This window comes from Brachyhypopomus gauderio, unplaced genomic scaffold, assembly GCF_052324685.1.
Source record: "Brachyhypopomus gauderio isolate BG-103 unplaced genomic scaffold, BGAUD_0.2 sc49, whole genome shotgun sequence".
Lineage (NCBI taxonomy): Eukaryota > Metazoa > Chordata > Actinopteri > Gymnotiformes > Hypopomidae > Brachyhypopomus > Brachyhypopomus gauderio.
This window is the reverse complement of record NW_027506874.1, coordinates 341,858-412,702: the sequence shown is the minus strand read 5'-3', so window position 1 is coordinate 412,702 and position 70,845 is coordinate 341,858. Positions and strand designations below refer to the sequence as shown.

Sequence of the window (70,845 nt, the reverse complement as noted above, 5' to 3'; positions counted from 1 at the left end):
GGAGTTCCCCGTGGGAGCCGTGATGGGGTGAGACGTACTGAGGTACTCACACACTCCCATGATTCCAGTGTACAGTGACAGACAAAACACGTACTACATTAGAAACGTGTTAACCACTAAAAACATGGTCATTGTTTTCAACCTTCCAAATTAGGGACACACATGTGCAAAAGTATGTGAGTTCAGTTAGTAGCTCGTAGCACCTCCTTTTGCAGCCATTACTTCAACCAAACATCTTCTGAAGCCACAAAAGAGTGTCTCACATCTGCTTTTTGGGATTCGCCTCCTTGCAGAACTCCACCAGATGAGAGATGTTTGAGGAACGTCTGGCATGTACCGCCCACTTCAGATCTTGCCACAGCATTTCTACTGAGGTCTGGACTTTGACTGGGCCAGTCCAGAGTGCAAATCTTCTCTCTCTTAAGTCATTCCTTGGTAGTTGTGCTGGAATGCTTTGGGTCGTTGCCTTGTTGCATCTATTTCTGTCCCAGCTTCAACTCCCTGACTGATGACAGGAGACTCTGGTCAAGAGTTGGTTCATAGGTCTGTGAATTAATGGTGTTCTGGATAATAAGGAATCGTCCAGGTCCAGAGTCAGAAAAGCAGAACCAGACCTTCACATCTCCACCACCATGCTTCTCTGTTGGGAGGAGGTTCTCCTCTTTAAATACACTGTTGACTTTTCTCCAAACATGGCCAAATAATTGAATTTTGGATCTGTCCAGAGAATGGACTTCCAGAAAGTCTCTGGTTTGTCAAAGTGGTCTCTGGAAAAGTTTAAATTGGGAACTTTGATCTTTCTTGAGAGCTGAAGCTTCCTTCTAGCAACTCTACTGAGTTTTCACCTGATTGTAGACATGAGCATTTATACCTTTAGAGCACTGTGCAGTCTTTTCAAACACGACAAATATTGTCAATGGGGTTCATGTTGAAGATTCATTCATTCATGTCTGGACTCTGTGGGGGCCGATCCGTGTGTGAAAGTGTCTCCTGCTCCCTGAACCTGCTTCACTATTTGAGCTCGATGAATCCTGGCATTGTCATCTTGGAATATGCCCGTGTTCTCAGTGGGGGGAAAACACCCACTGATGCAATAAGTCATGCAGTATATTCAGGTGGTCAGCTGACCTCTACCTTTGAGCACATACTGTTGCTGAACCAGACCAACTACATGTTCCCTTAACATTGGGTGTGTGGCGGTGCTCTTACTTACACTGTTAAACAGCCCCAAGTTCTACTGTTGCTTCTTTACTATTTGATTTCACCAAATGTTTAATTGATCACCAGTTACAATCATTCCTGATTTTTTCTGACTACATTATTTCCTGCTAGGTGATTCCCCACTCTTCTTCCAATAACGCGCTGGACAGATATTTACCCGATTTGATCAGTTTCAGCAATCTCCTCAGATATTTTCTCTGCTTGATGCATACCAATGTGTCCCTTCTGAAACAGACCAACATCTCTTCCACAACCATACCACTTATCTTTCCACATGGCTGTATAAGAAATAGGAAGCTAGCCTATTCGGTGCATCAGTTAGGGTTGCCAGCTGAAACATAATCACCCATGCAGTGATTAACCAATGGGAGGCTGTTAATATTTACTTATTTAAATCCAGGTGGTGACTTTATTTGCCAGTATATATTATCTATATATTATGTGTATGAAAATGTAATAATTAGTGACATTTACAGTATTGAAAACATGCCCATAACTGACACAATACTCTCTCGTTTGCTGAAAATTGCATGCTATATTAAAATCAAATGTGCTTAATTATGTAGGCTTCTGAGATCTAATCTTTTCACATGCCTCACATCACACTGATGTGTGCTGAATGAGAACCACAATTGCTCAGAACCTGCCAGATTTAAAGACATCTTTTGTGATTCCCGAATGTGGGCGAAGAGCCCAGTTTGTTCTACACACACCGCCCAGACTTCAGAGACATTACAGACGGACTAATGACTACACTGTCCAGCAGTGGACGTGGATAAGAGGCTCTCATAGGAAGTCACATGTACAAAGGGCTCTCATGAGATTTCCTGCCTCTATATCTATATACACACACACACCATATATTATATTGACTTATAGTTTAGTACTTCATACATCAGATAATCTCCCCAGTCTGCAATGGTTTCCTCTCAGGTAATTATGCATGTTACCATTTGAGTTTTTAGGTATATACTATATTAACGCTTATTTAGCGTCTCAATGTTTAAAACTCGATTAAAGACTCATCTGTTTAGTTTGGCCTTTGATTAATCTGTTACATATTTACTACATCTCGTATCTTTTCTCCGAGGTTCACCTGGAGAGTAACATTGCAGTCGGAGCCTACAATACCAGCATCGCTGCTCCGACACGGAATGAAAGCCTGGCGTTCATCAACAGACATTTACAGTGACAATATCATAACCCAGAACTTTCATTTTTACCTTTACTTAGTCTGATTGTGTGATTTGTGTGTGACTTGTGTATTTGTCTGTATTTTGTGTAATCTGTGTGTTAACGGGCCGCCCAATGGAGGATGGGTTCCCTTTTGAGTCTTGGTTCTCCCGAGGTTTCTTCCTATTCCCCACTATCTTAGGGAGTTTTTCCTCGCCACTGTCGCCCTTGGCTTGCTCATTAGGGTTCTGGACCCGTAGTATTGTTAACCTTTTAAATCCTGTAAGGCGCTTTGTGACAACATGTGTTGTGAAAAGCGCTATACAAATAAACTTTGATTGATTGATTGATTGATTTAATTCTGAACTATCTTTATAGGTGCAGCATGAAAGTAAAATATAAATGTGGGATCTCCTAACTTTGTTATAGTGTTTTGGACTAAGGCAGAATAAATTGTCGATGACTGAATCGATCATACCTGAGTGAGAAGAGTGAGTTATTCCTGGAGTCATGTGGAGTGAACCCAGCAGGTGAGACTCGTTGGTTCTGATGGCACTATTGATCAGGTCCACAGGTCCAGGAGACACGGACTGGTCTACTGTGAGGGTTCCCCTCTCAAACAGCAGAACAGTGAAGAAGCTTCCGAAGAAAAACGCATGAACGTGCACAACCTGGCCCATTGTATACAGTTCTGTCCACAGAAGAGGAACCGAGAAGACTGAGAGCCACTTTCGTTGGACCTCACATGAAAAACTACAGCAGTAGTTCCCGAAAATTCAGATGCATTCGTCAGTACGTAGTCTCAGTGAACCGGTCAGAGCCGCTGTAACTGGGCTGTGTGAATCTGTCCATCACTGACCGTGCAGCTCACACAGGTCCACAACTGCCCACCTGCCCCCTTTTACGCGTGAAGTCTCCGGTTGGACCTGGACGCCGTGTCTCGGCCCACGGCTCGGACACACACACATACACACACACACACGGGCGGCTCCCTGACCGAGTCCTCATCTCTGTCTCAAAAACCTCCCATACCGCCGGTGTCGTTAATGAGAAAATCACGCGAACTTCTCTTATTTCTCAGCTCCGAACCACTAAAGGTGCCCGACACCTTCCCACCACCCCAGGAGTGAGCCGCCCGGGCCGAACCGAGTGTTTACGTCTCCGTGTTGGGGAGCCGGTGGGCGGGATCTGAACCTTAACTCCTTACTGCCCGGATAGTACAACTGCGTCAGAAACATTATGTTTGGGTTTAGACGGAATCAAATGGGAAAATGGCTGTGTTCAGAATAAGAAACATTATCTCACACACACACACACACACACACACAAACAAATATTTTTTTAAACGAGGACATACAAATATATATAACAGTATGTAGGCTACTTCAGAAACCATGTGTACAAAATGTGTAAATAAAAGTTTGGCTAACATGATAAATACATGCTTGTCTGTTTATGGAGATGTTTTTTGAATACATGACTGGCGTTCATATCATTCCTTTATTACAGTAAAGGTTGGATACAGCTTGTTGCGTTCATAGTGTAAATGTCAGCGGTCAGCTGACATAGTAAAGGTGTGTGTCTGAGGAACTGTCCTCAGCCTGACTCTGCTTGTGTGTGGAGCAGACACAACACCCGCCCAGGTCCCTCCAGCACTGGGGGCAGTAGAGAGCTGGACAGGCTGGGGTAGAACACCACACAACCTGGTTCTGCCCCACACGCTCCTCACACACCCAGCACCAGCAGAGTCTACAGCCCAAACACTCCAGAGGGGCCAGCAACACTCCCAACACCTGAGAGAGAGGGAGAGAGAGGGAGAGAGAGAGAGAGAGAGAGGGAGAGAGAGAGAAAGAGAGAGGTGTGGGGAGAGAGAAAGAGAGAGGGATGTGTGGGGGGATAGAGAGAGATGGAAAGAGGGAGGGGTGGAGAGAGAGAAGGAGAGAGAGGGGTGGAGAGAGAGAGGGAGAGACAGAGTCAGGAGAAGAGAGAAAGAAAAAGATTTTTCAGAAGGATTTTAGTATGCTTGTTTCTCTTTGTTTGCTGTAGCAACATGATGGTAGTCCTGCGTTATGGAGGACTTACACCCACACACTATTACTATTATAACAGCTCTCATCATTATAATCTTGATATCCTTCCATGTTGAGATGTTCCCTCTAGAATTCATGATGATGTATAACGATACAGCGTGTACTGCTAATGACAACGTTTTCAGTAACAGAGATTTTTGGTCATAATGTGAACAGTCTGGGTTTGGCAGTGTGACCTACACACTGGTCTGGGTTTGGTAGTGTGACCTACACACCGGTCTGGGTTTGGTAGTTTAAGCCACACACCGGTCTGGGTTTGGTAGTGTAACCCACACACCGGTCTGGGTTTGGTAGTGTAACCTACACACCGGTCTGGGTTTGGTAGTGTAACCCACACACCGGTCTGGGTTTGGTAGTGTAACCCACACACCAGTCTGGGTGTGGTAGTGTAACCTACACACCGGTCTGGGTGTGGTAGTGTAACCTACACACCGGTCTGGGTTTGGTAGTGTAAGCCACACACCAGTCTGGGTGTGGTAGTGTGACCTACACACCGGTCTGGGTGTGGTAGTGTAACCTACACACCGGTCTGGGTGTGGTAGTGTAACCTACACACCGGTCTGGGTTTGGTAGTGTAAGCCACACACCAGTCTGGGTGTGGTAGTGTAACCTACACACCGGTCTGGGTTTGGTAGTGTAACCTACACACCGGTCTGTGTGTGGTAGTGTAACCTACACACCGGTCTGGGTTTGGTAGTGTAACCTACACACCAGTCTGGGTGTGGTAGTGTAACCTACACACCGGTCTGGGTGTGGTAGTGTAACCTACACACCGGTCTGGGTTTGGTAGTGTAACCTACACACCAGTCTGGGTTTGGTAGTGTAAGCCACACACCAGTCTGGGTGTGGTAGTGTAACCTACACACCGGTCTGGGTTTGTTAGTGTGACCTACACACCGGTCTGGGTTTGGTAGTGTAACCCACACACCGGTCTGGGTTTGGTAGTGTAACCCACACACCGGTCTGGGTTTGGTAGTGTAACCTACACACCGGTCTGGGTTTGGTAGTGTAACCCACACACCAGTCTGGGTGTGGTAGTGTAACCTACACACCGGTCTGGGTGTGGTAGTGTAACCCACACACCAGTCTGGGTGTGGTAGTGTAACCTACACACCGGTCTGGGTTTGTTAGTGTGACCTACACACCGGTCTGGGTTTGGTAGTGTAACCCACACACCGGTCTGGGTTTGGTAGTGTAACCCACACACCGGTCTGGGTTTGGTAGTGTAACCTACACACCGGTCTGGGTTTGGTAGTGTAACCCACACACCGGTCTGGGTTTGGTAGTGTAACCTGCACACCGGTCTGGGTTTGGTAGTGTAACCCACACACCGGTCTGGGTTTGGTAGTGTAACCTACACACCGGTCTGGGTTTGGTAGTGTAAGCCACACACCAGTCTGGGTTTGGTAGTGTAACCTACACACCGGTCTGGGTTTGGTAGTGTAACCCACACACCAGTCTGGGTGTGGTAGTGTAACCTACACACCGGTCTGGGTGGTGTTCGCCGACTCCTCAGACGTCTGCACTGCCTGCTGACGTAGGAAACACGTCTTTGGATCTGCAGGTTGTAGAGGAAGAGAATCCGCCTCTTCTCTCTCTGGCGGGGACCAGGAGCCCATGCAGGTCCCCGTCAGACGGAGGGAACAGGGGACAGTAGAGTAGGATGTCAAATCAGGGCAGTAGGTCAAAACTGTGCGTGGCTACAAACACAGCACTGTTATCACTCACAATTCTGCAGCAGTCTAAAAATTCTACAGCTCAAAAAAGTGTTTAGTTGAGCTTTCTAACTATCTCCTGTCTGTAAATATAAACACTTAAATAAACACTAGAGAGCTTCTGTTCAATTTGTATAGGTTCAAATTGTGTTTATCACAGAAAACAATCCATTTAGTGATAAATAAATGGAACCTTAGACTTTGTTTGCTATTTTGCAAAGAGCAATAAATAATAACAGTGCAAGGGATAGAATCATTGTGCAATACTATATGCTGTTTGTTTTCATTTTGTTGAATTTAAGGGACCCAATAGCAACTGTGCAAACCTTCCTGTGCCAAGGGTACAAAACAACAGACCACACAATAATTAGATTCTTCACATGATAACTAAATTCTCCCAGTGGATGTCCTGATTCCTGCACGCTGAGCGTCAGAGGGCTGAGCGTGTGAGATCACTGCAGCTCGCTGAAGTGTCCCTGTGCACCAGAGCAGCTGTACACACACTATCACGCTCTCCTTTCTGTAGAAAAGACCTGCCAGCTGCTCACTACAGCCCTGATTCACATTTCTGAAGGACACAGTTACGTTAACAGATCTCTGCTCACAACAGTAGTGCTCACACCAACTTCCTTCTCCACCTCGTAGGTGCTGAACACAAACACATGTCCTGTGTGGGGACTACAGCAGTAAATAAGGACGGATGTGGCGTTCATTTTTATCATAGTCAGATGTTTCCCACCGTGAAACTCCTCATGAGACAAAAATGCAACAAGCAAACAAACACTTAAAAAATGCAACATTGTGTGCTTGCCAAAATGTCTCTGCAGGGTTTAGGTACATAGACAATGTAATGACTCAAAATTACAACTATTTGATCTCATGTAATGTGAAATGTTCTTATTGCTTAAAAAGCCCACGTTTGTTAAAGATGCACAGTTGGCCTATTGTGATATAAGCTAGTAAACAAGCACACTGACCAACACATGGATCCATTAAAGCCCCAGATCTGTTGGCTACATCAGCCTACTGTGCACTTATCAAAACATCTCTATAACTACATTACCCACACTGCACCACTACTTCACTGGAATATTGTGATTCAACAGCCTTTGAGCAGTTGTAGGAACAATGAGTCTTTGATATTATTGTATACACACACACAGTAAAACCTGATAAAGTGAACAACACTGATTTTGTTCCAGCTGTGGAGGGCTGGGCCGCCCTGGGCACTACGTGAACACACACGTCTGGGTGTTCATGGTTGGAAGCGTGAGAAAGAGTTCATGGTTCTGACAGACCTCAACAAGGACCAAATTGTGATGGCTAGTGACTGGTCTGAACACCAGTTTGTAGGGTGTTCCCAGTACAAAGTGGATAGTAGCAACTACAGCCCCTAGACCTGTTTACTCAACAACAGCCCCTAGACCTGTTTACTCAACAACAGCCCCTAGACCTGTTCACTCAACTACAGCCCCTAGACCTGTTCACTCAACTACAGCCGCTAGACCTGTTCACTCAACTACAGCCGCTAGACCTGTTCACTCAACTACAGCCCCTAGACCTGTTCACTCAACTACAGCCGCTAGACCTGTTCACTCAACTACAGCCCCTAGACCTGTTCACTCAACTACAGCCCCTAGACCTGTTTAATCAACTACAGCCCCTAGACCTGTTTACTCAACTACAGCCCCTAGACCTGCTCACTCAACTACAGCCGCTAGACCTGTTTACTCAACTACAGCCCCTAGACCTGTTCACTCAACTACAGCCCCTAGACCTGTTTACTCAACTACAGCCCCTAGACCTGTTCACTCAACTACAGCCCCTAGACCTGTTTACTCAACTACAGCCCCTAGACCTGTTCACTCAACTACAGCCCCTAGACCTGTTTACTCAACTACAGCCCCTAGACCTGTTTACTCAACAACAGCCCCTAGACCTGTTCACTCAACTACAGCCCCTAGACCTGTTCACTCAACTACAGCCCCTAGACCTGTTTACTCAACTACAGCCCCTAGACCTGTTTACTCAACTACAGCCCCTACTCAACTACAGTCCCTAGACCTGTTCACTCAACTACAGCCCCTAGACCTGTTCACTCAACTACAGCCCCTAGACCTGCTCACTCAACTACAGCCGCTAGACCTGTTTACTCAACTACAGCCCCTAGACCTGCTCACTCAACTACAGCCGCTAGACCTGTTTACTCAACTACAGCCCCTAGACCTGTTCACTCAACTACAGCCCCTAGACCTGTTTACTCAACTACAGCCCCTAGACCTGTTCACTCAACTACAGCCCCTAGACCTGTTTACTCAACTACAGCCCCTAGACCTGTTCACTCAACTACAGCCCCTAGACCTGTTTACTCAACTACAGCCCCTAGACCTGTTCACTCAACTACAGCCCCTAGACCTGTTCACTCAACTACAGCCCCTAGACCTGTTTACTCAACTACAGCCCCTACTCAACTACAGCCCCTAGACCTGTTCACTCAACTACAGCCCCTAGACCTGTTCACTCAACTACAGACCCTAGACCTGTTCACTCAACTACAGCCGCTAGACCTGTTCACTCAACTACAGCCCCTAGACCTGTTCACTCAACTACAGCCGCTAGACCTGTTCACTCAACTACAGCCCCTAGACCTGTTCACTCAACTACAGCCCCTAGACCTGTTCACTCAACTACAGCCCCTAGACCTGCTCACTCAACTACAGCCCCTAGACCTGTTCACTCAACTACAGCCCCTAGACCTGTGCACTCAACTACAGCCCCTAGACATGTTCACTCAACTACAGCCCCTAGACCTGCTCACTCAACTACAGCCCCAAGACCTGTTCACTCAACTACAGCCCCTAGACCTGCTCACTCAACTACAGCCCCTAGACCTGTTCACTCAACTACAGCCCCTAGACCTGTTCACTCAACTACAGCCCCTAGACCTGCTCACTCAACTACAGCCCCTAGACCTGTTCACTCAACTACAGCCCCTAGACCTGTGCACTCAACTACAGCCCCTAGACATGTTCACTCAACTACAGCCCCTAGACCTGTTCACTCAACTACAGCCCCTAGACCTGTTCACTCAACTACAGCCCCTAGACCTGTTTACTCAACTACAGCCCCTAGACCTGTTCACTCAACTACAGCCCCTAGACCTGTTTACTCAACTACAGCCCCTAGACCTGTTCACTCAACTACAGCCCCTAGACCTGTTCACTCAACTACAGCCCCTAGACCTGTTTACTCAACTACAGCCCCTACTCAACTACAGCCCCTAGACCTGTTCACTCAACTACAGCCCCTAGACCTGTTCACTCAACTACAGACCCTAGACCTGTTCACTCAACTACAGCCGCTAGACCTGTTCACTCAACTACAGCCCCTAGACCTGTTCACTCAACTACAGCCGCTAGACCTGTTCACTCAACTACAGCCCCTAGACCTGTTCACTCAACTACAGCCCCTAGACCTGTTCACTCAACTACAGCCCCTAGACCTGCTCACTCAACTACAGCCCCTAGACCTGTTCACTCAACTACAGCCCCTAGACCTGTGCACTCAACTACAGCCCCTAGACATGTTCACTCAACTACAGCCCCTAGACCTGCTCACTCAACTACAGCCCCAAGACCTGTTCACTCAACTACAGCCCCTAGACCTGCTCACTCAACTACAGCCCCTAGACCTGTTCACTCAACTACAGCCCCTAGACCTGTTCACTCAACTACAGCCCCTAGACCTGCTCACTCAACTACAGCCCCTAGACCTGTTCACTCAACTACAGCCCCTAGACCTGTGCACTCAACTACAGCCCCTAGACATGTTCACTCAACTACAGCCCCTAGACCTGTTCACTCAACTACAGCCCCTAGACCTGCTCACTCAACTACAGCCCCTAGACCTGCTTACTCAACTACAGCCCCTAGACCTGTTCACTCAACTACAGCCCCTAGACCTGTTCACTCAACTACAGCCCCTAGACATGTTCAAATCAACTACAGCCCCTAGACCTGTTCACTCAACTACAGCCCCTAGACCTGTTTACTCAACTACAGCCCCTAGACCTGTTTACTCAACTACAGCCCCTACTCAACTACAGTCCCTAGACCTGTTCACTCAACTACAGCCCCTAGACCTGTTCACTCAACTACAGCCCCTAGACCTGCTCACTCAACTACAGCCGCTAGACCTGTTTACTCAACTACAGCCCCTAGACCTGCTCACTCAACTACAGCCGCTAGACCTGTTTACTCAACTACAGCCCCTAGACCTGTTCACTCAACTACAGCCCCTAGACCTGTTTACTCAACTACAGCCCCTAGACCTGTTCACTCAACTACAGCCCCTAGACCTGTTTACTCAACTACAGCCCCTACTCAACTACAGCCCCTAGACCTGTTCACTCAACTACAGCCCCTAGACCTGTTCACTCAACTACAGACCCTAGACCTGTTCACTCAACTACAGCCGCTAGACCTGTTCACTCAACTACAGCCCCTAGACCTGTTCACTCAACTACAGCCGCTAGACCTGTTCACTCAACTACAGCCCCTAGACCTGTTCACTCAACTACAGCCCCTAGACCTGTTCACTCAACTACAGCCCCTAGACCTGCTCACTCAACTACAGCCCCTAGACCTGTTCACTCAACTACAGCCCCTAGACCTGTGCACTCAACTACAGCCCCTAGACATGTTCACTCAACTACAGCCCCTAGACCTGTTCACTCAACTACAGCCCCTAGACCTGCTCACTCAACTACAGCCCCTAGACCTGCTTACTCAACTACAGCCCCTAGACCTGTTCACTCAACTACAGCCCCTAGACCTGTTCACTCAACTACAGCCCCTAGACATGTTCAAATCAACTACAGCCCCTAGACCTGTTCACTCAACTACAGCCCCTAGACCTGTTTACTCAACTACAGCCCCTAGACCTGTTTACTCAACTACAGCCCCTACTCAACTACAGTCCCTAGACCTGTTCACTCAACTACAGCCCCTAGACCTGTTCACTCAACTACAGCCCCTAGACCTGCTCACTCAACTACAGCCGCTAGACCTGTTTACTCAACTACAGCCCCTAGACCTGCTCACTCAACTACAGCCGCTAGACCTGTTTACTCAACTACAGCCCCTAGACCTGTTCACTCAACTACAGCCCCTAGACCTGTTTACTCAACTACAGCCCCTAGACCTGTTCACTCAACTACAGCCCCTAGACCTGTTTACTCAACTACAGCCCCTACTCAACTACAGCCCCTAGACCTGTTCACTCAACTACAGCCCCTAGACCTGTTCACTCAACTACAGACCCTAGACCTGTTCACTCAACTACAGCCGCTAGACCTGTTCACTCAACTACAGCCCCTAGACCTGTTCACTCAACTACAGCCGCTAGACCTGTTCACTCAACTACAGCCCCTAGACCTGTTCACTCAACTACAGCCCCTAGACCTGTTCACTCAACTACAGCCCCTAGACCTGCTCACTCAACTACAGCCCCTAGACCTGTTCACTCAACTACAGCCCCTAGACCTGTGCACTCAACTACAGCCCCTAGACATGTTCACTCAACTACAGCCCCTAGACCTGCTCACTCAACTACAGCCCCAAGACCTGTTCACTCAACTACAGCCCCTAGACCTGCTCACTCAACTACAGCCCCTAGACCTGTTCACTCAACTACAGCCCCTAGACCTGTTCACTCAACTACAGCCCCTAGACCTGCTCACTCAACTACAGCCCCTAGACCTGTTCACTCAACTACAGCCCCTAGACCTGTGCACTCAACTACAGCCCCTAGACATGTTCACTCAACTACAGCCCCTAGACCTGTTCACTCAACTACAGCCCCTAGACCTGCTCACTCAACTACAGCCCCTAGACCTGCTTACTCAACTACAGCCCCTAGACCTGTTCACTCAACTACAGCCCCTAGACCTGTTCACTCAACTACAGCCCCTAGACATGTTCAAATCAAAAATCAAATCAAATTTTATTTATATAGCGCTTTTTACAACAGTTGTTGTCACAAAGCAGCTTTACAAGTGCCAAGTCCTAGGCCCCAGTGAGCAAGCCAAAGGCGACAGTGGCAAGGAAAAACTCCCTAGTTTTTGCATGAGGAAGAAACCTTGAGAGGAACCAAGACTCAGGGGGGAGCCCAGTTCACTCAACTACAGCCCCTAGACCTGCGCACTCAACTACAGCCCCTAGACCTGCTCACCCAACTACAGCCCCTAGACCTGTTCACTCAACTACAGTCCCTAGACCTGTTCACTCAACTACAGTCCCTAGACCTGTTCACTCAAGCCACATCTATTTTCTTACTCCGTGATTATTATAACAACATGAAAGGGTTATGGCTGATATGCACAATATGCACAATACTGATATGTGATATGCACAATACTGTATGTTGACCATAATAATTTGACCGCAGCCCCTCTTCCCTGGTCTCCATGGCTACGCTGGAAGCTGTGTTACCTTGGGGAAGTAGAAGGCACCGATGACCCTGCGCAGACGGTTGGTGTAGACCTGCAGACCGCACATGAGACTCATCACCAGCAGGGGGAGCACACTCCACAGATACTCCTCCTGGCTTAGAGCACGGGGCTGTGGGAGACAGTCTAGGAGACACACACACACACACACACACACACACACACACACACACACGCACACACACACGTCTCAACATTAGACAGATGTCTAGCATTATATCACATTTCTGCATTTCGTTGCTTTGTACTTGTGACATGTGAAATGACTAAGTTGAATCTAATCTAATCTAAAATACTTCACCTGTGAGCCACCTGAACAAACACTGCTGTCAAATGTACAGACAAGACCACCGTACTCTTCACTGACCTCACCGAGTGGTTATTATTGTTATTATAACACTGAGTGGTTATTATTGTTATTATAACACCGAGTGGTTATGATGTCTAGCAGTAGAGGAAGGTCATTTTGACAGTGCCGTGGTGTCTTTGACAACGCAGTGAGACTGAATGGTGTGTAGCATTTCTAAGATGGATGCTCTGGACCTCATATAACACCATGAGTCAGCGTTTGCACCACCTACGCTGGTTACTGGACTGCATGTCCAGGCTGGAGGAGGTGTTGAAGGCACCGATCGTTTTCCGCAGGAGACTGGCTATCATGGATGTTCCTCCAATATCAATATGGACGTCATGACTACCTGTGAACACAACAACATAAATGGCCACAGAGGTCAGGACATTTTGCTAATGTTTCTGCTACCAGAGTAAATGGGTGTTTATTACAGTAAAGGAGGAAACATTCTTTGTATTTGTGTGTGTTCTCACTGGTAAGGGAGTACTCGGTGAAGGTATGCCTATGGATGATGTCAAAGATGTGGTAGAGAATGCCATCCGTGGCCAGCAGAGCACATACAAAGAGTGTGAGTGAAAACACCTGCACCAAGCCACCTGTCTAGAGACATGGACAGCGTTTCAGACCCTCTTACAGTACGCGGAGGCTAGCAGTGATTCAACAGTGTAGCTCTGAAGACCACACCACTAGTTGAAGCTCTTTGGGATGGATCACCAGACTCCAGGGGTTGATGAAACTACTCCTCTCTGTCTTCTTCAAGGGCAGCAGATATCTCCTGCCCTAAAACACGTAGTTTCAGTCAGCTTGCGACAAGACGCAGACATGTTAGAGGTAAAGGACAACATCCTCACTGCTCTCCGTCTCCGTTCATCGATCTGTCTGAAGTACGTTGTGATGTAGACGTTGTCGAAGCGAATGTCTCCCGTGAACTGCCGTGCGTATCCAACGGCACTTCAGAAACATGAAAAACAAGAACATCTAAGAGCATAGCGTGCAAGATCCAGTGTGTATGTATTCAATACTGCCAGTGCGTCACACAAGGAGCACACGGTGGACAGTGGAAATCTATACGAGGGTTTGTGCACTTACGAGGTGAAAAAAGTGATGAACGTGAAGGTGAGAAGAACCTGCACAAAATGTGCGATCTGCTCAACAACGGCTCTCTTCTCCTGAAACGACCTCATGAGCTCCTTACGAAATTCCTCCTGTAGAAGCGTGACACCAATCATGGCATCCTGCTCTAGTTTCTGCACACCCAGCCACACACATTCAGCACATACAAAACCTGCTTTGTTATAGATTTCAGCATGGACGTAATATTACATTAGTTGACCAAGAATATGGTGCTGATTAAATCAATTAGGCTATAGATTATTGATTACAGATTATCCCTAAAGCTCACCCATCCTAGCAAACAGATAAGATCCTGAAAATTTTTCCTATTTATTGTGTGTTTTAAGAGATGCACAGAGACAGGTAGGGGAGATACAGGTAGGGGAGATAGAGCAGGTCAAACCGGGCCACTGCACCTGAAACACCAGACTGGAGGTGAAGCGTTCTCCCAGACTACTGATAGAGGAGTCCAGCTTGTCAAATGTGCGTCCAAAGTTCCCCTCCACTGGAATGTGCTCCTTACACCATGGGATCATTACTGAGACCAACACAACCTTGAATCAGCACAAACTGGAATTACCGTAACTAATTTTATAATTATGATAATTATGATGAAAGTACATTTTAAAATCGAGGAATTAGTTTAAAGTTTTTTGGAAACTTTTCTGCCTTGACAAAAGGTTACATTTCTAAATCGAATCAAAATGACGAGGGAGCTGCCCCGCCCACACATGCAGTGTTACTCTTGCCCCGCCCACACATGCAGTGTTACTCTTGCCCCGCCCACACATGCAGTGTTACTCTTGCCCCGCCCACACATGCAGTGTTACTCTTGCCCCGCCCACACTTACCTCGCATCACATTACACAGAAATGTGAATTTCATAGGCACACAGAGGAAGTGACTGATGACGGGTGATTTAATGGTGTCCATGCAGTCTTGCCACTTAGCACCAAACCAGTCCTGGCAGCGTGTGGCACCCTCGTTCACGATGTCTGCACACAGGACTTACTCCATCACAACAACACACTGACTTACTCCATCACAACAACACACTGTGACTTACTCCATCACAACAACACACTGTGACTTACTTCATCACAACAACACACTGTGACTTACTTCATCACAACAACACACTGTGACTTACTCCATCACAACAACACACTGTGACTTACTCCATCACAACAACACACTGTGACTTACTTCATCACAACAACACACTGTGACTTACTCCATCACAACAACACACCGTGACTTACTTCATCACAACAACACACTGTGACTTACTTCATCACAACAACACACTGACTTACTGCCGTCACAAATATGAGGAGATGAGCCTAGACTCTCCATTATCTGACGATAGTGATATTTGAGTGATATGTGAGCGATATTTGATTATAGTGATATTTGAGTGATATGTGTTATTTGATTATAGTGATATTTGAGTGATATTTGATGATAGTGATATTTGAGTGATATGTGAGCGTTATTTGATTATAGTGATATTTGAGTGATATTTGATGATAGTGATATTTGAGTGATATGTGAGCGTTATTTGATTATAGTGATATTTGAGTGATATTTGATGATAGTGATATTTGAGTGATATGTGAGTGATATTTGATGATAGTGATATTTGAGTGATATGTGAGTGATATTTGATTATAGTGATATTTGAGTGATATGTGAGTGATATTTGATTATAGTGATATTTGAGTTATTCTGGAGGAGGGCAGTGCTACTCACAGTCACAGCGCATCATGGTCTTGGCAGCATACTGTTCCTGGGTGCTGCTCCCGAGATCTGCAGAGCTCTGGCCCAAAGCGTCGTACCCGTACTGGCCCATCACCTCCTCCCTGATCTTCTGGAACGTCCTGCTCACATTGTGTGCCTCCCTCTGGAGCTTCACGCTGTCCTCCTGAAGGACAGAAGACGCGTGTGGTCTGCACTGGCATATAGCAGAGTGCTGAGGGTCCACAGGTGTTTCCATGTAGATGGGGGCTCACTGTGCAAATTTATTTCGGAGTGTCTTTGTAACTAAAATCTAATTTATTAACTTGATGATCTTCTGTTTGTTTATATATGTACAAACTGTTGCCAATTATCTGAGCCTTATGAACTTAAGTGGCTAGTAAATGAGTCTTTTTGTGTTCTTGTACTAGTCATGTTGGCGGGGTATATCCTGAATGTGCCATTAATACACTACTGAACTCACCACTATTTCTTGAAGCACCTGAACGAAAGGCTCGGTCACCACCCTCCACATGATCTTACTGTGACCGATCTGCTGGTCTATGTTGCAGCCCATGGAGAAGGCCACATCCTGGACATTACGCTGGATGTTGGAGATTGGACCTAAGACAATACATTACTGCAGGTATGAACTTTGTTTTGTTTGTAACACAGGCCTGAACCTAGTCCAAGTACTGAACCTAGTCCTATTACTGTTCCAGTATCTGCTCGAAAGTATAATAGTCCCCAGACAGATGTTATAAATCAAGCTGGATCGCAGGGCCCCCACCATCATCACCACCATGTTTCAGCAGGGCCCCCACCATCATCACCACCATGTTTCAGCAGGGCCCCCACCATCATCACCACCATGTTTCAGCAGGGCCCCCACCCTCATCACCACCATGTTTCAGCAGGGCCCCCACCCTCATCACCACCATGATGTTTGATTATCACCATGTTTGTTATCATCATAAGCAATATCATAGTAATCATAAGAGAAATTGCATGTATTGAATGATCATATATTCCTGATTAACTTATCCCTACATTAATATGATGGTTTCATTACTATTACACTGAACTTAAATGTAGTGAGCTTAAATGTAGTGAGCTTAAATGTAGTGATGTAGTGAGCTTGGTTTGATAAACAACACAAATATGTACCAGAACATTAAATACAGGTTTAGAACCTAAAGCACTAAATTCTGTTGAATGCCAAATGAAAAAATTAATCAAGAATCAGTTAGTTGATTTAAATAATTGATTAATAAATTGACTAAGTCTTCTATTAAATGCTTTCCCTCCTGGTGTTACTGGTTTTGGACAGTTCAGTAGTTGTGGCACTACTGGTGTATACCTTGATAGAGGCAATGCAGGACAAAGATCATGATGTAAGCCCGTCCACGGGAGCCGAGCATGCTGGGAAACACCAGGAGGACTGAGCAGCGAAAGTATGAAGAAAACATGCTGCCCAGGACACACAGTGCTGTGAAGGCACCATGAAGAACATATTATGTATCACATATGGCCATGTGTAACACACCGTACTCTAACACACACTGAAACCAACACAGCAGACCCATACCTACAAACACGTATCCAGCAGTAACTCTGTGGAAGGGGGTGATGGGAAGATTTTGCATGAGTCCAAAGAACAGAGCTACAAGAAAGACAAGTGAGAATATAAGACAGTAAGAACATAAGACAGTAAGAACACAAGACAGTGAGAACACAAGACAGTGAGAACACAAGACAGTGAGAACACAAGACAGTAAGAACACAAGACAGTGAGAACACAAGACAGTAAGAACACAAGACAGTAAGAACACAAGACAGTGAGAATATAAGACAGTAAGAACACAAGACAGTAAGAACACAAGACAGTAAGAACACAAGACAGTAGCTACATAAGCCCCTTTCTACGATTCAGCTTGAGCTGATATCGCTGAGACAAATACAACCGTACACGCTCACCCGCCCCACAGATGGCACCAAACGCAGCCCCCAGGAGGAGTCTGGCCACGGGGAACTGGACCGTCGTGTGGAACAGAAACCGACGAGCTACACCAGGCAGTATGTGTTCACCGATCTTCCCCAAAGCTCACGTGAAACACAAAATCACAGGTTTGTTTTTCTGTTTTGTTTTTCTTTTCAGAAAAGTTGACCAAGGCCAGAAATAGTGTCATCTCACAGGAAAACATACTTGAATGGGGAGTTTTTTTCTGCTTTGTCCCACCGAGATCCTCCATGTCCGGGTGCCTCGTCTTCCACAGAGATTTAAATGCACATGTTGGAGATGTTTTAAATGATGCAGTAATTACTGGCAGGAATGTTCTATGAGGTCATGGGTTTAATTTGAAAAAAAATCAATACTGGTTTCCAGACATAATGTTCCTTGTTTAAACTGTAATCAGATTGTTAAACTGTAATAAGATTAGAAATGGACTACAGAAACTGAAAGCTGCCTTTTAAAATAAGACAGAGACATTTATACGTTTGGGTGAACTGACTGAGGGCAATGTGTTCTACAAGAGCTTTGGGATCTTTCATAAGAAGGTATGACTGTGGAGAACATACAACACTAATTTAACTGTAATTACCGTTATAATTAAATATACACATATTACACATATAATTATATATATATTTTGTCTTGTACAGGCTGAAACCTAGGAGACGTTTCAAACCCATTTGTACACAGTCATCGTGGGTCACAGCGATGCGTCGCGCCAGGCGCAGTCTCGGCTGGTTTATCGCTGGTCTGCTCTTGGCGTTCATACTGGGCCTGACGGCCCTGTACGTCCAGAACCAGGCCCTGTGGTACTGTCTCGCGCTCACCGTGTCCGTCGCCGCGTGCACGTCGTTCGGGATGGCCCTGTCCGCGCGCGTGCGCTGCAACGTCATGCTGACGCTGCCCATGTTTTGTTCTAGTAAGATTTTCTCCGGTGTTTATTAAAAACACATCAAACTTAACCAGTTAAAACAAGATGGTTCTTATGTTCTGCTAAGATGTCCTGATGCGTGTTCTTACATTTCTACATTCACCAGCAGGCCAGTGTGCAACATTTAAATCATGTTTCCAGATGCACTCATAGCCCCCCAACCGTGTTGTGTTGCTCCGTGTGTAGGGGAAGGTAAACGGGTGGTGTTCTCACATCCACCCACCCCGTGTTGTGTTTCTCCGTGTGTAGGGGAGGGTAAACGGGTGGTGCTCTTCCTCACCCTCACCCTGCTCATCCAGGGCCCCTTCACCAACACGCTGGCCAACGTGGAGCGCGCGGCGGGCAGCGTGGTGTGCGGAGCGGAGTTGACCAGGAACCAAACACAGCAGCTGCTGCAGCGCGCGGCCTCTCCACTGCTGCGTGAGTTCCACGCGCTGCAGCCCCACGCGCTACAGTCTCGCGCGCGCCTTCTACGTGCACCTGAACTGTAACAGCCACGTGTCTCCGTAAATGACCGTGTGTGTGGTGTGTGTGTGGTGTGATGTAGCGGTGCTGGATAAGATAAAGGACGTGGGCCGGCGCGCGCACTCACTGGCCGGCAGGGTCCAGAACTTCATCCAAGCCCTCGCGCACACCGTGCGCCACACAGGTGAGTGTCCGTTAACGGCACCTACAGACACACACACCGGGACTGTGGTGGCACTAACACGCTGTTCTCTCTCTGCCTTCAGCTCGCTCTCTGAGAAACGTGCTGCACTTCCTGGCCAGCATCGGCGACATCTGTAACGACAAACTGGGCACGCCGTATAAAAAGTGCAACGCGGTGTTCGACGAGGGCCGCGCGAGCTGCATGGCGCTGCTGTCCGTCTTCTCCTTCCTGTGCCGCATCGCCGACGGGTTCCGGCCTCTCTGTGGACTCACACGCGGTCAGACTCGCTGCCACTTTGTAATTCATGTAGTTTTGAGTCATGTGATTGGCATCTTCACTGGAAGACTGTGGCGGGGCTGTGTGACTCAGAATGACGTTTCCCCTGTGTTACTTGAGACTGTAGTGTAGTTTATGTGTAAAAATAGCAGCAGTGAGCTCTGCTTCTGTGAGTAATGATTAAGTGTCAGTATCAAGTGTTTATCCCCTTCAGGCATCTGCATTGTGCAGTGAAAGCTGCTTATGATGTGCTGGGAGTGCTGAGCCTGCACTGTGCTTTTCTCTCGCCCCACGTGTGCCCGCGTGTGCCTGCGTGTGCCCGCGTGTGCCTGCGTGTACCTGCGTGTACCTGCGCAAGCGTGCGTCACTCACTTCAGGGTTGCAACTACATACTTTCTGAGGTGTATGCAAACATACTATCGGCGCCCCCCCCCACCCCCACCAACTCGGCAAATAATTTTCTGGCATCGATTTGGCGCCCCCTCTAGTGCAGCGCCCCCTCTAGTGCAGCGCCCCCTCTAGTGCAGCGCCCCCTCTAGTGCAGCGCCCCCTCTAGTGCAGCGCCCCTATGCGTCGCATACGCTGCATACCCCCTTTTTACGCCACTGACTCGCTTCCTCACCAGGGTCCTTCTCACGTGCCCGCCACAGAGTCCAAACGTTACCTCACACTGCACACGCAACATAAGACAAGCAAAGCACAGGAGGTTGGAACAGAAGACTGTGCTGCAGGACGCTGTGTTGGGCCGTCCCGCAGGACAGAGCTACAGTGGGTCGTCCCGCAGGACGGAGCTACAGTGGGCCGTCCCGCAGGACAGAGCTACAGTGGGCCGTCCCGCAGGACAGAGCTACAGTGGGCCGTCCCGCAGGACAGAGCTACAGTGGGTCGTCTCGCAGGACAGAGCTACAGTGGACCGTCCCGCAGGATGCTACAGTCCACATTGCCACATGCTCTATGAAGTTTTATGACTTTGAAATTCACAAAACCCAATATCAATATCCTTAGCCAAACGTTTAAGTGTTTGAACACATTTAAAAGCTACAAATGTAAAAGGTGTTTTGGATGCTGTGAGTAGCGTGTGTTTTATTTATGTTTTGTTTATATCAGTAACTATTTCCTATCTCATATTTCTCCCCATCTCAACAGTTGGCGAGTTCTTCTGTATCATTCCTTCATATATTGGTAACCATCTAAAGGCTGAGTTGGCCCTGCGTAAGTGCCGTCGCCTCCTCTGAGGTGTTTCTGTCCCAGTCTCGTCCTTTCATGTGTCAGCCGCACCGCTACATTAACTGCTGGGTTCCTTTTGATCCACTTTTTTGACTTGGCTAATTTAATTCCAGCCACCATTGCAGCATTCGAGCGCATGAGAAAGGAGTTTGAGTTCAACATGTCCGCCTCTGTGCACTTCAACATGAGTCTGGACAGCAGTCAGTCCGTGCGGGACACGACACAGAAGATCCTGGAGGAGGTGACGGAGGCCCGGAGACACTTCCACCAGCTCACCGCTCTGCTGACCTACGTGGGCCTGTTTGTACTGCTCCTCATGTACCTGCAGTGAGTCCAGCCCACAGTCTCAGTTACAGCACAGTGGTAGTGAGTGCACTGTAATACAGTGGTAGTAAGTGCACTGTAATACAGTGGTAGTGAGTGCACTGTAATACAGTGGTAGTGAGTGCACTGTAATACAGTGGTAGTAAGTGCACTGTAATACAGTGGTAGTAAGTGTACTGTAATACAGTGGTAGTGAGTGCACTGTAATACAGTGGCAGTAAGTGCACTGTAATACAGTGGTAGTGAGTGCACTGTAATACAGTGGTAGTGAGTGCACTGTAATACAGTGGTAGTAAGTGCACTGTAATACAGTGGTAGTAAGTGCACTGTAACACAGTGGTAGTGAGTGCACTGTAATACAGTGGTAGTAAGTGCACTGTAATACAGTGATAGTGAGTGCACTGTAATACAGTGATAGTGAGGGTGTGTGTTTGGCACTTGTGAACAGGGCCGTCCTGTACAAACACCGTTACCTCCACGTGGATGATTTTGAGAACTTCTACATTACGGAGCAGTTTGTGGAGTTGGACCGCAAGTTCTCCAGACAGGGAAGACCGGCAGTATTACCGCTCAATGACAAAGAAGCCCGAACATATATCATTCCCTGTGAGGAAACTGTATCCCCAAGATCCGCTGTTTGTGTGTGTGTGTGTGTGTGTGTGTGTGTGTGTGTGTGTGTGTGTGTGTGTGTGTGTGTGTGGGTGGGTGTGTGTTTGCATGTGTATTCGATAGTAGAAGAGAAAATTAATCTGATAACAAGATGGAATCAAAACAGTGGATATCTGGATCTAGACAGCCATGTTGTCTGTGCCCCCCCCCCCCCCCCCCCCCCCCCAGGCTCCGTGCGTCTGACTGCTCGAGAGAGGCGGGCCATGGCGGCCGGCCTGGTGTCGTTGCTCAGACACGTGGCCATGGGTGGTGTGGTGATGGCCCTCGACCTCATGGTGTTCTGGGTGTTTGACATACTGCATCACCAAGCACAGGGAGAGATAGTAGCCAGAGGTGAGACGTGTGGTGAGACGTGTGATAGTAGCCAGAGGTGAGACGTGTGGTGAGACGTGTGGTGAGACGTGTGATAGTAACCAGAGGTGAGACGTGTGGTGAGACGTGTGATAGTAGCCAGAGGTGAGACGTGTGGGAGCTTTAATGCTTTCTTGGGGAATCATTAGTACAATTTCCATTTAGATGCATGTCAAGTTCCGTTTCGTTTATGATATTACTATAACACTGGCGTACTCAAGTCTCCAGACAGGAATATTTCTGTTAAAAAATGCTTCAGTATTAGCTCGGCATTTGGCTTATTCAGTAAAAATAAGAATCGATACTCCCCATTGCCCTGAAACAGCGCATCCAGAAACACTCTGTCATCACTTCTGTTGATCAAGGACACACACAATGTCATTTTCATCAAAAAAGAGCTTCTACCAAACTGTCTGTCAATGCACAATCGAAATTCTTCATTTCACGTTTTGTATTGCAAAATATTTATTGTCATTTTCTGGGCATGTATAAATGTGTGCGTGTAACTTTGAGGCGTTTGCTGTGTATTTCTGCAGCTCCTGTAGTCATTGACGTTGAGGTGAATGGATCAGGCTATGCAGCAGACATTTATAAGGACATTGTGGCCTCGTTTGACATCCTGCAAAGGGGGAACATCACAGTGCTGAGCAGGAAGTGTCTGATGAAGCCTCTGGAACCAGAATACACAGCCTACCTAATCATTGGTGATGATGCTTACAATTAAACAGCACTCTGGTGACATCTAGTGGACAATATTGGCACAATGAAATATTTGTTATCTGTGTCACAATTCTGTGAGATCTGTCAGGTATACAGTGTAGGTGTAAATACATCAGTAAATCAGCCACCAATGAAAACAACAGACCCTGTCATTGTTTTACAATAGTAGTTTGCATTTGGTTTATAATTGTTGACATATGATTCATTAAACACACAGAGCAGTATAGAGAGATTTCTGCAGGATCTGAAGCCTTTTGAGTCATTTTATAAATAGGGTTGGCCAATTATATGATGAAAAATCCTTGGTTTTGTTAACTACCATAAACCTTTAATCTGTAACTCAGTTGTGCTGTCAACTGTCAAATTATATGGTGAGATTACACATGTAGTTCTAGTTTTATGGTAGATCTTGTTAACAATTTGCTGGTGAACTGGTACCATGCAGCCGGACTCTGGTAAGTCTTTGCCCTGCTTTATGGGCTGTGGCTGACCTTTGACCTTGTGCCTGCAGGACTGCTTAATGGGCTGTAGCTGACCTTTGACCTTGTGCCTGCAGGACTGCTTTATGGCCTCTCCTGTTTCCTGGTTCTTGCTGGACATTACGCCCGACGGCTGCAGAGGTTTGTGTGCAGCCGTTACCATCCTCAACGGGAACAAGTAAGACCACACACGCCCACATGAGGTCCAGGGTTGGTCTCCACACCCCTCACACACGGGAAGGTTTCTTTACATGGTTCTGGGCTTTACAGTTTGTAACCCAACTTCACATCTACAATGTTCAGAGGTGCAGTACACGGCCAGTGAGGTGACAGTTGGGGTCACGGTGTCTACGTGCGTCACCGGGGCGTCTCGGTCCTGCCACTGCAGTGTGTTGGGAGACTCCCTCCCACTTAATTCAATTGTTGTCCATCATTCCTGCCACTGGGAAAGTGAAAGTGTGTACTGCGTCCTCACAGACAGGAAGGGAGACACGTGGAATTGGAACTATTCAAAGAATGTTACACATTTACACGTGCCTGTGTAGACACCATGCAGTGCGTAAGAAACCAGACATCTATAGATCACACACTAAACGAAACTAGTGAACTAATGAATGCGGCAAACTAATGAACATGGCGATTTCAGTTTGTGTCATGTTCATTCTGGGCCCCAGGAAGAGGGAGGGGCTCCATGGATGAAACAAACTGTGATTTCTATATAATTCAGCCAATAAATATGTAAACATCTTCAGATGAATGTAGATATTCTTAGAGTAATTGTTTCATTTAGTATCCAATGTACCAGAGGATTAAACCAAAATGGTAGAGTGTTCACTTACGTTTGTGCTGTTTCTCAAATTGTCTGTTTTATTTTTCATAATTTAAAAAGAGGCTTATGAGATTTTCTGTACATAACTGAAACTGCATCGTATTTCTCTTCCTGTGTGTGTGTGTGTGTGTGTGTGTGTGTGTGTGTGTGTGTGTGGGTACGTGTGTGTGTGTGTGTGTGGGTACGTGTGGGTGGGTGTGTGTGTGTGTGTGTGTGTGTGTGTGTGTTGCAGGAGAGAGTCCTGTGGCTCCGTGGACGTATCCTCTCTCATCGTCGCTGTGTGGGCAGAGCTGTGCTCAGAGCGCTGGCCCGGGCAAGGGAGGACGAAGGTCACACTGGTAGCACACTGTACACACTGGCACTGCGGTGAGTCACACTAGCAGCACACTGCACACACGGGCACTGCGGTGAGTCACACTGGCAGCACACTGCACACACTGGCACTGCGGTGAGTCACACTGGCAGCACACTGCACACACTGGCACTGCAGTGAGTCACACTGGCAGCACACTGCACACACTGGCACTGCAGTGAGTCATGCAGGCAGCACACTGCACACACTGGCACTTCGGCGAGTCACGCAGGCAGCACACTGCACACACTGGCACTTCGGCGAGTCACGCTGGCAGCACACTGCACACACTGGCACTGCAGTGAGTCACGCTGGCAGCACACTGCACACACTGGCACTTCGGCGAGTCACGCTGGCAGCACACTGCACACACTGGCACCACAGTGAGTCATGCAGGCAGCACACTGCACACACTGGCACTGCGGTGAGTCACGCTGGCAGCACACTGCACACACTGGCACTGCAGTGAGTCACGCTGGCAGCACACTGCACACACTGGCACTGCGGTGAGTCACGCTGGCAGCACACTGCACACACTGGCACTGCAGTGAGTCACACACATGTTAGTTTGCCCATGGTTTGGTGGATGGTCTGCTCTAGGCATGGTTTAATGACATGTGGTTAATGAAGTCAGACAGAGCAATAATAACATTAACATTAACAGTAAATAACATATCTGACAGTAAGATCCTCCATTAAATAGCACCACACTCTAAAGTTTACTGGTAATGGATTACTTATGACGCCTGTCAAACACATTACAGAGGAGGAAACATGCGAGAGACCCACTAGAACTAACTGTGTGTGTGTGTGTGTGTGTGTGTGTGTGTGTGTGTGTGTGTGTGTGTGTGTGTGTGTGTCTGTGTGTGCAGTCTTCCTGGTGGGGCCACCATAGCCAGACTCCTGGGGGTGTGTGAAAAGTGTTGCTTGGCCTGTGGCCAGGTGATTAAAAGCAAAGACAGTCCAGATGTGTTTATCTGCCCGACGCCACACTGCACAGGTTACACACTCCTGTCTGTTCCATATCTACATCTGCATGAATGTTTCATATCTCCAGATATCTCCATATGTTCCGCTGCTGCTGAAAACACAAGTTGTACCAAGATGTGAACTGTATACTTGGTGCATACAGTTCCAGTGTAAATGTCAGTATGTTTCTGCAGGGTGTTTCTGCATGAAGTGCTTCAGAGTGATGGGGAGCGTCTGTGCTGGTTGTGCGGGGCCTCCAGGCCAGAACTCGGAGCAGGAGATGTGAGTCACGTTATGGAGATACCTGCAGCCTCATGTAGCTGTGCTGCAATGCCAGGAAGAGAATACATCAACACAGAATACATCAACAACACACACACACACACACATAGGTGCTGGTCATACAATTTGAATATCATGAAAAGTAGATTCAGTAATTCCATTCATAACACGCACACTACAGCAGTGCAGCGTGGAGCCCATCAGTCTGTGGTGCTGCTCAGGTGTTCTGAGAGTCCATCAGTCTGTGGTGCTGCTCAGGTGTTCTGAGAGTCCATCAGTCTGTGGTGCTGCTCAGGTGTTCTGAGAGTCCATCAGTCTGTGGTGCTGCTCAGGTGTTCTGAGAGTCCATCAGTCTGTGGTACTGCTCAGGTGTTCTGAGAGTCCATCAGTCTGTGGTGCTGCTCAGGTGTTCTGAGAGTCCATCAGTCTGTGGTACTGCTCAGGTGTTCTGAGAGTCCATCAGTCTGTGGTGCTGCTCAGGTGTTATGAGAGTCCATCAGTCTGTGGTGCTGCTCAGGTGTTCTGAGAGTCCATCAGTCTGTGGTGCTGCTCAGGTGTTCTGAGAGTCCAGGTTGTTCTGATCGTGGCCTTCAGTTCTTCTGCATCGTAGGGTCTGGTGTGTTGCATCTTCCTCTTCACAATACCCCATAGATGTGGTGAAGGTCAGGTGAGTTTGGTGGCCAATTAAGAACAGGGACACCATGGTCCTTAAACCAGGTACTGGAAGCTTTGGCACTGTGTGCAGGTGCCACGTCCTGTTGGAAAATGAAATCTGCATCTCCATAAGTTGGTCACAGTGGACCAACACCAGCAGATGACATGGAACCCCAAACCCCAAACACTGGACCTCAAGCCACGTGGGTTCTGTGCCTCTCCTCTCTTCCTCCAGACTCTGGGATCTGGGCAAAATGTGCTTTCATCAACATAACTTTAGAATATAACTCAGCAGCAGTCCAGTCCTGTTTGTCTTTAGCCCAGGAGAGACGCTTCTGACGCATCTCTTGACCACGAGTGGCTTGACTCAAGGAATGTGACAGCTGAAACCTTCATACGGATGTCTTCATACATCTGTGTGTGATGACAGCTGAAACCCACATCTTCATACGTCTGTGTGTGGTGACAGCTGAAACCCATGTCTTCATACGTCTGTGTGTGGTGTCTTCATACGTCTGTGTGTGATGACAGCTGAAACCCGTGTCTTCATACGTCTGTGTGTGGTGACAGCTGAAACCCACGTCTTCATACGTCTGTGTGTGCTGGTTCTTGATGCACTGACCCCAGCTGCAGTCCAGTCTTTGTGAATCTCCCCCACATTTTTGAATGGGTTTTGTTTCACAGTCCTCTCCAGGTGCAGTTATCACTATTGCTTGTACCCTTTTTCTACCACATCTTTTCCTTCCTTCTCCTCTCTGTTAATGTGCTTGGACACACAGCTCTGTGAACAGCCTCTTTATCAATGACCTTTTATATCTTTCCCTGCTTGTGTAAGGTGTCAGTCATCTTTTAGACAACTGTCAAGTCAGCAGTCATCCCCATGATTGTGTTCCAGAACTAGACTGAGACCATTTAAAGGCCTTTGTGGGTGTTTTGAGTTCATTATGTGTTGAGCGTGTAGCACCAGGTGTCTTCAATACTGAACCATTTCACAATATTTAAATTCTGTAAGATACTGAATTTGGGGTTTTCATTAGTTGTCAGTTATAATAATCAAATTAAATGAAATAAACACTTTTTCTTCATTACATTCTAATATATATATTGGTATGTGTATACACACACACACACACACACATAAACACATATGCTTCAGTGACTCCAGCGATGAGGAGCTGGTGAATCTTCAGGAGACACCTATGACATCACCACACTTCAGTCAGAGATCAGACGGGAGGAAGGTGATGAGGAAGAGGAGGAGGAGGTGTGTGTCTGTAGGGAGGCCAGTCAGAGTCGGCAGGAGCAGGTCTGTGGAAACGGAGGAGTCCAGCGGTTCAGACCTCAGGTACCAGAGTTGAGCACTCAGTGTTCTAGCTGGCTAGTCATAGGATCTGCTGTAAGATTTCTACATTTATATTTAAACATTCATATTTCTTTATTGTTTTAAAGTCACACACACACACACACACACACACACACACACACATATATATATATATATATATATATATATATATATATATATATATATATATATATATATATATATATATATATATATATATATATACAGTATATGCATAATATATATTTTTATTTTGTGTGTCTGTGTTCCAGTGACAGAAGCAACCAAGACCCATGAGTTGAAATGTACAAAACATAGTTGTTTGAGAGAGATGACCCAATTAATTTATGTAAATTAAAGTTACATAAAAATTCATAAAACCCTCATAAATAACAACACGAACACATTAGATTTAGCACTAAACAAAAATGTATACTAAAGTAAAATGTATAGGAAAATAGCACAACAAATATGGAGCTTTCGTTATCCACCTTCCTCAGAAACGTTATCAGTCAACATGTAAATGCCACTGTGGTCAGATCCTCTATCAGAATGTTGTCGGTCCGGTTTGCGGTGGTTCCGTCTCCGCTTCGCTTAATATGTCGTGCCAGGTTCATGCAGGTGAGAGTCGCTTCGTGGGGACTAGAGTAATACAGGTGAAGGAACATGTGGAGATATCAGCTCTCTGGTGTTTGATGTGGTGGACGTGGCGTAGCTACACAGACTGATCGCAACACCTCGTTGGTACAGCACATGTTTTTAAATCAACCCACATTAGCCTACAACACGACCGTGTGGGTTAGTCCCGTCCGTGCGGTTCTGGTACCGCATGGGTGGCACTGACGTGGAAGTGGGAGGAACCTCCGGGTCTCGGGGTGGTGGGTGGAGATCTTACACCATCACTCCACTACACCTAGTCTCCTCCAGATCCGGAGTCCAAACGGACGACATGGCATCGCAGGTGAGCGTGAGTCTTTTATACTGTGTCGGTTTATTTGTAGATCTAACTATTTAAAATTGTTACGAAAAAAGTAAATGTAATGCAATAACTTTGACGTTTGAATTAATCGGTTCTGTTGGTTCAGCTTAGTTGGTTCAACCGGGAGTGCGCCAGTTTACTAAAAAAAACTATTGCGAATTAATTTGTAAGTTTCGTTTAAGCTACACAGACGGTGACGTAGTTATTTCATATCTAAGCCAATTATTTGATAGTAATTCAGCTAAACTATGAACAGTCCTCTGCATTGTCACTACCTTAGATTCTTATTCACTATAATATATTAACTTGGAGAGCATACAATTCAGAATCACAAATTCTGGAATATCAGATCACAAAACTTGTTTAATTGTCCAAATTACTGTCATCACTTAAGGGCATATTTTCATGGATTTGTCCACACCATAGTCAAAATAGTTTGCTTTTCTGCTGGCCAACGCCCAAAAAGCAAATAGTAGTGCTTTGTGTGTTGCAAGCAGCGTGCACAGTGATCCCATAAGCACTTCCTGTGCCTGCTTGTCTGTTCTTACCTGGCGTAGTCAGAGGGGTCTTACTCTATAGGACACACTTCATAGGACCAGTCGTGGGGAGCCCAGTTCAACACCATAGGGACACAAAGCATTGAGTAGTTAAGATTCTCGTCGGCACCAAGTTCTCGTCGGCAATCAAATTCTTACCTTGTGTGAGCAGCTGTAGCGGTTGTTTGCCTTTTGAGGAGTAAAGGGTCAACCGGTCAGTAAACTGGTGTCAGTAGTTCAGGTTCAGGCTTGTTCTGAATCACATTTTTGGCATCTTTTTTGTTACTCTTCAAGTGTAAAGAATTTGTTCTTAGACACCAGAGCCACTGTTACACCCTTTGGAATTACGCAATCTAGAAATCCCTGCATCTGAGATTCAAATCATCACAGTGCTTGTAAACGCATAATCTCACTCAATTGTCTGGCATTTGGAACCCGTGACTCTCGTCTGGATGTTTTCAGTGTAGTCTAAATGTAATCGGAGTCCCAGCTACATCCTAAAACTGATCATGCTTATAAGGTTTCTAAAGCAAATCCATGATTGTTTTGTTTCATTGTGGCGTGCGCAGAGATGTGTGTTTTTTATATGTGGTACACTTTAGAAAAATCGCAGGTTGTTGTAAATCTTTTTACCAACTCAGATAATAAAGTTAAAATAAAGACATTAATTAGGATGAAGTGAAGTGGTATTGATCATAGCTTCACTAGATGTAACTCCTTTCTGTAGTACACAGAGCTAGAGTTAGCCATCAACACCCTGGTGACACAATTTCACAAGGCTTCTCCTAACGAGGGTCCCACACTGACTGTGGAGGAGTTCCAGACCATGATCTCCAAAGAGCTGCCCACTGCGGCGAAGGTAACCCACCTCCTAACAGAAGACCTCACACGCTTCTGACCTTCACGTTTATTTGATGTGTGATGGTGGAGACACAGTGGACGGCGTCAGTACGACTGCACAAGTCTGCAGTCACAGTGAATCTACTGTGAACATGCATATCCTACACTGACTACTTCACATGTTTCAAAGGGAAGGGATTAGAAAATATGTCATAAGCTTTGCAGTGTTTTCACTCAGTATTTCCTAATAAATATTTACGGGAAAACAATACAAATTACAGCAGTTAAAATGGGCGTGCTTTAGTATCTGGTGTTGATGGTGTGAATGTGAGCCGTTTTATGAGTTTATGATGGCTAAAGTTTTATGCACTTGTTTTACAGGCTGCCGGGGATCAGGAGGGATTAAAGCAGCTCCTGAAGGAGATGGAGGTGCACGAGGACCAGGGCGTCACCTTCAAGAACTTTTGGAAGCTTGTGAATACACTGGCCACCACCCAGTTTGGGCAGCTTCAGAAAAACAAAACCGTCAGATGTAATTGCCTGTTACTGTGAGACCCAATAGCAAATAGCACGACTCTAGGACTGTCTATTCAAATGAGCCCCTCCCAGTACGTGTACTGGGCGGAAACCCCGTAGGCGCTCCATACAGACCTTTGTGCCTGATCATCCCCTTCTTATCACATTTTTTAGACACCCCACTTATAACTCTGAAGTGTTAAGCAGTGACAGTGTAGTCATAAGGGCACGTGGGCTCGACTCTGTTTGGACTGGCTGACGTTCTCTGGTGCTGCAGGTTTTAGCTTTGGCATGTTTCCATCAGCCTGCCGTATGTGATATTTTTGTATAATAATATTGGCATTTGCGATATAGACTGAGGCATTACGATGTATAATGTGGCTTGTGTTTCATGACAATTATTTTGGTTAAGTGTCTCCTTAGCAGTGAGATGTAAAAAAAAAACATTCTTGTGCAATGAGAAAAGTAATTATTCCAAGTTACACTCAGATTTCTCGGTGTAAATGATGATGTGACATAATAAACATATAATTGTGTTTTGGAATCCAGTAATGTGACTTCTTCATGGTGAAAACCCTCAGGTAGGTTCAGCATTGGCTCGGCTGGAACGTTTGTTTAAACCACTGTAAACAAATGCTTCCTCAGTTCTAGTACAATAACCTGGACAAGTCAACAGACTGAGCAGGACTGTGAAATGCCTCTGACTGCTTTCAAGGGCACTAGAGTGTCACCTGCCCCATTCAAGTCACTGCAACAAATGACTAACATGATTAACAACTGCCAGTTGTTGTGTTGCAATTCTGTGTGCTGAGAACTAAAGTGCCAAAAGCACTAAAGTCAAAAAGCAAGTTTATGTAACAATGTTTATGTTCAGTTTATGCTAGACATGTTAGAATAGAATAGAATTGGTTAGAAACAGCCTTTATTGTCCCACAGAAGGAAATTTAGGTGAACCCGCAGCCTCAGATGAGTAAAAAACAGATTATAAAAACGTGACAATATTAACAATAATACTACTAATAATAATATATACTGTACAGAACTATACCAGTTTTGGGTTCACCTGAAAATGTTCATGGTGTGTCAGTGTATTGAACCCTAAAACAGGACAGGCTATTTACAATATACTCTACATTATCATATATTATGGGACTGTTAGTCGTGTTGTTACCCTTCTACATCAGGCTAGCTGAATGCTACGTCCTACACGTCTAAGACGTTGTTAGTGGTATCCTCCTTTTCTGCTCTGTTGTGTCATATTTACCCCCTTCAACCATTAGACCTACTCAGGGTTCTGCGTCATAGCACATGTCAGCCAGCAGGGGGCAGCAGAGCGCTTCTCTGGCCTCTGAAGCTGTCTGACCTTGGAATGCATGCATATGAATTCTTTTGTTTTCAGATCAGTTCAGATCAGCAGATGTGATGATTTAAAAGAAGCAATGCTGTCTTTTCACTTAGAGCAGAGCAAATTTAGAGCGAGGACGCTTTCATATTCTTCTGATTCGAACACAAGATTATGGTGCTGAAAATGATTTAAAGTCTACAGGGCCACATCTGAAACACTTCTGAATTACACTGTGGAGCAGAGATGCTGAGATCGTATGATGAAAATTAGCATGGGACTCATCCTTACTAAAGTTCCTTATAGAGAAATATCCCATGCTAAAATGGCACAGGATTAATTACTTGAACTACTCACACATTAATACATGAAGCTGGTACAGTTATGCAGGTTGCATTGTCACTGAAAGAGATTCAGTAGCTTTAGTGTATTTCCGAGTTAGATTAGATTGTTCACACACTTCTCAGCTTACCTACACTCAGATACGGCGGTTGGAGCAGTTCTGTGTTCTCAGAGATTTCGCACCCTCCATATTTGTGTACAGTCCATAGCATCTAAATATTCTCTCTTCCCAAAAAACAGATTAAAGTGAATAAAGTTCAGGTCTCTGCTGCCGGTTGCGTGGTTAATCTCCTGCTTAGCGGTCTGCTGCTGACACTCTGATGCTCCTCACGCACTGTAGGACCACCTTCTCCTCAAGATCCTTCCAACACTATCATATCAGTAGAAGACCAACACTTTTAACAACACATCATCTGAAACGAAAATAAATGTTCTAATCCATTTAGCTCATAGCTAGTTTAAATGTTTTCTGTTCAGTGCAAGCAGTCATATCCTTTGAGTGTCTCTGTTTAGCTCTGAACAGGGTTCCATGAATATCACTAGTTATAGTCTATAGGTCTCAGATGTACAATTCTGATTTAATTGATTTTATCATGGAAGATTCTCTTCTATCTCCAGTATAAGTTCAGGGATAAGAAAATCACCAAAAATCAATCAATCAATCAAATTTTATTTATATAGCGCTTTTTACAACAGTTGTTGTCACAAAGCAGCTTTACAAGTGCCGAGTCCTAGCCCCCAGTGAGCAAGCCAAGGGCGACAGTAAGAAATCAAATCAAATCAAAATTAACTTTTGTACAAAGAATCAATGTGAGCAGTAAAGGAGATGAGTATTGTTGGAGTATTATTGGTGGTGAATAAACTTTAATTCTGTAAATGCTGGGGACACATGCTCTTCTATGATTGGCTTGCTCTAATTTCCCTGACTCACCGTCTATTCTGGTTGGTTTGCCCTATTTTCTCCCTTCATCAGCATGGATGCGTATAGCTCTTGTGTACTGTGAGTTCGGTATTGGCTTTGGACCAGCTCAATCTGTTCATCAGCTTTACCGGCTTCTATTTTTGTCTTAGAATGTGTTTACTTCACCTCTTCCTGATCGAGAGGAGTTCAGAAAGTTCAGAAAGACACAGTCCTGGTGCCCAAGGAGAACTGACGTTACACACACTTGTGATGTTACACACTTGTGATGTTACACACTTGTGATGTTACACACACTTGTGATGTTACACACTTGTGACGTTACACACACTTGTGCAGCTCAATTCAATCTTCCCTCCTAGTTACATTTTATAACACAGTATAAACAAAGTAGATTTTATACAGTATAATATGGATAACAGTGAAATAACTGAGACTACACTTCCTGCTTTCCTGCAGTTCAGACACTTCTCTGCTAGCTCTGCTTAAGTTATTTTTACAAGTTAAAAAGTTTTTTATTTTAAAGTTAAAAGGATTCCTTACTCGGGATCATTTTGCACTCTTGACATTCTGATGGGCTGACTGTTCCTCGACATTGTGAGTGAGCCGTTTTGTGAACTGTTTCTGTCTGCAACTAGTGGTGTCCCCAACTGTGAAACACCTGCCAGAGTGTCAATAGGTGCATTTAAAATTTAAATTTGGGTATTTGAGCCCTGGTGTGTCTGGTGCTTTTGATGTTGTTTTGATTATGGTTCTTGCTGCACCGTCATCTACTTGTTCAGAGTATGTCAAACTGTCTCAGAGGGTCGCTGAACTTCAGGAAAGAATCCATACCTTACATTCTATAAGGGAGGATGAAGAATATCTGGACTTGATTCTTGCCACGCAAACTGCTGATAAAACCGTCCCGGCGACTGGCACATAAAGCAACGTCTCTCTGCATTGTTGCTAGGATGTATTGGGGGCAAAGCCAATTTCACCAGGGCCTCCACTCCCCATCCAGTGAAGAACAATAAGGACTAGACTCTCGTACGGGGGAAGGAACGCAGCAGAAACCAGCACAGCAGCGGTGGCAAGCAGCCATCTCCAGAACACAAGAACATTCTCTTAGATAACAGATATGAAGCTCTCGCCCCAACTGGAGTAGCAGAAATCGAGCAGTCTCACCACAACATGCTGCCTCCCTCTCCAGGACATCAAGAACCACAAGCATGACCCAGTCTGCTTCAGAGGAGAGTTCACGTGCTGCTCACTACACGTGTTCCTTGATGTGTAGATAGGAAATCGTTCAGCAATTCAGCCAGTGCTGTGCCCTCTTCTTTTCACCCTGTACACCGCGGACTTCTGCAACAACTCTGAGTTGTGTCATATTCAGAGGTTTGCTGATGACACAGCTATTGTGGGGTGTATCAGGGGTGATGAAGAGGAGGAGTACAGGAGCCTGGTGAGGGACTTCACTGTCTGGTGCCACAGCAGCCACCTGCAGCTCAACTCCTCAAAGACCAAGGAGCTGGTCATTGACTTTGGGAAGTCCAGACAAAAGTCACAACCAGTACTAATAGAGGATGTTGAGGTGGAGACTGTGGACTCATACAAGTACCACAGGCTGTGGCTGGACAACAAGCTGGACTGGTCAGAAGAAAACATAATAGTACCAAACATTGTAACAAACAAAATTTGATGAGTAATGTAAGCTACGCCAATCAATCACATCAGGTCTTCAAAGTCGCCTTACTAAATGTCTGCTTACTCACAAACAAGTCTTTTATAACAGCTAAATTAATTGAAGATTATTGTCTGGACTTTCTTTGTCTAACAGAGACTTGATAGCAATTGAGCAATAGTGCTAAATGAAGCTTCGCCTCCCGACTTTAACTATTTTAATGTCTCCAGGGTAAATGAGAGGTGGTGGTGTTGCATGTTTTTACCATAAAGCATTCCGCTGTAAGCAGATCTCATTAGGGGAACATCCTACGTTTGAATATCTGGCAGTACAACTCAACAGTACTTATTCAGTTCTTTTGATTGTTATCTATCATCCTCCCAGATTACATGCAGATTTTCTTGAAGATATAGCAGAAATGCTTTCTAAGATTTTAATTGATTTTGATTGTGTTTTAATTGCTGGGGATTTTAATATTCACATGGATATATCCACAAATCCAATCACTTCAGAATTCATGAGGATGCTTAACTCTTTTGATCTCATACAGCATGTATCAGGCCAAACTCATAAGCATGGCCATATTTTTAAACGTATAGAAGTTAATAATACTGAAATTACTGATGTTACAATCTCTGACCATTTTGGTGTATTTTTCAATATGTCATTATCTACTAGAACACTCAGTGAAAAGCGCACAATAACCAAGCGTTATCTCAGTGCTGGCAGTGCCGTGGCCTTCACAGACATGATACAGTCCCTCCCTCTTTCAGAAAATGGGAATGAGCTAGTTGAAACTTTCGCACACAGAGTTAGGAACTGTATTGATGCTGTGGCACCAAAATAAAATAATCTCTGGTAAAATTAAGATTAAGAACGCAAATTGTTGACGGGGGTGGGGGGGGGGGGGTGGCGAACGTATTTGGGTATAAATTTGCGCTGTCCGGTTTTTTTTTTTTTGGGGGGGGGGCAAATTTCGGGTATGTCATTATTGCTCCGGTCGGTAAACATGTTGCTGCTACTATCTGTTTATTGTTGCCATGGAGCCAATCCCCAGCCTCTTGATGTTGAGGTGCGCGATTTCAAAATAAGAGCGGATAGCGCGACTGAAAAAAAAAAAACCATAAAAAAAAAAAAAACTTTTCAAAACAGCTCGCGGGCCGCTATTTGAGTATGGGGGTACTAGACCCTTTACCAGCATATCTTCTTAAAGCAGGTTCAGAGCTCAGGTCAGTCTCTGCGACTGGGAGAATTCCCTAATCTTAAAACTATTCCCTATTCTTAAAACTGCAGTGGTTAAACCACTTCTAAAAAAAGAAATCTTGATCCCACAATTGTCAATAATTATCATCCTATGACAGAGGCAGCCGAAGGCGAGGGTTGCAACAAGTGATCTTTATTGTCCATATTCAAATAAACCAAAAGAGAGACTGCAAAGCAGTCAGCTTAGCAAACTTCCAATTAATGGCACAGTTATACTTGACGCGTCGCAAGCGGCGCGAGGGTCCGCGCGGCGAAAATGACGTAATCGCTGTGGCTCCGCCCGTGCGCGAGGTCGTGCACCTCTCGAATTTTGTACTTCGCGCGCGCGCCGCGCTTCAGCGCGATGGACAAAGTCATGTTTGCAGGGTTCATACACCTATACATGGTGGAATTAAAGCACTTGTACGTCACTTTAAAGGTCCATTTCAATATTTCCCAGCACGTTAAACCAATACTTTCGCAAACGACCGTAGCGCGCGGCTCCGCCCACCTCGCGCGACCCAGTGTTCTCCGAAACGATAGGTGGCGATAGGTGGCAGTGGAGAATAAAAAAACCCTGCAAAACCGGTGAAAGAACATTTTTACCTGACCAGAGACCGTATATCAGGCATCAAACGTAATTATGAGGAGTGTCTAAATTGATTTATCCTTGCCAGTCGGTTTTTACTTCTAAGAAATCTATTCAAAAGGCAAATTCAATATTTTTTCATTTCATTTGGAAGAATAAAACTCACTACTTGAGGCGATCTCAACTGATTAATGATTATAACAAGGGTGGTATCAAAGCCATTTTGAAGCATTACTTGGTTCTTGTAGAGTTAACTGGTTAAGGTCCCTCCTGTCTTCTCCGAACTCTATGTGGTTTCACATTCCTAGAGCTTTATTTTAAAAGATTGGTGGCATGGATTTTTTCCTACGGTGTGATTTTGAGATTAGTAAGATTCCGGTTAAGTTATCTAAATTCCACACGCAAGTCTTGCACTACTGGAAAATGATTTTCTCTCACAACTTTTCACCTCATGGTTCTTTATTGTGGAATAATAGAACAATACTGGTCAACAGGAAATCAGTTTTTAAAGCTGATTGGTACGAGAAGGGTGTTTTGTTTGTAACTGATTTGATGGATGCCAGTGGTTGTCTGTTGGACCACAGAGATTTTATGGACAAATATAATTTGGTTTGTAATCGTAAAGATTATTTGAAAATGTGTAAAGCTATTCCAGATGCTCTAGTCCGTCTCATACAAAACACCCTTCTGTATTCTAAAGTCTCTTCAACCCTTCCTAATTTGGTAATAAGTACTTGCAACATAATGGACAAAAGGTGTAATAATGCTGTTCTTACGTCTGCCTTTAAATCTAAATTGTTCTATGATTATAATAGAAGGACATCAATCCTGGCAGACTCAGCTACAGTATTAAAGTCCAACTCTAAGTATTTGAGATATCCTGTCTCACCTAAGGTGAAAGAAACCCATTTAAAAATTTGTCATAACTTTTACCCAGTTGCGGATTTTCTACAAAGACGGTTTAAATTCGAAGTGGAAGGTTGTTCTTTTTGTGATAGTCCAGGTGAATCCTTGGAACATCTTTTCTTTACTTGCCCCATCACTAAAATTTTTTGGAGTGACATGAGAAATTGGCTATCATTAAAACTTGAGAACATTCCGGACTTTAATCTTAACCATGTGTTGTACTTTTTCAACAATCTTGATCACAAAATATCTGATTTGGTGAATGTTGTTTTCCTGCTTGCTAAATACCACATACACTGCTGTAAATGGAGACGCTCAGCCCCATGCCTTGCCGGCTTCTTAGTTGACTTTAGGCGGTACTTCTCCTCATTAAAATGTGTAAGATCTGAGTATGCAAAAAAAGTGGCTCTTGATGTTTCTAAATTTCTTTTGTTTTAGTTATCTGCTCTTTTTCTTGTTTTTTTTTATTTCTTGGCCCCCTATCCCCTTTTTGTTTTCTTGACATTTCTGTACTTTGTTTTCTCCTACCTCTACGAGTGATGTGTATTTACTTGTTATTCTTCAATAAAAAATAAATAAAATAAAAAATAAAAAACGTAATTATGGCTTTGCAGTGTTGTCCGAAACGATACGTTAACAAATACGAGCCTCTTGTAATTCCAGGACGAAACATGAGAGAACGTGAAGACGTTAAACGGGCAACAGCTGCTAGTACTCAGGTGATCGGGACGGTAGGAGTGGTTCGGTGCTCGGGGGCGTGTGTTGAGAAGCAGTGTGAGAGGATACATGCGCCCTCTGGTGGCGACCCGGCCTCGATCCCCACCCTGACACGTCCTATATTGAACGTTCCTTTCCTTGGCTAAAACATTGAAAATGTTGTGTCAACCCAGTTGAATGATTATGTTAAAGCAATCCAAAAAAATGACACGTTTCAGTCTGGTCTGGACAGTCTGGCCGGGTGGTTAGGGAATTAGTCTTGTGACCGGAAGGTCGTGAGTTTGATTCCCAGTCATGAAGCCATGACTGAGGTACCCCTGAGCAAGACTCTTAACCCTCAATTGCTCACTTGTATAAAAATGAGATTTAAAAATGTAAATCACTCTGGATAAGGGCATCTGCCAAATGACATAAATGTAAATGGTTTCAGAGCCTCCACAGCACTAGTTAATGTAGTAAATAAGACTGAATAAAGATGCAGGCAAACTCTCAGTCCTTCTGGTGGATTTAGGCACCACATTTGACACTGTTGATCATGAACTTGTACCGGCAGGAGGTGATGGTTGGGCTGTGTATTCTTTAATGTCCGCAACTTAATAATGAGAACAACACACAGCACTACACAACTTTTATTACCCTTTGAATATCTCTGTACACTTCTGATACAGTTGCCAAGATTGTTTTGTATTGGAAAGTTGCAAAAGTTGCAGTTTGCTAATATAAACATTGTCTAAGAACATTGCGGAGATGAACAAAGATAAACGGCTTATTGACAAACAGTGGCTGCCTGCGTGAGTAGCACTTAGCACACATATGAACAGTTAACGACTCACAACGACGAACACGGGACAGGACTACAACACACAATATATACCCAACACATGACAACACGTGTGAACATGTACACAAACAACCACACCCACAGGAAGTACATATATGGACGTGGACTACGTATACACAGGCCCCAAGTGAGGGGTCCGGTGCTGTAACGTGACATCTACAAGTAAAAGAATGGAATTGAAAAACAGCTATAAAAATATACATATGCAAAGTATTATTCACTGGTTGCATAAAGGGACACTTGAACTGTGAATACAACTGATCTATACTTAAAATTATTATTATATATTATACATATATACTATGATAAAGACCTATAAAATGGTGGGAAAAGAAAAACATATCTGGTGAACATTAGCAGTTAAAAAAAAAAGGTCAGACTCTGAACATTAGAATTTCACAATTCTTGTAAAAGTTAGTATTGTTTTAAAAAATGCACCTCCATATGTCATATATATACAGTTTGAAGAAATGATCAAATAAAACAACCACGCTTACTTTACCTTTTGTGAACTGAAACTGCAACGAGCCGTAATAACTCTAAGACTCTAATAACTCTAATAACGTAAGACTTCTATTGTGAAATGCAGCCGCGCGCGTCTAGACCACGCGAGACTTCAGAACTCCACGCGAGACTACAGAACTACTGCGCGAAGAGGTCGAGAGGAACTTTGCTAACGAAAGAAGCACAGGAACTATAACCGATGTCAATCCCAGCGGGGTCAGCTAGTTTTACGCCTGGCAAATAATTTAGTTTGGACGAGAGATGTTTGTGGGTGTGCGCGAGCAGGGAGGAGAGGTTGGTGGAGAAACTCGTGGAGAACCAGGCGAGATCTGCGTTCGCTGCAGGACCAAACTGAGTTCCTGCTCTCCCCCTAAACTCCTTCCGTGTCTGCACGCTGTGTGCACCGCCTGCCTTACAAACAACCATGTCGGCGACGCCACAGGTAACAAACATGGTCGTGTGAACAAGTGTTTTTTTTAAAGGCACAACTTTCCAGCTCCAGTATGTCCGCCAGAACAGGCGCTGGTCCCAGTTTAGGAGAGTTCACGTCTCCTGTGGTCCCAGTTTAGGAGATCTCACGTCTCCTGTGGTCCCAGTTTAGGAGAGCTCACGTCTCCTGTGGTCCCAGTTTAAGAGATCTCACGTCTCCTGTGGTCCCAGTTTAGGAGATCTCACGTCTCCTGTGGTCCCAGTTTAAGAGATCTCACGTCTCCTGTGGTCCCAGTTTAGGAGATCTCACGTCTCCTGTGGTCCCAGTTTAGGAGCGCTCACGTCTCCTGTGGTCCCAGTTTAAGAGATCTCACGTCTCCTGTGGTCCCAGTTTAAGAGGTCTCACGTCTCCTGTGGTCCCAGTTTAGGAGGTCTCACGTCTCCTGTGGTCCCAGTTTAGGAGGTCTCACGTCTCCTGTGGTCCCAGTTTAGGAGGTCTCACGTCTCCTGTGGTCCCAGTTTAGGAGATCTCACGTCTCCTGTGGTCCCAGTTTAAGAGATCTCACGTCTCCTGTGGTCCCAGTTTAGGAGAGCTCACGTCTCCTGTGGTCCCAGTTTAGGAGAGCTCACGTCTCCTGTGGTCCCAGTTTAGGAGGTCTCACGTCTCCTGTGGTCCCAGTTTAAGAGATCTCACGTCTCCTGTGGTCCCAGTTTAAGAGATCTCACGTCTCCTGTGGTCGCACTAACACTGTCCCTTAACATGGATCAGTCCCATATGAGAGCTCGAGTTAAATAAATCAGGCATTACCTTTTCACATCCACGTTTGAGAAGAAAACCTTACTCGGTGTAGTGGAGCGCACTTAAAGAAGGTTCAGTGTTAAATTTAGGCCAAGATACTCAGATTTAACATTTATATACAAGCATGATCCAGTCACGCCTGTTTAGTGATACCAAATATGAAATCATTCAGATCTGTTTTCTTTCTCAGTCGTGTGCATGGTAGAAAGTTCTAGACAGTTTGTAATAGTTAGATGGAATTTTCTAGGCACAATGTCTTTAAGATAATTAAATGAACTTGAAGGCAAGATGATATCTAACTAATAGAGCAAAAACCAGTGGGTCAGTATGTTATTTATGTATATAGGTGTTTTTTTTCTTGGACTATAGAATGCCCTGTGTGTGGACTGGCGTTCAACCTGTCAGAAGTTACAGATTGCTTCATGTTTATGGACTCTGCTCCCAAGGTAAAACCACTGACCCTGTTGGAGGATCCCGAAACTTTTTGAGCTGGAGACAGTTACTTTTTAACAGGAAATATGTAGTGTAGTTCTAATATATATGTGTGTGTGTGTGTGTGTGTGTGTGTGTGTGTGTGTGTAGTGTGGAGGGTGTGACGAGTCCGTGCTAAGCGGCTGGTGTACGCAGTGTGAGGAGGCTCTGTGCTCAGAGTGTGTCTCAGCCCATCAGCGAGTGAAGGTGACCCGCGATCATACCGTCACCCCCATGAATGCGTCTTCAGGTCAGTGCTGGGGGACACAGACATGCGGTGTGATGTCTGGCTGAGTCTCTGCTGCAGACAGGTCTACGTGTCCTCTGCTATGGCGCTGACACGGCCGTGTGTAGGAGTCTCTGCTGAATGCTTCTATTGCCCTGAGATGTTCTCCAACACAGAACCAAACGTTTTTGCAAGATCTTATACCTGATGTTTAAAAAAGTGTCCAGATGTCCTAGTAATTATGGTGTTCATGATGATGATCATTTATTTTAGTGGTAGTATTGTGATCACGAACAGCTTGTTTATCACTGGATGCTCATAAGAGTTGGCAGCGTGAATATAAGTCAGATTAATTTCCCCCTAGTAATGTTTGGCTGTGGATTCTACTCCATTGAAGGCAAAACAAACGCTTCACAGCTCAGTAAATGCAATAGAAGAGAGATGTGACTTGGAATCACTGTGCTGAGCTCATAGGGTGACTCGTCAGTTCCTGGGGGGTATTAGTGGTACATCTCGTGTTGTCAGAGCTGCTGAATTTGTGGTGAAAGATTAGAGTAATAGTGTCAAGACACAAACGCATCTAGAACTAACGGTTTTGTTAGGTGGTGAGACACCATGAAATTGAAGTAACTTTATGTGAAGTCAGAGCTGCTGTGGGTCATAGTTCATCCTGTGAGACTCGGAATGAGCTGGTGTGTGTGCTTGGGCCCGTGAGCAGAGGCAGGAGACCTTAAACACACGTCTCATCTTCAGGTTCAGCAGCTACGCTGCGCTGTTCTTCACACAGGCAGGAGTGGCTCAAGTTCTTCTGCAACACCTGTAATGAGCTCACCTGCAGAGACTGTCAGCTCCTTCTGCACAGAGGACACAGGTACACCACACACACACACACACACACACACACTCTCACCAAGGGTTTAGTTCATACGTAGGTGAATGATGTACGTTAAACTGGGCCAGAAAGGCCTCCGTGTTGTCAGAGAGGGTGAACTTATGTTTGTGCCACTAAGAGATAAAAATGTAAACCTGTAGCCTCACTTCAGTTATGCAAAAATACGCAAGAAAAACCATCTCATGAGATGAAACATAACAGCCAAATGAATGCTTGAGTGAGGAGCTTTAAACTGTTAAAAACATGTCCAGCATAAATATTAACGATGAACTTCCTTAATTACAAATAAGAGGCTGCATTGTTTATACATTATTTACACACGAATTAAATCATCATGATCATAATTATTAATGCAGAACTGTACCTGAAAATGATGAGACTGTCCTGTGCGACGGTTCAGTGTAACTAGCGTGAGTTACGAAGCTCATTCTTAGTCACGTTTGTGCCCCTGCAGGTGTTTGAGTCATCATCACTGCACCTGTGGCTCCTGTGCCTTTAAATAAACAATCATTAGCATGAAATATATAGCAGACAAATACAAGAGGGCATTGTGAAAGTGTCTGTGGTTCACACACACAAACACACGAGAGAGCGGCAGAGCGGACAGGCATTCAGGGTCAGAGGTCACTGCTGTGCAATAATGTAAAATGTGCTGAAGATAAAATATTTAAAAAAGCAAGACCTTTCAAAAGGGTCTGAGGTTTATGTAGTCAAGACCTTTCAAAAGGGTCTGAGGTTTATGGAGTCAAGACCTTTCAAAAGGGTCTGAGGTTTATGTAGTCAAGACCTTTCAAAAGGGTCTGAGGTTTATGGAGTCAAATCACTGTCAGACATTCAGTTGTGAGGAGCGTAACGATCATTGCACAAATCATGCCATATCAGCAGTTCTCAGATCAGATATAAATGGCCCTGTGCTGCACGTGCTGTGGTCGCCTCTCGGTTCAGGCTGATGTTGTGATGTTTCCTGTCAGTTTCCTGATGTTGGAGGAAGCGGTGGTGTCCCTGAAGGAGCAGCTTCGGCACACGCTACACCGCGTCCGCGCACAGAGGAGCAGCGTGAAGGAAAACCTGCTGACCATGGACGGGAGGTGACCGACCCCACCGCAGAGCCCCTGACCCCACGGACCTGTGCACACAGTAGTCTCACCACAACGGTCCATTACTGGTGTCCTAAAACACTGATTGCTTCACAAAACCATCACATAGGACATACGTGCTACGTACTGCACAAACGGAACGTGAAATCTTTTATATCTAGGGTCAAAGATTTGCACACAACTGTAATGTCCTTCCTTGGGCAATGCTAGGGTTCTGTTGCTAAGTCTTTAGTTAGTAACACGGTTCCTGTTAGAGTCCATTGAATGGTCTTCAGTATCAGGGGGGTTGTTTCCTTTAAATGTACCACCTCGGGTATATTTACTACATATTCAAGATACTTGATACTTGTTATAACGTTATCAAACACGGCAAGGATCAACAAAATACAACAACATCAGGCTATAAGCTAAGACGTGTTTAGAATATATAAAGGCAACAGGTTAAACAATACAGTTAACAAAACTACAATTATTTTTGTAGCTTTGTGCAGAATTTTGATGTAGTATTTTGATAAATGTCAGTGACTGTGGGAGGGAGTGTGAACTACAGCGGAGTGTGTGAGGGAGTGTGAACCACAGCCCGAGTGTGTGAGGGAGTGTGAACTACAGCCCGAGTGTGTGAGGGAGTGTGAACTACAGCCCGAGTGTGTGAGGGAGTGTGAACTACAGCGGAGTGTGTGAGGGAGTGTGAACTACAGCGGAGTGTGTGAGGGAGTGTGAACCACAGCCCGAGTGTGTGAGGGAGTGTGAACCACAGCCCGAGTGTGTGAGGGAGTGTGAACTACAGCCCGAGTGTGTGAGGGAGTGTGAACTACAGCGGAGTGTGTGAGGGAGTGTGAACTACAGCCCGAGTGTGTGAGGGAGTGTGAACCACAGCCCGAGTGTGTGAGGGAGTGTGAACTACAGCCCGAGTGTGTGAGGGAGTGTGAACTACAGCCCGAGTGTGTGAGGGAGTGTGAACCACAGCCCGAGTGTGTGAGGGAGTGTGAACCACAGCCCGAGTGTGTGAGGGAGTGTGAACTACAGCCCGAGTGTGTGAGGGAGTGTGAACTACAGCCCGAGTGTGTGAGGGAGTGTGAACCACAGCCCGAGTGTGTGAGGGAGTGTGAACCACAGCCCGAGTGTGTGAGGGAGTGTGAACCACAGCCCGAGTGTGTGAGGGAGTGTAGGTCATGGGGATGGCTCCGTGGCTGAAGGTTTCAGCACACTTGGCATACTAGAAACATTCAGATGGTAGAGAAAAACCTTTGAAGTTTTAGAAGTTTCAAGGACATTTCCTGCGCCAGTCTGGGAAATGTCTTAAGATGTCAGTTATGGTGTATATGGATATGTTATATATGGATATAATGCATTTTGGTGGATGTGTGATGTATTATGGTATATTAGGGATTGACTTGGGGTTTGTAATCTGTACCAGGTATTTTGTTTTGCTATTGAATCAAGCTCAAATTCATTATTTTTATATCATTATGTAGCATCCTCATTTTTTGATAATTAGGTGGTGGAATTCATGTATCACCTTTAAATTAACCTGACCCTAACCCTGAGGTAAATGAAGAAAAATGGTATATGAATATGTAATAAATTACTGCAGCAATGTAACCAGCAGCATCCTTACATACAACATCATCTTCTACATTATTTTATTGCACAGAATGTGTGGGTTATGTGCTCCTGAGTGCCCTGTGTTTCCCTGATGAGTAACTGGCATTTCTTGTGTGGTAGGTTACAGGACATCAAGGTGTTGAAACTCGCCTCAAAGAAGAAGCTGACGGAGTTGGTGCGCCACATGTACCTGTGTTTGGTGTTCAGGGGCAGAGAGCTGTTTAGGCAGGTGGAGGTAATCAAACTTTTTCTGAACTAAATCAGTGCTGTGATTATCATATTCTTTTGCTCTTTTCACTACAAACTGAACTTAGCACAACTTTGTACACAAAGTTCAAATTGCTAGTTCCCCCCCCCCAACTGCGGCCAATTACCAGTTCAGGACGATAGTGTTAAAGTAATTGAGGTTATGGTGTTGCAGTAGTTGTGGTTATGGTGTTGCAGTAGTTGTGGTTATGGTGTTGCAGTAGTTGTGGTTATGGTGTTCAGTATAGTGATCCATCTCTTAAACTGCCCAGGACTGAGCATTTTAGACCAGTGTGTGTGCATGACATGGAATCAAGTGTCTACAGTCCTGGAGCAGACTGCTAACGCTCTGCTAGTGTGCACCATTAGAAGCGCACTGACCTAGATCAATGTTCAGGGGCAGAGGGATTTATTTTTAGTGTAGGGAGGTTAAAGTTGGCGTGCCATGATCACAAAACTGATCTCAAAATATCTTCATACAGTAATGTAGCCTTTTCCATAGATTTCACTTTTCTTGCCAGTACAAATTGTGAATATGCATATTCACTTTAGGGTTTTTTAATCTAATGTAGAATATTTATTTTATTTATATTATTTTAGCATTTTTATGACATGCAAAAAATGTGTTAGGCTAAATAATGACCATGCTTGAAATATGTTACGGTGAAATAAAGTGAACGTATTTGGGCATCTGCTGTTTATTGTTGCCATGGAGGCAATCCCCAGCCTCGTCTTGAGATCGCGGTGCGCAATTTCAAAATAAGAGTGGAAATCATAAAAAAAAAATAGCGGGCCGCTATTCGAGTATGGGGGCTCTAGATTGTTCTAGAAGTAGGTCATTCAAGAGTTCTCCTAAAGACCCCAGATCCTACATGCTTGTCTCTACCGTGCCAATTGGCTGTAAGCTCTGTGTGAAGAGGAGCCCGATCATAGCCTTCAGGAGGGTTGGATTTGTAGACAGTGGTCACCTAAACCTCCATGACGTTTGTTTGCCTGAAGGCCCTATATGACGAGGAAGAGAAGAGTCTCCTCGAGAGAAAGAGCAGTCTGAAGCAGCTGGGGGAGAGACAGGAGTACATCACCGCGTTTATCCAGAAGGTTCTGAGGACAGACAGCCAGCACGTCCTGCAGCACAAAAAACTAGTACGTTCAGTTTTTATTCCTTTTTAATCTGTGTGAACTACCATTCAATTTGGATGTAATAAAGTGCAGTTGTGGTGTGTTTTGTGTTTTGAATGACACTAAAACAACTTTAATTCCCTGTCAGATTGAGAAACAGGTAGAGGGGCTTTTGTCTCAGAAGACATGTCTGAGTGAATCCATGATTCGGCCTACGCTACTGTTAAGCCATGAATTCTGCAACATCATCAAAACGTTTGGTTAGTGGACGTTTGGTTCAGTATTTTACATTTACAATTATGGGGTACAAATACGGGTACAGGGGGTCCTACAACATTGATCCGTTCCTACATCGCGTCGTAAACCTATTTTCGGTGTAAGTTGGAACATACGTACAGTACATAAATAACATACGAGAGAGAGAGAATGACGTAGCAGCAAGCTAAAATGGCGTACAATGCAATTGGGGTGACGCCGGCCGCCTTGGTCCCGAGCCACGTATTCTTATACCGCGCACACCAAACACAAAGTTCGCATTAAGTCGAAACAAGGCTTCATATAGTAAATGGGAGATGTGTCGTAACCACGAAACATCGTAACTCGGGACTGACGTAACCCGAGGACCTCCTGTATAGGTTTTCAAGCTCTACTTGAGATATGGTGTCACTTGGCCTATACAACCCACAGTAGTTATGTAGTAATCTTCAGTGCTGCATCGTTGAAAATAAGCGCGAGTTTATTACCATTATTTTATTCTAACAACAAACACACATTGAGTTTTTGTCATTACTTTTTTTTTACCCAGGTTCAATTAAGGTTCAAAGAGTTCCTCTTGAAACCAGAAGAAAATCCAGGAGCAGCAGTAATCCTACAGAAGACCCCAGAGAAGCAGACAGTGGCCCTTCAGGAGCTGCACACACTCCGTCCACCAGCACAGAGATGGACGTTGATCTACCCTGCTTCATCGAGCACGTGTCTGCCCCGCCCAATCCAGTGTCTGCCCCGCCCAATCCAGTGTCTGCCCCGCCCAATCCAGTGTCTGCCCCGCCCAATCCAGTGTCTGCCCCACCCAATCCAGTGTCTGCCCCACCCAATCCTGTGCCACTCCCACAAATGTCTTCGTCTCTGCTGTTGATGTCAGCCCACAGCCACCCGGACGCTCCTGGTGTGGGCCAGGGCCAGACCGGCGGGTTCTCCGTTCCTGCCGGCTTCTCCGTTCCTGCCGGCTTCTCCCATGTCCTCCACCCTCAGGGCACCATCACACAGTTCCCTGCAGCTGGAGCGATCTCCACCCTGCCTCCCGCTGCCTTTTCGATCCCTGCCTCCTCTCAGTGGCCACAGCCTGTTCAGAGCCATTTTCCTAATATCCTCCGCCGCGTGCCTTCGTCTTCCTCGCGTCCGGTTACGCTGGACACGCCCCCGCCTCAGGCCACTTTAGCTCCGCCTCCATACGCCAGCGGAGGCCTCGCCACTGTGTCCATCGCCCTCCATCGTCCCACAGCTCCGCCCTCCGTCTGCAACCGCACCGTCTCCTCCACCTTCTGCTCCAAGAGCGCGTCCTCGTCCCAGCACCTCCCCGTCAACCCCACCAGGTCTCACTCCGCTCCGTCTGCCGGTCCGTCTCCTGCTGCTCTCACCGGCCAGGATTTGTCTGGTCTTAAGCCCTCTACTCTCAAACTCTTATCTGACCACTGGCAGACCAGTGGTCACCCGAGTCAGCTGGCCCCTGTTCAGGCTTTTCTCCCTCCGTGCTCCCAGTCGAGCGGCCTCCACCCTGGGGTTCCCGGCGGTGAACCTCTCCCTCTCACCCAGGCTTCCTCCAACACTCTGCCTGTTGCCTTGCGCCCTGTGGACGCGGTCGTAGCTAAAGCCCACCCCCTCCTGTTCAACCTTCTCAAAGACCCAGACAGCTCCAGTTCTCGCAAGTCTAAAGGATCTTGGAAATTCCACTATTACACTCCTGTTCCCACTGTGAATCAGGCCATCGGAGTCCCCTGTGCTACTCTGGTCAGAGCGCCGTCTTCTGGCCCGGCCGTAGGTCCTGCTTCTACCCCCGGTGCTGTAGGTGGTCTCCCACACGTCAGCGAGGTCGTGACATGGCAGGCTGCGTCCAGCAGGGCACCTGGCTCTGCTCTGCCTGTGGAGACACGGCTCATTCATGTACCAGTCACCAATAATAGTGAACCAACTCCGCCTGTGTCCATCATGTTCACGGGTAATGCTACTCAAACACTCAATGGTAACCAAACCAGTAACCAAAGCCAAAGTGAGCACGTTGCCCAGATGACTAAAATGGCGAAGTGCGAGGTGGCGGTGAAGGCACCAGCTGATTCGTTGGGTGAAGGATCAGTTAATGTGGAGGGCAGGGCTTCACCTCGTGATGATGACCCGGACGGTAACCTGCCCACTTCCACTGTGCCTGAGACGGATCCCGACACAGCCCCGCCCTCCTCCCAACAAGGCCCCGCCTCCCCCTTGCCAGATATTCCTGTCATCGCCACAGTGCAGGACTGCCCTTCTAACCTGAGCGCTCTCTCTCCCTCCAAAGTGCAAGTCAAAAGTGAACTGATCCCCACAGCCACAGAAAACACCTCCATATTAAATCCAAAGAGCTTTGACATCCCAGTGTCCCTCCAGCAGATATTAGAGCTGCTGGCCTCTCCTACCAGTCAGGTGGACAGAGACTCCCCTGCTGACGCTGACCCCAGATCTGAGACGGCGTTGTCATCTCCATGCAGGATGCAGGTTGGAAAATTGTTCAGGTTTTATGCTGAGTTTACAACACTGCGTCATTTTCATTATAGCAGATTGTTTAGACCAGGGGTGTCCAAACTACGGGCCTCGGGTCAACTGCTGCCCAATCTCCAGTTGTCATTGGCCCGCAGCAAATTCTGAAAATACAATTGAATATGTCCTGCACAAGAAACTTGAGCTCAACTCTGTTGCACTTCTCAGTTTCAACACTAGATGGAGCCAGTCATGGAACCGGTGCTTCTCCACTAAACTAAATTAAGCTAAGAAAAAAATATATATCGCGAGTCACCAGAAATTGCAGCACCGAAAAAACTCAAACACGGTGGAAAATAAATCAACGGAAAGTGTATCTGTTTAATTTGCAATGAAGCTGTCTCTGTGATGAGAGTATAAATGTTCGTCGGCATTATGAGACCAAACATCAGTTCTACACATCGTACACCAGTCCCGAACGAACACAGAAACTCTAGCAAATGGCAGCTAGCCTGCAAGCTCAAACGTTTTTTTTACGTACTAACAAAATACAGGAAAACGCCACAACAGCAAGCTATGAAGTCGCTAAACTTGTAGCCCAGCACGGCAAAGCGTTCTTAGACGGTGATTTGATAAAGTAGTCACAGCTCACAGTCACAGAGTCACAGCTCATCAAAGTCACAGAAATAATGTGCCCGGAAAAAGTGCAAGATTTCAGAACGTGAGATTTGCAGCATTTTGTATTTCACCAGAAGGGGGAAGTATAAACTATACTATAATATACTATACTATAGCGGCAGATGGCAGTGTATACTATACCCCCCCTCCTCACGAATGCCAGACTGAATGTTTGGATGTCCCTCCCCAGAATGCCAGGCTGCCTGTTTGGCCCCCACACATGTTCACCTCACCAAATCTAGCCCTCACTGCAAAACGTTTGGACACCCCTGGTTTAGACTCATCTGGACTTTTGATTGGTCATTTAACTCTGTGAGGTCACCGTTTGCATGTTCCTAGCAGGATCAAGAGGAGGAGGAAGAGGAGGAGGAGGTAGAGGAGGACGAGACTGATATTAGTGATTCTGAACCACTGGACGAGGCTTATGAACCCATCAGATCTGAGGGTGAGACTCACGTTTTTTCACTCATTTCAAACCTTTTTAAAACCACACTTGCGTTTATTCATAATTTCTCCTCCTCTTTCAGGGACCTCTAAACGAACAGCGGACACCAATAAGTACGTTTGCATATGGTTTATGAAGTACGACGAACATCTCACTACCACGATGTGTGAACATCTGATTGTTTCCGTCCTTCTGCAGGTCTCTGCGTGTGTCGTTGCCACGGTTACCCATCTCTCTTCCTCACTCAGGATCTCCTCTCCCTCAGTTTCACGTTGTTGCCGATGGCCACACGGCTGAAATTCTGCTCCAGGAGCTCCAGGATGGCCAGGTGTGTGCTGAGCTTTACTTCCACACACTGGTCTCCCCAGGCTGCTGCCACACCTCCTCCGTGAGGACTCGTGTTACCCCTCCAGTGTCGCTGGAGTTTGGGAATCAGGCCGGCATCATTCGGAGTTTGATGGTGGTGACAGTGAAGGGCAGTACAGACTGCAGTTCGTCCAACACTTCCACAAACGTTGGCCACTGTCGTGTGGTCCGTCGTCTGAGCTTGGCTTACCTCTCCTCCTATTGTTCCAGCCAACCCAGAGAAGTTTCAGGATCCCTGCACCACCCGAGGCCGTCTCACTGTTGCCGTCCCCGAGCCCACAGTGCCCCCTGCAGGACGAGGCGCTGGAGTGCGCCGTCTGTCTGTCTGCAGGAACCTTGCTGCTGTGTGCAGAATGTGGAAGAAGTTTTCATCCCGAATGCCATGTGCCGCCAGTCTTCAAACCCTCGTAAGCCAGTTGCTCCTCTATATTGTGTTGAGTTAAAGCAAACATCTCAGGAGGTCTGGAAACATCTTGGGTGAATTCTTGGGTCATTCTTAATGTTTGTCATTGACATAGAGCTCAGGAAATGCTTGAAGACACAAGACAGGTGTTTGTTTCTACTTTCTAGCATTCTGTCATCTGAATGTGACGTATTGAAAGGGACATTATTTGTAGTTAGACATCAACTTCTGAGAAAATTCTGTGTCATGGGCTTATAACAGTTTAAGAACAGAAGTTTAATTTTTAAAGTCCTCTTAGAGGGGTAATTCAGCTTGTGTGTGTGTGTGTGTGTGTGTGTGTGTGTGTGTGTGTGTCCTACAGTGAGGATTGGATGTGTTCTCTGTGTCACAATGTGTTTGACACAGACCCATACAGCCACAGCAGGTTAAAGGAGCCCTACCTCAGTATCCAGGACCAAAGAGTAAGTTTTGTGCCCCGCCCTCACCCAACTCCTCCCACACGGGGACACACTCACCTAGAGCCACGCCCACAGACGGCTACGCGGTCAGACATTCAGACCGTGGTCATTTTACAAGTGCTGAAGACAAGGATCGAAGCTAAATGCATCTGGATTTCAAAAGTCCTAGCTTGACAAGGCCAACAAGATGAGTGAATGCTTAATTCAGTGTAGACGTATGGAGTGCAGTGTATCCACATCAGTAGCAGCAGCAGGGACATTTAGCAGGACAGCTAAAGTCAGTGTGTATTTGTGTGTGTTTATAAGTTTGTTTTGTAAGTGTGGGCTTTGTAAGTATGTATTCTGATTAGGGGTGGGCATAGATTAATTTTTTTAATCTAGATTAATCTCACTGAAATCTTGAAATTAATCTAGATTAAAATGGCTCATTCAGAATATGCATGTCTTTGAGATAGGGTTTCTTAATACATGGTACTTCAGACTGGTAGAACTCCTACAATAAACTAATTTCGCTTTGCATAAGCTGCAAACAACTTTAGTCTTGTCAATGTCTCCATTAGGAAGCTTCTTAAAAATTTATTTTCCATGAAGCAAACCTGGCAGCTTCGTGGCTGCATCCATGTAAACACACGAACGATTTGTAATTCACAGGTTTGAAAACTCGTTCTCGCCCCTACTGTCCAATTTGGTTAGGAATACAGCCGAGCTAAACTATCAAGGTGAAAGTCATCATAGTTTGCTTACCCATTTTGACCCAGTTCCCAACCCAACTTTAAGAATAGATTAATGGCAATATTTTTATATCGCCCGATAAGAGTATCACATTATCGAACTCCGATAATGGCCCACCACTAATTCTGATACTCCTAATGTTTGTAATAATGTTAATTTGGTGTTCAGGCACCAGTTTGGTATGAAATCTCTACAGTTACTTCACAATATACTATCAGGTCATGCCAGCCCCCCCCCCCCCCCCCCCCCCACCTCATGTTGTCCTGCCTACAGACCTGCCTACAGACCCGCCTACAGGATCCACTCACTGTTTGTCTTCTAATACACCTACAACCTATATATGATTCACACAGACGTACCTGCTGCACACCCTGCAGGATCCACACGAGCCACACACACCTGTACGAAACACACCACACACTCCACACACTGCTCAAGTGTACGCTGGCCCCCAGGATAAAGCTCAGTTCCTCTGAACACACCGTCGTGTTTTCTGAAGGGCCTTGGTCAGTTCAGAAGTCTTGTGTTTGGTTGTGTGTGTTTAACAGAGGTGTGAACAGCTCTTGCTCACTCTGATGTGTGAAGAACATGGCTACCTCCTCTACAGGAAGACCAAGGTACGCATTCACCTGCTGTCACAGGTGTCAGGCTGTGGTGGGATAGTGTGTGTTAACTTCACACTGTTGCTTCACCTGTGTGTGTGTGTGTGTGTGTGTGTGTGTGAAGCAGAGTCAGAGATGTGTGGGCTTTGAGTTTATTGTCAGGCGGCTTCTGGGGAAACGCAACCCGCCATATCGCTCAGCAGCTGAACTGGTCTCAGATCTATGGGCGCTTTTTCACATCTTATTTACAAGCTCCAAGGTAACAGATTTCAATTATAGGTTTAGGAAATGAAAAATGACCAAGAACACGTACAGAGTTGTGATGCTAAAAAGCACGTTGAATCAACCTCTGACGGCAGCTCTTCACAAGTAACAGGTGTTACAATCCAAATGTTTGTCTGTGTGTCTGTACAGAAGAGGGACTTGGTTTTCAAACTTCAGAGATCGTTTCAGGAGCGCCTGAATACAACATTTGGGGAGAGTCTCCACGCCTCTCTCTTGAAGCCTCTTTCCAGTGAAGACCACAAGGGGGCGCCACGGACCGAGGCCAACAGAAACCATGCCAAAAATACTCTGAAGCGGATGAAAGCTTTTTTTGCTGCAAACTGTAGTGCAAAGAAACCTCGATTTGAGAGTTCAAACCAAGACTAGGCCTGTCTGACTGGGCCAACACTAATGTACTGACCTACAGCTTTATTAGAAACCCTCCACTCACTGGACCCTCCAGGACCGCCGTGCTTGTGTTTTGTCGAGTTAGGTGCTCTAGACCTCACATACACGTATCCTTCTCATCAGTGGTCTATGACCACTGGACCATTTCTGTCTCTGATATTATCTGACTGGAAGACTGTTATTCGTGTGTATTTGTTTGGCAGTTAATGGACTGTAGTCTTAACTGTCCGCCTGCAAGAAATTTTTCATAAGTGAATATTGTCAAAACTGTTTGGTGCATGGAGGCCCACACGCAAAGCAATTTTGTGACAGTCAGATATGTTTTTTTTTTTTTTTGTATTTATTTTCTGTTATTCTTTTTGTGAACATTTCGTTTTTGTTGTATTGCATTGAAAACGTTTTGCATTAAAAGACAATCGAAATTTGTTGTGTTTACATGTTTCCACGCAGCACAATGTATGTGTGTGATATAATGTAAATACCTGCGCACTATTTGGAAAGTGTCTAACTGAATCTGGGGATGTATCATTTACCAAGAACAACGTCATGTGCAGTTTCTCTGGTACTTGCATCAGCAGGTCGTGTTGAATCCCGTTGCCTGGTCCTCTAGTGTACGTACTGAGTGTTTAATGCCAGCTTCTGTCCTATCTTAAATCAGATATGGGATCGTTAACCTATGATAGATGTAAATGATAGATTAAGAATCGCAGTTATATAACTCGGTATCATATGATGAATCATTTCATCTGCATTAGCCATTTTGCCAATGCGCATTAAATACCAACTCGTTGGCAGTTAACAGTATCGGGTCGTTACTGCTTTGCAGCGCACTGGTGTAAAACTGAAGGGTTCAGTTCTGCACGTGCACAGCAGCACACACACACATCTGTACACACTACAGCAGCACACACACACACACATCTGTACACACTACAGCAGCACACACACACACACACATCTGTACACACTACAGCAGCACACACACACACACACATCTGTACACACTACAGCAGCACACACATGCACATCTGTACACACTACAGCAGCACACACGCACATCTGTACACACTACAGCAGCACACACACACATCTGTACACACTACAGCAGCACACACACATCTGTACACACTACAGCAGCACACACACACACACACATCTGTACACACTACAGCAGGGCCGCTGCTCTAAAACGCAATTAACCGCCAGTGAGCGTAGCTTAGTTTATCAATATTTAAACTGTGCAGAAGCTGCCTTGCCCAAAGCAAATAAACTAAAAAAGACCAAACAAGCAGTTTGATCCCAGGCAGCTGCGCAGAGCCCCGCCTTCCCTTGGCCCCGCCCACCGCGTGTATTTAAGGAGCGGCGCGCGTGCTGGGATCATTCTGCGAGGCTGCACTGGAGAAGTTTGAGATCTGTGCACCAGTACGATGGTTGTTCAAGATAAAACCAACTCACACCAGTACAAAACCATGGAAGGAAACCAGCATAAAGCTGAAGCAAACGTCCTGCTACTCGGAGCGCTAAATGTCGGGAAATCAGGTATGTGTTTATATTCCTTTAAAATAAGGACGCATCTGTACTTTTAAGACAGTTTCTGAAGTTTGTATAAGATATTAATAATAAATGTTCTGTTTCAACAGCTCTCACGGTGCGGTTCCTTACCAGACGCTTCATTGGCGAATATGGTGAAATTGGTAAGTTTCTTTGGGAATGTTCAAAATGTTCTGTATGACCGTTTTACAACATACTTTTTATGACAACGTAATAAATTTACATTTAATTATTTCTTAACAGAATCAATATACAACCATACCGACAAAATCGATGGCCGAGAGATCTCCTTCAACATCTGGGACTCTCTGTACCCGCAGGTGAGACACAGATGTCCAGTATAACAGTCCAGATGTCCAGTATACTTTAGGACGGTTAAAACGCACAATAATGTCACCTTTCCATAAGCGGTTTAATGTGAGAGTAACGTCCTTCTGAACGTCTACAGAGCTGCGAGAGCCCAGATTCAGTGAGTGAGAAGCAGCTGCTGTGGGCTGACGGTGTCATCCTGGTCTACAGCATCTGTGACCGCTCCAGCTTCGAGGTGGTCCGGCACCAGGTGCAGCTGATCCGGCAGGCGGGGAAGACCTGCGCACACGTGCCCATCATTATAGTGGGGAACAAACGGGACCTCCAGCACCAGAGGGTCGTGTCCAGCGAGGAGGGTCGACTCTTCGCCCTCTCCGCCGACTGCGCTTTCTACGAGATCTCCGCAGCTGAGACGTATCACGGTGTCCTCCTCGTGTTTCACGAACTCTTGGAGCTTATCAAAGAGTCCAGATCCGTGAAGAAAGGAGCGATTGGAATTAAAGGCATCGTGAGGAGTGTGTCTGCTGTCTTTGGGAAGAAACGGGAGTAGCTCCGTTTACACACCAACGTGGTGTCGGTCTACTAAAACCCCCTCGGTCCCACGACAGAAGAAGGTCCAGGAAGGACGTGATCTGAAAGGACGAGGCCACGTGTAGGAGTCAGGCTGGTTTTGTAAGTTAAAGGCCCATGTGAAAGTTCTTTAAGATGTTGGGGTGTTTTCACCGTGCGTAGTGTAGTCTACAGCCTACATGTCTGAGGATGGAGACTCAGTCCGTCCGCTCCAGAACCGCGTTACCATCCTACATGGACAAAGAGAGGACGAGGTTCAGAAATACTGAAAGGTTTGAGCTTTTGGAGGATCTAAGAAGAATGTGGACAATTGATAAAATGGTGTGTAATTCATCTGTTTGTACGAACTGAATTGCTATATAAATCATTTGTGTACCGAAGAACTATTATAGATTATGAAAAGAGTGAATTGCTTATGAACAACACACTTATTCATGTGATTTTCACATAACTGTCTAAAAAATTTGAACTGTGTTTTTGTTGGAAAAATGTATTTGTGGTGCGTTTTTTTTAATTTAATGTGAGTAAAATAAATATATAAAAAGTGAATTATTTTTATTGTAATGCTCTTCTTGGGGAAGGAGAACACTTATGAACATATATATTTACTTCAAATTGGTGTTTGCACAATGGATGAATGTGTGGTTACGTGTTGGGTATGGAATAGAACAAAACAGTGGGCAGATACAGTAAGAATATTATGATTAATAGGCATCTGTGATCATCACTATTGTACTATAATAACCCGGCAGTATGAGAGGAGAGTTTTGGTCAGTGATGTTTCCTTCAGGGAAGCTGAGTGAGATGTTTGTGATTCAGCCCCACACATCTTGCCCTTTAACACCTACGTTCACACCTCCACACCGCTGGGCACACACACACCTCCACACCGCTGGGCACACACTGCTCTGTCTGTCCTGGTGACGGAGGCCCTCCACCCTTCTCTGCTCCGTCATCTTTCAGCCGCCTTCCACTCTCAAACGGGCCAGTTTTAAGGAACTGAGTGTAGAATTGTTCATATCCATTTTTGGGCACTGACAAACACCGTATTGGTGTGCAGGTAGATCTACTGTCCATTTGTGGTTTAGTACTTGGCAGGATGTTTTCTGCAGTTCACTCTCAAGCTAGCAGTAACTCATCTGTAAAACTAGCAACAATCTGATAAGCCTGCAGCTACAGGTCAGTACTGATTCAGTGTCTGATAAGCCTGCAGCTACAGGTCAGTACTGATTCAGTGTTCGTGCTGTGTGCCGAGATGCAGTCAGCTGTCAGCTGTCCTGTGGTTAAAACTGGTGAGGTAAAGGTTAGAGTGTCTGACGTTACAAAACGCACCTAAAAATGTCCTTCATTGAACACTGAGGTGTGACAACTGCAGCACCCACAGCAGAGGCAGAAAGACACCACCGTGCTCCTGAAACTGACCGACAGCTGGGCAGTGTGGGTAATGTAAACATGGTGCACTTACTGGACTCTTCTTACAGTGAGAGGTCCAGCTGCACAGATGTGAACAGTGGGAATTAAGAACACAATGACCTGTTTCTTCTTGGTATAAATCAGATATAAACCACAAGATTGTTCTGGTTAGTAAAAACTGATTTCTACAATATATATCACAGATAGGCCCAAAAATGTTTGGATAGTGACACAATTGTCATGATTCGTGCTGTACACACTACCCCGTTGGATTTATAAGATGCATTTGAAGTGTGGACTTTCGGGTTTAACACAGCAACAGTTTCCAAATGCAAATCTCATACCTGGAATCACCTCCAGGCCTTCTACCTGCGTGATGGATGATGGATTAAAGAGGGAATAGCCCATAGCCCAGCTTGAGGTTGGTGCTGTGGTTGAGGTTGGTACTGTGGTTGTTAAGACTTGTTGTGGGCTGAGGTTGTTTCTGAGGTAGAGTTATTGTTTAATCCACAGTGACAGCATCAAGACTCCAGCAGTGTGTCTGACATGTTCTCATGTAAAGACTATTGAATTTAGGCAATAGTCTGAGGTGATGGTGGTGATGTTACTGAGAATATAATCAAACTGCACCGTGACACAGGAAAAGAAGAAATGACAAAAAAAATACTGTTGAAAAAATGTGAAACTGAAAACAACTTAAACTTATAAGGTTAGTTAATCAAGCACCTGTATACAATTCAATTTTAAAACCAATTTCACTTCACAAAAGTAGTGGCTCTAGCAATATTTTGTCAAGAACACAGAGAGCACTGAGAACAATGTTCTTTAAACTAAAGAATCAAAAGTGTTCATTTAGAAGAGATGGACCATTTATCCAGTAATTACACACCGTTGTGTCTAAAATTAAATGTTTCTCAGAAGATCATTATGGCTGAACTATTTCCAAAAAACAATGTAGAAACAAAGACAACATTTTACATTTCCGGCTGAACATTAAAGGAAAATAAAGACAGTAATATAGATCTACTTATTGAACATTATTCTCCAGTCCACTGCTGGTCTGACGTAGCTCAGTAGGACCAACCGTGGAGCCACTAAATCTTTATCTTCAGTATTTATAATTGATCATTTTTAGTTTGTGTCTATTTTAAGTGTTCGTGTTCTATATGACACGCGTGTTGTTTTGAATTATGTGGCAGACGGTTCCAACGGTGAGAGTGAGTGTCCAGCAGACGGGTCATGTTTCTGTGGGTCATGTTCCTGTGTGTCATGTTCCTGTGTGTCACATAGTGGCTTTGTGTGTGTGTGTGTGTGTGTGTGTGTGCACATGTGTTCTGTCTCCATCTCTTATAGTGGACTGGTGTTGATGAGGAGCTGGATAAGAACCGGTCCCACCTCCCACAACCACCCATGAGGACATGGTCCTGCGCTGGCCGGGTCATTAGCTGCTGGACGGACTGGAGCTCCCCCAGCCCACGACAAGACCAGCACAAACCAGTAAAGACCAGTAAAGACCAGTTAAACATGCAAATGGTTATGTGCTGGTTATGTGCTTAGTTACTGATTGTGTTTCTGGTCATCCATGAGCTTTATGTCAGCAGGCAGATGTTTCTCCATAAACATGGAGGGATCTTCAGGATGTTCTGAGTGGATCACTGGTCACACCCCTTCCAAGTAAATCATCAAAGAAACATAATTGGTGTGGCCTGCACTATTTAGCAGTCATTAGTCACAATAGCACACGTGCTGTTTTCACAGAACGACTGTCCCAAACATGAGTCCTTTTCTCTCATGCACACTCTCTGTTTGGACTTCTTGTCCTCCAGGACACTGTGTGCTGTGCCTGTCTGTTCCCCTGGCCCAGATCCTGAGTGAAACCCTTTCAAGATACTCATTCAGACTCTAATTCACAGTCTGGTTCTCACTCACTCATGATTATAAATATACAGTAATCAGTGCTGACATTTAACTCACTAACCAAACCATTGTGAAGGATGTGAGCGGCAGAGGGATAATTGGAGAATGAGTTTGGATCACATTTAGATAAAGCAATTCATAGCGAGAGCCTTGAAATTGAACTATGGCACCTTTTAATTTCTAAATGGTTTAATGAGTTCACGTCTGACACCCAGATAAACACTGACATTTCATCTGCACATATAGCATCAAGATTCTGCTGAAATAAGGAATCAGTGCTGATATCTACATGTGCGAAACAGGAATAAGATTCTTTTTGATCCCCTTGGGTGGAAATTCAGCTGTTAAAAACAGCAGTAAGGATACCACAGAATAAAAACAGCTACAGGATTAGCTCTATAACAAAAATAATATCATAAGCAATAACCAATGCTTTTAAACACACATTCAAGAGTTTCAGTTACCCAACAGGAGTGTTAACATGTGTAGGATCCCATGTAGGCTCTGTGTATGATATTTACATATTGCCCATTGGACAAGTGAGCCATAATCATGTTAGCTGTGATTGTTATGCAGATACAACCTCACTGGAATATGTGCCATATGGACTCATATCCAGGGGGCACACATATTGTCATATTAGTGAGTAGGTACGTTACTTTGGATAAGAGCATCTTACACATATTGATAATTTATTAAATAGAATGAATGTAATGCCAAATATGGGTCAGAGGAGAACTGTAGATGTTGATCAGAGGAGAACTGTAGATGTTGATCAGAGGAGAACTGTAGATGTTGATCAGAGGAGAACTAGATGTTGGTCAGAGGAGAACTGTAGATGTTGATCAGAGGAGAACTGTAGATGTGGGTCAGAGGAGAACTGTAGATGTTGATCTGAGGAGAACTGTAGATGTTGATCAGAGGAGAACTGTAGATGTTGATCTGAGGAGAACTGTAGATGTTGATCAGAGGAGAACTGTAGATGTTGATCAGAGGAGAACTGTAGATGTTGGTCAGAGGAGAACTGTAGATGTTGATCTGAGGAGAACTGTAGATGTTGATCTGAGGAGAACTGTAGATGTTGATCTGAGGAGAACTGTAGATGTGGGCCACATTTGGGCCAAACATTTATTGCTGTCTGGGAGGTCAAATTGAAATTGTGCTAGTGCTTCCCAAGTTTCTCAGGTTTTCCTTTTAAATATCTGAACAGACTTCAGTACATTCAGAACTCAGTACATTCAGATCTCTGCTGCTTGAGAACAGACACAAACACACAGATCTGTACTGCTCATGTTCGTCAGTTACACCATTATCCCGTATCTCTCTCACGACAAATGTCAAATTCACTTTCAGAGCTCAACACAGTCTTGTGCGGGCCAGTATAATTTTATACCATTATATAAATCAAATTTTATTGAACAAACCTCGCAATGATAACAGTATATAAAAAAATAAAAAACCCAAAATGCACGAATTAATGCAAAAAATTCTTATGCACAACAGAGTTTCAAAACATTTTAGAGGTTGTAAAGTGCAAATGGTCATTTTCTGAATTCAAAAATAATTGGTTACAATTGATTACTATTTCAAGTTACTTGTTAGCATAGCAACTCTTGTTTAATATCAGTCACCACAGGACCCCTTGTTTAATATCACCTTCACAATTCTTGCATCCATTGATCTTGTGAGATTTTGGAGAGTTCCTTCTTGAATTTCATTGCAGGATGTCAGAATTGCCTCCCAGAGCAGCTGTGGTGATGTGAACTGCATCCCACCCTCATAGATCTTTTGTTTGGGGACTCCAAAAGGTTCTCAGTAGTGTGGAGGTCAGGGAAGGGTGGTGGTCACACCAGTAGGGCGGAGGTCAGGGAAGGGTGGTGGTCACACCAGTAGGGTGGAGGTCAGGGAAGGGTGATGGTCACACCAGTAGGGTGGAGGTCAGGGAAGGGTGGTGGTCACACCAGTAGGGTGGAGGTCAGGGAAGGGTGATGGTCACACCAGTAGGGTGGAGGTCAGGGAAGGGTGGTGGTCACACCAGTAGGGTGGAGGTCAAGGAAGGGTGGTGGTCACACCAGTAGGGTGGAGGTCAGGGAAGGGTGGTGGTCACACCAGTAGGGTGGAGGTCAGGGAAGGGTGGTGGTCACACCAGTAGGGTGGAGGTCAGGGAAGGGTGGTGGTCACACCAGTAGTGTGGAGGTCAGGGAAGGGTGGTGGTCACACCAGTAGGGTGGAGGTCAGGGAAGGGTGGTGGCCACACCATGAGTTTCTCTCTTTTTATGCCCATAGCAGCGACACAGAGGTATTCTTTGCAGCATGAGATGGTGCGTTGTCATGCATGAAGATGATTTTGCTGTGGAAGGCACGGGTCTGCTTCTTGTACCATGGAAGGAATTGTTCAGTCAGAAAGACGTTATTTTTTGCAAAGGACATTTTCAGGCCCTAAAGGGGCCTACCAGCTCTCTCTCCACGATGCCGTCCCAACCATCTACTACTCCAACTGGATCTTCCATGGTTCCATCTGGACCCACTGCGTTTCTGCTTGTCAACACTGGTTAGGGGGGGCTGAACAGGTTTATGCACAACTGCAAACCTCTGGAGGATCCTACAAACATCTGGAGGATCATACAAACATCTGGAGGATCATACAAACCTCTGGAGGATCATACAAACATCTGGAGGTGGATTATATACCTTGAGATTCACAGCACTCCAGAAGCACCAGCAACTAACTGTTTGTAATGGCATTTCAGCAGCTGCTGTCTAAATCTGTCAGAACCCTTCCTCGATGCCTTTATCACGAACCCGTCTGTGCTCTGGATCAGCCACACATCTCTTCACAGTGCGGTGGTCACGCTCCAGTTTTCATGAAACATCCAATGTTTTCCTATCTTGTCCAAGTTACTGTTTGATGCTTTTCAACAGCGAGATCCTTTCTTTTTTTTCCCCATATTGCTTGAAACCAGCGGCCGGCTTAATAATGTGGAGGATCATTCTTAAGTAGTTTTTCTTTAATTGGGTTCACCTGCCGAACTAATTATCGCAGGTGTCTGAGATTAATTTCAGTGATCAAAAGAGCCCTGAGATTCAAGAGTTTAATGGTAAAACAAAAAACAAAATCTTTATGACACAAATTGAATTTGCTTAATTTGGAACATGGTGTACTGTACCCCCCACCCCTAAACCACCTCACTCCGACTTCAGAGAGCTAATCCCAGTGAGCAGTTACACCCATATTTGGCCAACACTGCAGGACAGATGAAGGAGAACGTGCAGTAAGGACCAAGAACAAATAAGCAGCACCGTGGGACACAGGCTGTGTCCACAAACGCAGCTCTGAGTCCCACTCAGAATGGGAGACATAAACATGCTTTGTGTCAGCTACAGTACCACAGTGTGCTCACGTAGCCCCGTCACCTCCTGCACGTCTCCACCCACTGTTACCCTGAATCAGGTCATCAAGGCACCATGTGGCTCTGAACTCTGTAATCAGGTTCTATTGTACACATGCTAACTGTAGCGCTTATGCCCCAGTTAGTGTGAATGATGTGATGTCCAGCTGCAGGACTTAACAGTTAAGACATTGAATTGTGGGTAAAAGTGAGGTAAGAGGTATAATAGATTTGTTGAAAATAATGCCTTGATTGTTAAATCAGAAGCAGTCTGTGCAGGTACATTATGACTTTACACTTTCTTTCTAACCTAACAGCACATGCTAGGTTAGGGTGTCTAACTGCTCTGAGTCCTTCTCTCTCAGAGGCAGCCTTTCCCTGTGATATCTTTATATCTGTGTTTTGTATCCTTTCAGCTTTGCTTGTGTGTGTGTGTGTGTGTGTGTGTGTGTGTGTGTGTGTGTGTGTGTGTGGGTACAGAAAGCTTGAAACTGCACGTAGCACCATGTCCCACGGGGCTGCCAGCAAGATCACAGATAAACAGTCTATCGTCCCACCCAACACATGGCCCTGTCTGCCCTGCAGTGTCTGTTTGTGTCTGTGGAGAATTACAGAGCCATATTTACTTCTGTCCCCAAAAGGCAAAGTAATTCTCTCTTTCAGCAACATACAAACAGACCAAAATAAGTCATTTTAACCAAATCTAGTTTTTGTTTACAAGAAAGTTAAAAAAAGGAAGTATGAAGAAGTCCTTGTCCTGACATTTGAAATTCTGACATGATTGTGTACACGTTTCTTTCAGTGTTCTGCTTTTACTTTAATACTTCACACTCTCATCTTTTACTTTAACACTTCTCACTCATCTTTTACGTTTACACTTTACTTCACACTCTCATCTTTTACTTTAACACTTCTCACTCGTCTTTTACTTTAATACTTTACTTCACACTCTCATCTTTTACTTTAACACTTCTCACTCGTCTTTTACTTTAATACTTTACTTCACACTCTCATCTTTTACTTTAACACTTCTCACTCGTCTTTTACTTTAATACATTACTTCACACTCTCATCTTTTACTTTAACACTTCTCACTCGTCTTTTACTTTAATACTTTACTTCACACTCTCATCTTTTACTTTAACACTTCTCACTCATCTTTTACGTTAACACTTTACTTCATACTCTCATCTTTTACTTTAACACTTCTCACTCATCTTTTACTTTAATACTTTACTTCACACTCTCAGCTTTTACTTTAACACTTCTCACTCATCTTTTACGTTAACACTTTACTTCACACTCTCATCTTTTACTTTAACACTTCTCACTCGTCTTTTACTTTAATACTTTACTTCACACTCTCATCTTTTACTTTAACACTTCTCACTCGTCTTTTACTTTAATACTTTACTTCACACTCTCATCTTTTACTTTAACACTTCTCACTCATCTTTTACTTTAATACATTACTTCACACTCTCATCTTTTACTTTAACACTTCTCACTCGTCTTTTACTTTAATACTTTACTTCACACTCTCATCTTTTACTTTAACACTACTTCACTCACGTCTTTTACTTTAACACTTTACTTCACACTTTCATATTTTACATTAACACTTTACTTCACACTCTCATCTTTTACGTTAACACTTTACTTCACACTCTCATCTTTTACGTTAACACTTCACACTCTCATCTTTTACGTTAACACTTTCCTTCACACTCTCATCTTTTTCGTTAACACTGTACACTCTCATCTCATGTCAGTTCTGTTCTCGAGGTTTTTTTCTCTTGCACAGCTGCATTGTAAGGTCTGAAGGTTTCATCACTCAGCCCAGATTCACAGGGCGTAACAGCAGGGGCACGTCTGCAGGTACAAGCTGTCAGTGAAACAGGTGACGTGTCCTTTAATAGGCCGGGATTTGCCAGAGCTGGTGGCGACAGGGACTGATGTAATCACTGTGTCTCTCCATCTTCAGGCTGCTTAGTCTCCAGGTACATTATCTGCCCACCCAGAGAAGGTCTCAGGGGTCTGGGAAGGAACATAATTACAGTGAGGCGTGCTTAGACAGCATGAGTCTCTCGGATGTTCAACCCTCTAACAGGAAGTCAAGAAGATGCCCCGGGGCACTCTGAACAGCTCCAGCATGGTAGCGGGCACGTAGCATATTCTATTTTTACCCCCAACTCATAAAAGGGACTTTCATTTTAGTGTGAGAAACTTTCACTGAGAGACATCAGGCTGAGAAGTATTTCCATATCAGTCCTCCTCTTCTTTACGTGAACTGAAGGCTCTGACCTTTAGACCGTCAGTGCTCTTGAAGTATTTCCATATCAGTCCTCCTCTTCTTTACGTGAACTGAAGGCCCTGACCTTTAGACCGTCAGTGCTCTTGAAGTATTTCCATATCAGTCCTCCTCTTCTTTACGTGAACTGAAGGCCCTGACCTTTAGACCGTCAGTGCTCTTGAAGTATTTCCATATCAGTCCTCCTCTTCTTTACGTGAACTGAAGGCCCTGACCTTTAGACCGTCAGTGCTCTTGAAGTATTTCCATATCAGTCCTCCTCTTCTTTACGTGAACTGAAGGCCCTGACCTTTAGACCGTCAGTGCTCTTGAAGTCCAAATCAAAGTAATTTGATGCAGAAATAATACGTGGTAATAATGCAGACAAAATGATATTTCTAAAAGAACCTGTCTTCTCATTAAACTGGGTCAATACAGGCTCCTGCTGTACTCAGCTACTATACTATCTTAATACTTACTGAAGACTCAGTTACTATACTCTCTTAATACTTACTGAAGACTTAGCTACTATACTATCTTAATACTTACTGAAGACTTAGCTACTATACTATCTTACAGTTTTTTACGACTGCTAACATACATTTCCCAATACTTGGGATACATTTTCAAAACTCTAAACACAGCAACACATTTACCTCATACAAATAGCCAAATAGGTAATATCCTGTTCTAAAGCGCATTTTCTAAACTAAATACCAACTCTGCATTTCACAACACAAAGTTTTCTCTTTATACACCAACTTTGTTAAAACACAGCAAACCTGGTTCAGTATCCAATGATTCTTTCAAACACTGGCACAGATTCTCTATTCGAGATGAACAGTCAATCACTGCACAACCACTGTAAAAAAACTAACATTTGATGGCAATACAGAAACAGTATTACATGTAAAATTTTACTCTCTCCCAGCAAACAACAGACATTTTACAGTAACATCTGTTGTTTTCTTAGTCAGTTCATTTTTACTGTAATCCGCTTCATTTGGACTTTTTTTAATGGACATTTTTGGCAACATACTGTCTACACAATGAGTGATATTTACTGTTAGGTACTATATATGGGATGTAGATTAGACAAAAAAGGAGTCAGTAACAGTTTTGCAGTAAAGTTTATATTTTACTGTATTAGGGACATTATTGTAAATTATGGCCTAACCCAAAAAATAATTACCATAATTGTAAACATAATTAGTCATGGTCCCATATGTGTAAAAATATACAACAAGGGGGGAAAAAACAGGATACAAAACTGAACAGTCTTGTTACGTGTAATCTAAACAGTCTTCAGCAGTTGGCCATTGCATCCAGGAAGAGAACTTTGCATTTTATACCCTATTTAAGGTTTTGAACCTTAGGTTTTCATTTTTGACATGCTGTGTGCAAGCAAATGTAAAGAAGGAAAAATTATCCAGAATTTTGTTATTGGCTAACCAATGTAAGCATTATAAAAACATGTAAAATAACTGACTGCATTTTGTGCAAAAACAACATGAATTGTACTAATTGTATAGCCACTGAAGACTGATGTTGTGTTCACTGTGTTTAGAGTTTTGAAAATGTGACTACAGATTGGACAAACGCATTTTAGCAATCATAAAAACTGTAATACTTACTCAAGATTCAGCTACTATACTATCTTAATACTTACTGAAGACTCAGCTTCTATACTTTCTTAATACTTACTCAATATTCAGCTACTATACTATCTTAATACTTACTGAAGACTCAGCTTCTATACTTTCTTAATACTTACTCAATTTTCAGCTACTATACTATCTTAATACTTACTGAAGAGTGATTACCTCTTAAACCCTTAAAGCATCACCCTGGCAACTTTCAGAGCATTTTCAGCCTTCAGTAAATTTCCTGGGACCCCCTCTTATTCATTTCCCACATGTGTACAGACACGTGCATACTTATTCTCTCTCTCTCCCTCTCTCTCTGTCTGTCTCTCTCTCTCCCCCTCTCTCTCTCTCTCACACACACACAAACACAGTAATTCGCATAAGTTCTCCACATTGTTACATTGTAAGTATGCTGTATATTGCAGAGTAATATACTGCATTGTTACAAATTGTTATATAGTATATTACATTGGAAATGAAAGATTAAACTGTTTCAGTGGTTGTTTAATGTACTGTTAGGATTTGTAAATGTTTTATTACAGTAACAATGTTTGGCTAGGTTACTGTTGCCTTACACACATTGTTTGCAAATCTGTTAGAGTAAGTGTGTTCTCATCACTACTCTTCTATAGTACTCTGAAGTTTCCTTAATAAAAAATCTTCAGAATATCAGACCATCACTAGCAGAACATCTACGCCCTCTGGTGGTGACTGCTGAAGTATGTGAGATGTTCTCCCACTGCTCCAAACCCACGAGAGCACGATCACTCCCGGTTTCAGCAGTGCAGACCGGTCACGGCCAAACACAGGGCCCTTTACAGCAGCTAACACACACCAGAACACACACCAGAACACACATCAGAACACACATCAGAACACACACCAGAACACACATCGTTTTTTTGAAGAATGCCCCTAACAGATTTATACCTGACAGCCCACAAGAATAAACTGTCCCAAAACTATCAGTGACTCCACTGATTACAATAATACTGATTACAGTAGTACTGATCACAGAACTACTGATTACAGTAGTACTGATTACAATAGTACTAATCACTGTAAAACTGATTACAGTAGTATTGATTAGTGACACTATACTGATCAGTACACTAGTACTGATCACATTAATACTGATACTGATTACAATAATACTGATTACAATAATACTGATTACAGTAGTACTGATTACAGTAGTACTGATCACAGTAATACTGATTACAGTAGTACTGATCAGTAGTATTGATTACAGTGATACTGATCACAGTGATACTGTTCACACTAGTACTGATTACACTAATACTAATTACTGTAGTACTGATTACAATAATACTTGTCTGAACGAATGAACAAAGCATGTTCTTACAGTCCTGACTTTACCTTCACTAACCTTCTCCACAGAGATGCAGACGACCCGTTTCTAGTTCAGCAGGTCATCACAGATCAGTACACCAGGATCACTCGTGGGTTTCAGGACATGCACCTCTCTGCCCAGAGCCACAAATGTGTGTGTGTGTGTGTGTGTGTGTATAGAGAGACTAAGAGTCTGACTACCGTTCACACTGCTGGAGAGTTACACACTTCACATTCATCTTCCCCTCCCAGTGAGTTCCTGTCCACGTCTGTTTTTACGCAGTTGCTCAGTGTGAACATTAAAGGCGTCCCGCCACTCTACCCCGCACGGCTCCATCTGTCCCCGCGGGACACAGTGGATCAGTTTCTCTGATGTATTACAGATGAAAAACATTTTTTTTTTCAAAATATTGTGCTTGTCGGGACAATAAAATATAAATAAAATGTTTCAGAATGTGAGATGAAGTGAAACACTTGATTTTCCACTTCAGCCTTAGGCTGTTTGGAACTGACCTGTTAACAGGCATAAACATTCACACATGGGGCACACTCACAAACATCACATTATTACACAAACGTTATGAAAAACGCCATTGAGTGTTTTTGTATATTATTAGCAGTATATTAGTTCTCATGAGAATACTCGTCAGCATTCTAATGGATTACCTATGAGAATATTTGTCAGTGTTTAAGTTTTAGTTGTACAAAGTGTATTAGTCAGTTTCAAATGATATCAGCTGTTGTGGTTCCTCTTCTCGCCAGCAGAGGTCGTTGTTCCCATCACACCTAGGCAGTGATGTCAAGTCTGAGCGTTTGTTAGTATAGTTATAGTTCTGATAACTGTTTCTTTTCTTCTCATTTCGGATTTGGTTGTCTGTCTTCTTGGTAATCGTTCATGTCTTTTCTGCTATTTTGTCTGTGTCCCACTGCTAGGACTGCCTCTCCTCAAACTGCCCCTGCCTCTTTATGACCACTTCCACGATAAGTTGTTCAACCTGCGTGCCTTTCCCACACGTTGTCTGGAGCTCCTTTCTGTCAATAGCAGTGTGTTTGTGGTTATGCGTCATTCATACATAGAACTGTATTTCTGCACGAGTCTCTAATCTTTCCGTTTACGCAACTGGAGAAGTAGTCATGTCCTCCAGAGATGTGATATATTGAGGAAGTGTCCAGGACTAGAGGAGTAGTCATGTCCTCCAGAGATGTGATATAGTGTTTCCAGTACTGGCTGTCCTACTCCAGACACTTTTAAGGCTTTTGCTTCTATTTTGTGTAAAGACAGCACACATTTGTCACTTTATTATTTACCACCCTCTATATCAGTACACCTAGCTTACACCTAGCGTTATCATAGATATGGCTACCACACCTGCAAATCCCCCCCTCCCCATCTAATCAGTGTACCTACACTCACTTTATTAGGTACATCTTGCTAGTAACGTGTTGGACCCCCTTTTGCCTTCAGAACTGCCTCAATCCTTCGTGGCAGATTCAACAAGGTACTGGAAACATTCCTCAGAGAGTCTGGTCCATATTGACATGATATCATCACACAGTTGCTGCAGATTTGTCGGCTGTACATCCATGATGAATCATGATCCGTCCCACCAGATCCCAGAGGTTCTCTATTAGATTGAGATCTGGTGATTGTGGAGGCCGTTCATGTACAGTGAACTCATCGTTGTGTTCAAGAAACCAGTCTGAGATAATTTGCAATTTATGACATGGCACATTATCCTGCTGGAAGTAGCCATCAGAAGATGGGTACACTGTGGTCATAAAGGGATGGACATGGTCAACAATACTCAGGTAGGCTGTGGAGTTGACACGATGCTCAAATGGATACTACACCATTGCTACACCACCACCAGCCTGAACAGTTGATACAAGGCAGGATGGATCCATGCTTTCATGTTGTTGACGCCAAATTCTGACCCTACCCCCAAATGTCGCAGCAGAAATCGAGACTCATCAGACCAGGCAACGTTTTTCCAATCTTCTGTTGTCCAATTTTGGTGAGCTTGTGAGAATTGTAGCCTCAGTTTCCTGTTCTTAGCTGACAGGAGTGGCCCCTGTTGTAGTCTTCTGCTGCTGTAGCCCATCCACCTCAAGGTTCAACGTGTTGTGTGTTCAGAGATGCTCTTCTACATACCTCGGTTGTAACAACTGGTTATTTGAGTTACTGTTGCTGTTCTATCAGCTCAAACTAGTCTGGACATTTTCCTCTAACCTCAGGCCACAGAACTGCCACTCACTGGATATTTTCTCTTTTTCGGACCATTCTCTGTAAACCCTAGAAACGGTTGTGCGTGAAAATCCCAGTAGATCAGCAGTTTCTGATGCTCAGTTTGATCTGCAGCAGATCGTCTTGGCCATGTCTACATATCTAAATGCACTGAGTTGCTGCCATGTGATCGGCTGATTCAACATTTGCGTTAATGAGCAGTTGGACAGGTGTACCTAATAAAGTGGCCAGTGAATGTATTTCAGCTCACGTCTTTACCTTTATTGCAGAATATTGCTG

The 70,845-nt window shown here is 44.8% G+C and overlaps 5 protein-coding genes and 1 long non-coding RNA gene across 10 annotated transcripts in view; 4 read left to right on the top strand and 2 right to left on the bottom strand.

Moving 5' to 3' along the window:
- The window catches only part of LOC143487653 (disintegrin and metalloproteinase domain-containing protein 12-like), a 21,337-nt gene extending 17,756 nt beyond the window's left edge, over window positions 1-3,581 (bottom strand). The window contains exon 1 of the mRNA XM_076986706.1: window positions 2,873-3,581. Coding sequence (XP_076842821.1) covers window positions 2,873-3,074 — 202 coding nt within the window. The 5' untranslated portion in view covers window positions 3,075-3,581. The remainder of the gene's footprint in view (window positions 1-2,872) is intronic.
- Window positions 3,582-3,875: 294 nt separating this feature from the next.
- On the bottom strand, window positions 3,876-18,846 carry dcst1 (DC-STAMP domain containing 1). 3 transcript variants are annotated; one of them, XM_076986775.1, is made up of 17 exons: window positions 18,610-18,846; window positions 18,116-18,176; window positions 17,887-18,012; window positions 17,498-17,572; window positions 17,270-17,398; window positions 16,394-16,533; window positions 15,925-16,096; window positions 15,024-15,167; window positions 14,589-14,710; window positions 14,149-14,306; window positions 13,911-14,010; window positions 13,744-13,839; window positions 13,533-13,659; window positions 13,289-13,405; window positions 12,691-12,833; window positions 5,971-6,081; window positions 3,876-4,187 (listed from the first exon to the last, which is right to left on the bottom strand). In XM_076986775.1, the coding sequence occupies exons 1-17, from the start codon at window positions 18,829-18,831 to the stop codon at window positions 3,951-3,953; spliced, it is 2,280 nt and encodes a 759-aa protein (XP_076842890.1). In that variant the 5' UTR covers window positions 18,832-18,846; the 3' UTR covers window positions 3,876-3,950. The 3 variants fall into 3 exon arrangements, with proteins under 3 accessions (XP_076842890.1, XP_076842891.1, XP_076842892.1); XM_076986776.1 differs by having other exon boundaries at window positions 14,149-14,264; XM_076986777.1 differs by having other exon boundaries at window positions 18,751-18,846.
- A 6,375-nt stretch (window positions 18,847-25,221) lies between these two features.
- Window positions 25,222-25,905, top strand: LOC143487701 (uncharacterized). The gene is made up of 3 exons (XR_013124336.1): window positions 25,222-25,236; window positions 25,603-25,730; window positions 25,894-25,905. It is a non-coding gene; the product is annotated as an uncharacterized LOC143487701 (long non-coding RNA).
- Window positions 25,906-28,589: 2,684 nt separating this feature from the next.
- On the top strand, window positions 28,590-31,395 carry LOC143487699 (protein S100-A13-like). The gene is made up of 3 exons (XM_076986778.1): window positions 28,590-28,941; window positions 30,223-30,354; window positions 30,717-31,395. Exons 1-3 carry the CDS (start codon window positions 28,810-28,812, stop codon window positions 30,885-30,887), a joined length of 435 nt encoding a protein of 144 aa, XP_076842893.1. The 5' UTR covers window positions 28,590-28,809; the 3' UTR covers window positions 30,888-31,395.
- Window positions 31,396-40,032: 8,637 nt separating this feature from the next.
- Window positions 40,033-54,492, top strand: trim33l (tripartite motif containing 33, like). Of its 3 annotated transcripts, none has more exons than XM_076986757.1 (17): window positions 40,033-40,358; window positions 41,514-41,590; window positions 41,727-41,865; window positions 42,595-42,712; window positions 43,705-43,821; window positions 45,556-45,670; window positions 46,681-46,824; window positions 46,949-47,060; window positions 47,606-49,545; window positions 50,545-50,650; window positions 50,733-50,763; window positions 50,849-50,978; window positions 51,227-51,423; window positions 51,781-51,880; window positions 53,158-53,226; window positions 53,336-53,470; window positions 53,626-54,492. In XM_076986757.1, exons 1-17 carry the CDS (start codon window positions 40,178-40,180, stop codon window positions 53,860-53,862), a joined length of 3,948 nt encoding a protein of 1,315 aa, XP_076842872.1. In that variant the 5' UTR covers window positions 40,033-40,177; the 3' UTR covers window positions 53,863-54,492. The 3 variants fall into 3 exon arrangements, with proteins under 3 accessions (XP_076842872.1, XP_076842875.1, XP_076842874.1); XM_076986760.1 differs by having other exon boundaries at window positions 50,548-50,650; window positions 53,626-54,491; XM_076986759.1 differs by having other exon boundaries at window positions 53,339-53,470; window positions 53,626-54,490.
- Window positions 54,493-55,276: 784 nt separating this feature from the next.
- LOC143487684 (ras-related and estrogen-regulated growth inhibitor-like protein) lies at window positions 55,277-56,862 on the top strand. Its single transcript, XM_076986752.1, has 4 exons — window positions 55,277-55,422; window positions 55,524-55,577; window positions 55,678-55,754; window positions 55,883-56,862. The coding sequence occupies exons 1-4, from the start codon at window positions 55,311-55,313 to the stop codon at window positions 56,291-56,293; spliced, it is 654 nt and encodes a 217-aa protein (XP_076842867.1). The 5' UTR covers window positions 55,277-55,310; the 3' UTR covers window positions 56,294-56,862.
- The last annotated feature ends 13,983 nt before the right edge of the window (window positions 56,863-70,845 follow it).

Bases quoted from the DNA above. Each gene is read 5' to 3' on its own strand.
- dcst1 (XM_076986775.1), bottom strand. From the start codon at position 18,831: ATGGGCAGCGTCAGCATGACGTTGCAGCGCACGCGCGCGGACAGGGCC. The intron at 17,573-17,886 runs GTGAGCGTGTAC...TCTTTCTTGTAG, and splicing joins TGGTGCCATCTGTGGGGCGG to CTCTGTTCTTTGGACTCATG. The intron at 15,168-15,924 runs GTGAGTAGCACT...TCCTGTGTGCAG, and splicing joins GACCATGATGCGCTGTGACT to ACATCGTGAACGAGGGTGCC.
- LOC143487699 (XM_076986778.1), top strand. From the start codon at position 28,810: ATGGGTGGCACTGACGTGGAAGTGGGAGGAACCTCCGGGTCTCGGGGT. The intron at 28,942-30,222 runs GTGAGCGTGAGT...TCCTTTCTGTAG, and splicing joins CGGACGACATGGCATCGCAG to TACACAGAGCTAGAGTTAGC. The intron at 30,355-30,716 runs GTAACCCACCTC...CTTGTTTTACAG, and splicing joins AGCTGCCCACTGCGGCGAAG to GCTGCCGGGGATCAGGAGGG.
- trim33l (XM_076986757.1), top strand. From the start codon at position 40,178: ATGTTTGTGGGTGTGCGCGAGCAGGGAGGAGAGGTTGGTGGAGAAACT. The intron at 40,359-41,513 runs GTAACAAACATG...CTTGGACTATAG, and splicing joins CCATGTCGGCGACGCCACAG to AATGCCCTGTGTGTGGACTG. The intron at 50,979-51,226 runs GTGTGTGCTGAG...CTATTGTTCCAG, and splicing joins AGGAGCTCCAGGATGGCCAG to CCAACCCAGAGAAGTTTCAG.
- LOC143487684 (XM_076986752.1), top strand. From the start codon at position 55,311: ATGGTTGTTCAAGATAAAACCAACTCACACCAGTACAAAACCATGGAA. The intron at 55,423-55,523 runs GTATGTGTTTAT...CTGTTTCAACAG, and splicing joins GCTAAATGTCGGGAAATCAG to CTCTCACGGTGCGGTTCCTT. The intron at 55,755-55,882 runs GTGAGACACAGA...GAACGTCTACAG, and splicing joins GGGACTCTCTGTACCCGCAG to AGCTGCGAGAGCCCAGATTC.